This window comes from Plectropomus leopardus, chromosome 22 (genome assembly GCF_008729295.1).
Source record: "Plectropomus leopardus isolate mb chromosome 22, YSFRI_Pleo_2.0, whole genome shotgun sequence".
Classification (NCBI taxonomy): Eukaryota; Metazoa; Chordata; class Actinopteri; order Perciformes; family Serranidae; genus Plectropomus; species Plectropomus leopardus.
Genome location: NC_056484.1, coordinates 18883406 through 18955494, shown reverse-complemented (window position 1 = coordinate 18955494; position 72089 = coordinate 18883406). Strand labels below are relative to the sequence as shown.

Here is a 72089-nt window from a genome sequence, read left to right as displayed (position 1 = left end):
CGGTAAATCCGTGGAGCAAAAGTTCTATTACTTCTCTATTAGTAATGCTATTTTTGCCAAGTACCTTACCTATATTATGTAACTTAGAAATAGAAACATCAGATGATTTTAACCTCGTTTTATGTGGCAGGAGGGGACATTTCTCGAATAAAGTTCATCTAAGCTTAGCTTAGCATAGTTTATCTTAGGTTAGCATAGCTTAGTTTAGCTTAGCTTAGTTTATCTAACCTGGCTGGAGAACTAAAAGATACAAAATGGGACGTAGCCTCTAGAGGGTGTTTTTTTTTTCCCTTGGCAACTTTGTTTTTCCACTATGATGTACAGATTTTAGGCATCCCATGATATCAAATGGTTTGAAAAAAAGAGCATATAGCTGTCATAAATGAAAATAAAAAAGCATACCCCTAGGTTTAGGTTGGGCCCCAAATGTTTACAATGTCGTCTCAGCCCTTCCATTAAAATTGTAGATGAAATACAATTTAACACTGTAACATAGTTAAATTACAATATGGACAGCCAGCAATCAGTGATCAATTGTTGGCTTAATCAATGATTGAAATATAATTGTAAACATATATGAAGATTAACAACCCAAGAGGACGTTAAACAGGCCCCCAGGAAAGCAGCTAAGCCTTGCTTTCAATTTTTTTCTTCAATGGCCACTCATGGTATTGAAGTCAAAAGTACCCCTACAGCCTGAAAAGCATGTTCCCATAGACCACCAGAAGAGACATCTGTAAAACTGTTGACAGGACAGCTCGATTTGCAAATAAGTTTAATTATGACTTTTTCTTATGATGTTTTGAACCATGGAGGTTTTATATTTTCAAAATCTGTCACGATGTAAAGTCTGTGGGTCTTTAATGGGCTGCATGCCATGGAGGTAAACCCAGAAGCTAGAAACTTTTTTGGCATTTGTGCGAAGCGAGCAGTTCCAGTGAACTGAATAGGTGCCATCTTGGGTCCGGTATCTAATTATCGTTATACATCTATGTATCAAAAAACAGACAAGACCTCCTCTCCTACATGGAGACCTGGACAGACCTGAAAAGAGGAAACAACAAAGAGGTAATAAAAGTTACAGAAGAGGTTTTGTAGGTAATGATTACTGATTTTAATGTCAGTCGAAAGCGAATGCTGTAAAATTTATTTTTTGTAATCCACATATTATAGCAGTTAGGTCAAACGAATATATCCAATGGGCCATCTTTTGACAAATATTTGTAGTTTGATCACCACCCTTTCTTTGTTTTTCTTTGAAAGGATTTCATTAGGAATACAGTCATCGAAGTTGGTCAACACACAATAATGCTTATTTCAAGTAAAAACAGGAAAATTCGCCCCATATTATTTTTTTTTTCTACAGTCACAGTTATATGATCTCATAGTTGACAAATGTGTTTGCACTTTGCATTTTCTGTGCTGTCAATTTTGGGCAATGAGATTTTTATTTTATTTTTTATGTGGCACTTTTGAGCGTTGGGTGTGTTGTGTGTGCTGATTTTGGATGGCCCAAACTCTTAAAAAGTTCATTGTCCAGCTGTGTTGTTTTACTGTCACGCTGTATATTGCTGGATTGTCTGTTTAAATTAGATGTGACAGTTTAAAATTGCAACATATAGGTGGATATTGTTAAGGAGACCCCAGGGGCTACTTATGTGTGTGTGTGATCACCTCTCCTCCAATAGGAATCCATAATTAAAGGAACAACACTCCTTATGGTCTCCACGCTCTAAAAAAAGCCCTATACATTGCTATACAAAGCAAAGCTTCTCGCCCCCGTGCTCCCTCTCTCTCTTTCTCTCTTCCCCATACACACACACACACACACACACACACAGACAGACACAGACAAACACAAACACACATAGACCCACTTACACATATGCACACAGACGCAGTGGGTGGTCAATGCTGCATTTAACACCAGATGTTCACACTGCAGATTAGCTAAGAAAAGGCCTCACATCCCAAAATTTCACCTGTCAATCATCTCACCGAAAAGCACCTTCTCATTTCCTCTATTTCCTCTTTTCTAATCCCCTGATGGGTGTGTGTGTGTGTGTGTGTGTGTGTGTGTGTGTGTGTGTGTATGTGTGTGTGCACGTGCATGCATGCACGCTCACCAATATGGACTCACTCTCTGCCGTGTACATAGGCCTCCCATTTTTACCCAATTAAATGTCTCCATGTGGAACGACTTCTCTCAACCACTGCCTGTGTCAATATTAAATGTACTGTAGCTTTAAAACCCCTTAAAACTTTGACGTTTTCCCTTTCTGATCAAGCATTTGGCAATGATTCTGTTTTTCTTTTGCCTTCCAATGTCAGGGAGCTCTGACAGCACTAACGCTGTGTGACATGCTGATTGAGAGGAAAGCACATTACGGGATCATTATTGTGTACACTGCAGCTTAAGAAACATGGCTCAAGTTTTGTGTGCCACTATAACACCAATGTGTGGTAGTTTCAGTTTTCTTAGGGGATAATTCTTGATTAAATAGGTCAAAATGAACAGTTCCAAGTATGGAGAAAAAAGTGAATCAGTGGCAGGAATGCATTAGCTCCTGCAGGAAATGTCACAGTAAATATGTTGCTGTACAGCTTTGCAAACTCAATTTGTAAATTAAATTGTATGCCTGGCTTTAAATATGTTTATGTCTGCAGCCTTCAAATGACCTTAAACCTAATTTAATTAAGTTGCCTCTGTTTTGCAGCATAACGGGTGACTTATCTCACCATTATAAGCATTTAAAGAATGGCTCAGCATACATAGATAGATTTAAAATGTATAGCAGAACATGCCTATTTTGGGCAATACTGTGAGTTGACCCCCCTGAGGACCATATTAGGACTTGTGTCTTGGAATACTTGGGAGTTTAAAAACATGGTATTAGTGGATCCCTCAAAGCCGTAGTGTGGAATGTCTGATGTTGAACGAAGCACTTGCTCTGGGTATGACCTGGTCCTGTAAAGCACTGCATAATCCTTGGAAATTCAGAGCTTTTGGCATGAGAAATATAAGTTTGATAGGGCTCCCACACGCAATGAAAATCCTTGAATGTTTGAGGGTTTGAGAGCTAAAGGTCACATCAGCGAACCAAGATGCTCACAAAGCTTTGCATCACATTAATATCTGAAATGACCATGACGTAGCAGCAAAAGGGTCCCTGGTTCGATCCCGGTTGGGATGGGGTTCGGTCCATGGGCGGGGATCCTTCTTTTCAGAGTTTGCATGTTCTCCCTCTGCCTGCGTGGGTTCTCTCTGGGGTCTCCGGCTTAATCTGGGATTGGCTCCAGCCCCCCCCCCCCCCAGCGACCCTTGTGAGGATAAGCGGTTACGGACAATGATTGACTATTAGCGTCGCATTACATGGTGGTGGCCCGTAATGTGTTTAAGTCAATGCTGGCACCATGAAAACGATGCCAAGAGAGAGTCAATTAGCCCTCTTTGAGGAAGACAAAAAATTCCTGAACAGCTTCATGCAGTATAGGTACTATCATGGGTGCAAGCTTGTTACTCTTCTGTGAGAATTGCTGTTTTGAATCCAAAATAGGTCATTTGTGTGATTCCCACAGATCTGATGAGTTTTTGTAATGGAAGGGGGATATGGTGGGAAGGAATGAGGCCAGGCTGCTGTAATAAACCTACGTCACTGCAAACTCTCCTCACTACAAAACAGAAATTGACTGATGGTGTTTTGTTTTGCATTGACTCTACTCCGCTGTGTGGCGGAATGCAATGTATGACCATCAATAATAACATTGCAATTCTTTATTTGACACTCGCTTTCCACAGTCGCTGCAATGAAGTTTACTTTATCGAGTGTGCTGCTAGCTCACTTGTCAGTGGCACTGGTTGCCTATGTGATTATTATTATGTGATGGCACACTGCTAAAGTTCAATTACAAGTAAATTTACAAAAAATCAGCACTTTTCAGATAAGTGGGTGAGGAAAGATTTACAGCAATGCCAATGCAATGAGTGGCAGCATGTTCTGCAGGTAGCTGTCAAGTAGGCAGTGCTGGATGCAGTATTCAGATCTTGTACTGCAGTAGAGATAGGCTACTAATAATACCACTGTGAAAATAGTGAACTGCAGGGGGAAGTCTTGAATTTTAAGTCATAATTTGGTAAAGTGCAGTCTACTGAAACGTAAAAGTACTCACTGTGCAGAAAAATGGTTCCCAAGGGTGTTTCATTATTGAATCTGATGTATTTCAATTGTTCCTAGTTGACTTTCATTGGCATTGATTCTATGGTGCCAGCATATAATTTTAACACTTTACATGGCACCACCACATAATGCATTGTTAAGAGCTCATGGTCATTTCACATATTTCTATGACATTAGGTTGGCTGACAATGATAGTGTTAGAATGTTGATGTTTAGCAAGTATAATGTTCACCATTGTTGTTTTAGCATGCTTATGAGCACTAACCACAGTGTAGCTGAGGCTGATGGAAACATCATTGGTTTTGGCCATCAACTAAAGTATTTTTACAACATTTTGACCTGATGATGGCACTAGATTTAAGGTTTCACTCCTCAAATAACTTCTCTTGTATTTACTTTCCGTATAAATCATGCAGCCTCCTTGGAGAATCTCCAAATCCAGTAGCTGATTTTATTGCTCAATCATTTATCTTTTTCCATTGAAAGTTCATGACTTCTAAAATATGACCGGAAAACTTCATATCTCAGTTTTACTCAGTAGAGCACAAATGTTCTGTATTGTTGAAAAGTTCTCAAAGGCCTTCAGTTTCCATAATGGTCTATGTTTATTTTCTAACCTTTGATTTGCTGATAAAATAAGCCAACGCTCACACTTGGCTTGGAACAATCACACCACCACTAAACCTCATACAGCAAAAAAAATATGTGTTTTATTTTGGAAATCACCAACATCTTATCAGCAAAAACACCAAATTCCAATCGTTTTTGAGATGTCTTGAAAACAGATAAATACGAGTGAAAACAAATCTTCTTTTGAACATTTTGGCAGAGGTCTTCAAAGTTTAAGTTTGTAGGCTTAGAAGCAGTTTACTGGTTTTAAGACCTAAAGGACTGCAGACAGAAATACAGTAACAACAATGAGCTTGACTGACAGTTTCCAAATCTCATCTACACCTCTTATCCTTGATGTGATCCTGCCATCTGTAAATACTTGTGACCCCTGACCTTCAGGCTGTCAGCAGGCTCTAGGACTGTATCAAAACCCCCAAATAGCTTTCAGTGCCTTAGTTCACGACAGGGATCTCACGCACTGCTCAGCATGAACAGCCTGGTCCAGGACACAGAATACCCTTCTCTCCAAATCCCCCCTACAGGTACCAACACAAGACTGAAAAAAAAAAAACCTCTTGAAGTTCAGCAACCCCTCATACCCACGTTTGTCAAGCTGGTTTTGTCCAATGCTGAAAGAATCCTATGTCCTGGCTGTTGTCTAATGTCTGTTCATGGTTGTCAAGCATGCAACAGGGATACACGTTAAGACCCTTACAGCCAAGCTAAGCAGCTGTGCTGTCTGAAGGGGTATCTGCAATAGGTGGGCTATATGTGGACAAGAGAGGGGAGTTTTTTGCAATAGATCTTTTCCTTTTGATATCTGATGACATAGCTGGGTAGTTGGAAAGGCACATCCCTACATGAAAAAAAAAAACAACAAAAAACCCCCAAAGAGAATATTAACTCTTTAAAACCATTTGAAATGTTGTCCAGGATGTTTCCTTGAGCTTTTAGACTCAAATGCCCCTGATTTTCTGATATTTCTGTCAATGAAAACATGTAAAAGGAAGGTTTAGGAGTGATTCTCTCTGGTTACAAGGGATATTCTTTCAGCAACGCCTCTCTTTGTGGCTATGTAATCTTTCTGGCTGCTCTTACAATCACCTTTGCCATGTTCCCCTACTAATACTGTCTGGAGCTGTACGTTGGTGTGACATCACAGATTAGACGTGTTGGCCGTGTCTGCACTTTTAGCCCTGGCAGTAAGAGAGCTGAAAGAGCCACTGAGAGACAGAAGGACCTAGTTATGCAGGTTTTTGGAGCGTACTTAGGGTTTCTGTGTGCAAAACTGATACATTATAATCCCTAATATTTGGCAGCTAAACTCTTTGGGCAGCTACTCTACTCTCAGGAAGTAGTGGACCAGTTGAGATTTATGAAAGGCAAAATTGATGTCAACTTCAATATTTTCTGTCAGTATTACCAAGATGTTTATTGCTGCTCAGTCCTTACCCAGGGAGCGTCAGTCCGCCCAAGGGTTTAGTTTCTGTCATGCGCTAAGATTTGCCCTTTACACCTAACACACGTTAAATGTAAGCACACATTCAGTCAGCACACTGATCTGCTCCCCTCTGCAACCTGACAAGTGGTAAGCTTCTCTTAGAATAGGAGATTACTGCTTCAAATCCCAGCTCTGCATGTATGTACATCTCCTTAAGTCAGCTTTACCCTTCTGTAAAACCCCTGGGTCATTAGAGACGGCACATTCTGCTGCTCCCCTCCTACCCTTTTCCTCACCTGCCTTACATTGATAACAAATCAAAGACCCCTGTAGGTTCTGCATGAATAGGCTTCAGAAGGGGTGCGTGTCTATTCACACATCTAGTTGGGGGGGACAATATGAAGAAACTGTCTCTTGCCAGAGGGCAATGGGGTTGGTGGGAGACAGAGAGGGGTGATGGATAATCATGGGAGGTCTAATTGATGTTGTCACATTTTGTGACAAGCTCTGGTGAGAGATAATTAGCAGTGGATGACCTCATGACATAGCTGACATCACTGCCAAGCTTCGTGTCTGTTATCATTTCCATCAAAGTCTGTCAGGAACAAAATATGCTGCAGTAGAAACTTCAAAAGACAAGAATCTTCTGTGTGAATACTGTCTCATCTGCGTAAATCAACCAAAGTGGAGGTAGCAACGTGGTTAAATTCATGATCACAGTACATTTTTCAACAGTACATGTTGGACTCCGTTGGGTTGTCTCAGTCACGGTACAAATCTGCTTTGAGTTCATCAGTATACAAAAGTAACACCACAATTTCCTACTGTTGGATGATTCTGCAGAACTCCGGATTATTTTCAATAAGAATGAGTCAATGATTTTCACATCCAATGCAGATGTTTTTAAAATTCTTACCAGTTAGACCTGCACACAGAAATTATGGAAGGTTTCATAAAAGAATATGATTATTGATGATTATTGCAGATATGGCTATGGTAAAGCTCCCAGTGTACTTCATCATAACCACTAATGTGATGGATGGCTTTGGAAACCTCCTTGCTCCACACCTATTTGATGTTGTAATTTGATTGGCAGGGTGCTTCTTGTCTATTCATGACCCCAAACTTCATAACCTTACTTTCTGCCTTGCTATAAGGCACTCTACTCCTTGCATTGGCACTGAACATTAGCATCGGGCGTAAATCACAATGTGCAAAATCATCCAAAACTGACGTACTTTCCAGAATCCTTCAAACTAGACTAGCAAGAACTGATTCTCTGCAGTTCAAAATAACTAGCAAAGCAGTACTGTATGGCAAAACATATGAATATATTCATCACTCAGCACCCAGTGCAACCAAAGGAAGAGATGCCACACTCTCATTCAGTGTTTTTAATCAGTAAATATGGAAAACCAGTGCTTCAGAATGACTGAAACCAGTTCTTTACTTTGTTTTACAACCAGCTGCAGAAAATATGTATGTCTGCTCTGAGTTCACAAAGTTCAGTGTCTTAATAACCAAACGCCTGGAGCAGACACTTATAGAACTTAATAAAAGTTGCATAAGAACTTTATATACCTTAATATAGACTGTACAGTATCTGTATGTTATGGCACAGTCTGACAGATGCAACTGTACTGCCACTTACAGATGCTGTTGGAGTTGGGTATAATGAAATGGACTAATGTGGGAAGGTAAAGTAAGGCACTTAAAGGGAAAATCCACCTTCAGTAGTTAAGTGTGTTGTTGACTCCATTTAGGGCTTCTTTGTCACTTCCTTGATCATTTTTGAATTCCATTAATGCATTTTCTGAATTATTGAATGTTATCTGATCTGTAATTTATTTATTTCCCATTAGCATTACCCCTAAATTGTTTTTGTGCAGCTAATAGCCTGTCAGTAAATCAAGCTTTGGTGGATCATCAGAGTATTTAGTAGCAATGCTAGCTCAATGTCACCTGGCAGCAAACACATGGTTGTGGTAATGGTTAGTGGAGTTTGAAGCAATTGTGCTTCTGTACTTTTCTGAAGTAATTTTGGGTTTTAATTTTACCTTTTTTTTATTGTAGCCTACCAACAGTGTGACCTGCATCAATTTTTGAATTACTACATAATTTCCTAGAGAGCCTTTCAGCAGCCCCATAACATACCAGAACTTGTTGAAATCAGATCTAAGAATTGTGTTGAAATGAGGAAGACAAATCGCAACACTGCATTGTTACCTGGTCTATTTTGTTCTTCTTTGGGTGTCTAAATGATGAGTACCTTTTTGTAGCATAGATTTTTCTCCATGGAATTGCTAACTATTGATACATATCCTCAGCTTTAGAAAGAAGCCTTTACTTTTTAAATTTTCAAATCTTCATTGGAACTCTTGGAAACTTCTGGACTGGATGTCACACATTTGACTAATGGTCCATGACCAATAACCAATTGTCATTAACTTTGCGTCATTGCGTTTAAAGTGGATTTTTCCTTTAAAACCCAAAGATTCATTGACAAAGATCAAATGCATACCAAGCTAATTCCCCCAAGATAATGGCTGTGTTAGCCCAGCAGCGGTCTCTTCGAGAGATTGTTTGATACTGTATATTCATTTTAAAAAACCTGTATTCCTGGAAATCAATCCATTTTTGCAGCAATACCGTGGAGTCTTAAAAGTGACACTCACTGCTTTGACTGACACTCAAAATGCCTCATACCTCATGGTAACCCCAGACTGGGTTGCTGTCACGCTAGCATTTATTTCCTTCTTAGTATCTTCTGACTGAAATCTTCCTGAAGCCTCACATACCATCTAATGCACAGCATACCTTTACTCTTAACCCATACAGCCTCTGATCTGCAGTGACCTTTTTTGAGGGATTTGACAATGACTGAGTCATATCTTTGTCAATCACATTGCCTCTGGCCTTATTCTGTCTCACTGCACATTTGGGGATTTGCTTAATTAGATTTTTCAGTTTCTGTTTTTTTTTCCTCTGACATTTGTCTGATGTGTCTCTTTACATTTATGTTCTCTCTGTTGAGCTCCTACTCTGCTCTTAGACAGTTTTACCATGTTGCTTCAGATATGAGGACTTTTTATAAAGGCTGCAGGTTGTTGGCATGAAATCAGATTTGTTTCTGAGCTCTGCTAAATTTCACATTAATTACCCTATTTTTACACATTCTTTTTCTCTACTTAAGATTTTTGTGAAACCTCCTCCTCTGAGGCAAGGTTTGTTCTGTTTTCCATGTCTTGGGCTTGATTGGGACCTATTTTTATGTAGTAGCAGTTAAACAGTAAAAAACATTATGATTCCGGTTGGTTTGCTTCTGAATTTTACCCTTAAGTTCAGGCTTTGAACCAAAAAGGCTTCTGGGTTTTCAATACTCTAAAACTGTGACTAATATCAGATAACAAGGATGCCATGGCGATAACCATCACTGCAGTTCAACTTTGAGGTCACTGATTTTAGCCCACATTAATGCTGCACACAGTGGAAACCATTGTAGTAGTTGTTCTAGAACAATACATACTGCAATGTGAGAGAAATTATGTGACGAAGCAGGGCCTTTGGCTCTAAAGCACACTGTTATAGACACACGGGTTCCTTCCCACACACTCCTTACCCCTACCACTTAGCCCTGACCCCTCCTTTTTGCCTGTTCCTGTCTAAGGAAGGATATCCCAAGCATTGTTGAGATAGAGGGGTTGGGCAAAGTGTGAGAGCTACATGGCTACAGGCTTTGGATACACACACAGTAGAATGACCAGTTCATTGTTGGTCTTTTCATGGGATTTGTTGATGATAAGAAAAACATACAATATCTCAAGTAGACTTGGGCAGTATGTAATACTTCATACCACACACCTTCCTGAAATTTCACCGGGCTATATGGCGGCAAGTACACTACTTACTTTCAGCTTTTTCAGACTAATAAATACACAACAGTAACCCACAAAATGTTAAGTAAAGTTATATTCTCACTCATATTTTCCTTTAAAAAAAAAAAAAAAAGAAATACATCTATACACTTTTTGAATTCAACTTTGTCTCAGTCAGGAAAGACTGTTGATGCTTTTCTTGTTTTCTCTTGTTAGTAATCGAGTTAGTAAGTCCACTGTTTGGTCAAAATAAATCAGTCAGTTCCCCACAGCCGCCAGCTGTTTACAGTCCTGTAACTTATGCCTCCATAAATAGGTGTCGCGGTGTCTTTCAGCTCAACTGCCTGTTCCACCAGTAGAGACCAAAGACTGAGCTCTGGTGGTACGTGCTGTGCAGTACATACAATGAGTATAATAGAAAGAACACCTCTTGACCTTTGGTATTTTTGAATACCCTGGTATTCTCTAAAAACCAGGATACCGCCCAAGCCTAATCTTCAGACTTTTGAATTTTCCATAAACCATAAAAATAATTGAGCTGCTTACATAGGAAAACCTCACAATTCCACTTAGCAGCCTGACTATAGTTCAGGGAGCTTAATCTTGGCTCTGATGTAAAATGCACATGTAAAATAAAAACATTTCACGGTCACAAATCCTGTAGCAAAGCTTTGTCACAGAGATGGCAAATTTTACAGATTACACTTTTAGACACAACAGCAGGATTAACCAAACTCCAGTTTAAAGAAGCAGAGTGAGGGATTTCTGCAATAGCTGCTCCTGCACACCAACTAATTTTTGGCTGTGTAAGGAAATGTGTCTGCTTTTACCCTTTGTACTTCATCCTGGAAATGATAATGCAAGGTCGAAAGCAGCTGGTCAAAATATATTTTGGAGTACGACTGCATGACTTATTTAAACTATAAAATATTGACTGAACAAAAATTACATGCAACACTTGTTTTTTCTCCCATTTTCAAAGCTTTAAGTTAAAGATCTAAGCTTTTTTGATGCACTCAATATTGCTCCAACATTGCTCCCAAAATGTGTACACAAATCTGTTAAAATCTGTGATAGTCAGCAATTCTCTTTCACAAGATAATTCATCTACTGACAGGTGTGGCATATCAAAATGCTAATTAAACACCATCATCACTACACGGGTGTGTCTTGGGATGGTCACAATCAAAAGCCACTCTAAGATGTGTAGTCTGATCACACAACACGATGCCACAGATGTCCGAAGTTTTAAGGGAGGGTGCCAATGGCATGCTGACTGCAGGAATGTCCTCCAGAGCTGTTGCCTGTGTCGTTTCTCCTGAGTTTGGCAGTGCATCCAAACGGCCTCACAACCACACAAGTTGGTTACAATTAAGAACTGCTGTCAGGTCAGTACCCTGGTGAGAACGATGAGTATTCAGATGAGCTTCCCTGAGACAGTTTCTGATGTTTGTGCAGAAATTCTTTGGTTGTGCAAATGTGGATGTGGAGGTCCTGAGCTGGTGGGGTGATATATGGTCTGCGCCTGTGAGGCCGGTTGAAAGTACTGCCAAATTAACAGAAACAGCAGTTGAGACAGTTTATGGTAGTAAAATAAACATTCAGTTCATAGGCAACAGCTTCACTGCACACTAATGCAAATGGCACGCTCCCTAAAACTTCAGACATCCATGGCATCAAACACACAGTAATGATGCTCTTTTAATAGCATCTTGATATGCCACACCTATCAGACCGTTGGATTATCTTGGCAAAGGAGAAGTTCTCATTAACACATATTTTAATAAATTTGTGACCAAAGTTTGAGAGAAATGCATCTTTTGTGTGCATAGAAAAAGTTTGAGATCTTTAACTTTCACCTGCAAAAACAAAAGTGTTACAGTTGAATTTTTGTTCAGTATAATGTCACTAAAGTAATGAAAACTTTGTCACCATATTGCTTCTTTCAAAATTTGTAAATGGTATTTGTTAATAAAATGTTTCCAACTTTAAGAAATATATTTTTTTTATTTATGGGAAGAAACAAAAACAGCTCATGATAACAGTTGAGAGTTAAACATGGTGAACAGAGTCAAGGTGGTCTGATGACCGTCAGACACTGCCAGCAGATTCCACAAGACAAATTCTTTTTTTTGTCAAAACTGTCTCCCAGAGGAATAAATGGACTTGTGGTGTCTTACAACATACAATAAAAATATGGTAAATTGTGGGCGCCGTGAGAAATCTCAAATCCGTGTTTTTGTTCATAGGATGCCTTATATCTCATTAAGGGGCAATGCTAAAAATTTGGTCCGCAGGGCAGGACAGGTCCCAGTCACTTTTTTAGGTTTGCCCCCAAAACACTTGCGGCAACTGTTGCCTGTGAGTTACCATGTCCTATCTTTCTGCTCTGCAGCCACACTGGTCAAGGCACATGTAAAGTCTTACTGTGGAGCACCTTTGCAGCCCAGCTTAGTGTTATAGTCTCACAATGAGTTGTTTCATTCCTTTTTTATAAACATTTTCTTCCTTTTGAAGAAGACCTCTTTCAATAAATAACACAATATATTCATACATCATATATAGATAGATAAACATGTAAAAACTACATGCATTTCATATAATTTAAATAATTTATATATACAGTCCCCCCTCACACACTCCCTCCCTCCCTCCACAGTCCCTCTCAAATGAGTTCTGCGATAACAGCGGCGCTGCACCGGCTTGTGGATTTGCAGCACATTAATGTGAAATATCATTTAAGTGGACCCAAGATTTCTTCAGTAGAAGCATCATTTTATAGCAGAGTGTTGCTTTTCACTACCATGACGCATAATCCTGTGGTGGAGAGCACTGTCAATAGGTAATAAAATCCTATACAGGAAGTAGAATCCCAATCAGGTAGTCCCCTGGCTTGTATTGTTTTGTTTATGTCCTATGACGTTTCCTTGACAACGCACAGACGCAGGAAGTGTCTATACGTATCCACTTCCAGGTCACTAAATTGCCAATCTGCACTAGCGCTCGAACGTATGTCTGCGTCGTCTTGCACTGCGAGTTCCAGTTCTTGTCATCAATGCCCCTGCAGCCGCCTTTGAAGGGCCGGGGGGTCCGACAGCGTGTCTCATAAAAGTACTGTTTTACGTCCCTCGTGGGACTAGCTTTAATTATGCCCAAAACAGTAACGGACTGCCCCCTGGTGTCCACTGCTTGGGTTTTATCTGTCACCCACTGGCTCTCGCTGTCGCACACAGAATACTCCCCACGATAGCTCCTGTGCTCAGCGTGGCGCTTCTTTCGTGTCTTGTTACCCGCTGCCCCACCATCCAGTCCGCTGCTCACGTAATCGTCCGCGGGGTACAGCGGCGGCGGCTGCAGTGGTGGCCGGTCGCTCAGCAGCACCCGAGGTGAGGTGTACCGCTTGTGCTGCCTGAGAAGGTCTGAGTTCAACAGCGTCAGCTGCTGGTCCACCACGCCGTCGCTGCTCCCGCCACTGCGACCTCCTGTTCCCCACTGCTCTGCATCACTCTGCTCCTCTAGAGGAAAGTTGTCACTGAGGAGAGGAGGAAGTGTGTCCTGAGGCTCGGTGTCCCTGCTTTTCCCCTGTTGGCTCTGGTTCCCCCTAGTCTTCCCCTTCATCAGGTCGGCCTGAAGCAGCTGGATTATAAGTGAGTTTAAGGGGTCGGGACTCGGCTGCTGCTGCTGCTGTTGCCCCTGGCGACTGCTGTCCATGTTGGTTGCCTGGATACCATAGAGGTACACGAGGACCATCACATACAGCAGGATGGACATCACTAGATTCACCTGTAAAATCTGCCAAGACAGAAAGAGAGAAACTTATAAGATATGCTATACATGAATTCCATATTTCCCCACACATTCAGTTATTCGTGGCGGCCCGCCACGATTAATACATCTGCCGCCACATATTGGTTTTTCTATTTTTGGAGCTGAACTGTCATTAGAAGCACTATTTAAATATTTATACCATTCAGTTATTGATTGCTGTAGTTAGGTCTGCCGATTTTGCCACTTACTAACATGGTCAGCAGCTGCTGAGTAAAAAAACGTTTAACTTCAGAACTTGCCTGGGAATCATCAAGTTTTCCTCAGCATCAAAGATCCACTGATACTTATCTGTACATTCATGTTCACATGACGGAGATCTGTAATTGCTAATTCAGCATACGTTTGTGGCTTTGTGGGAATGCAGTTTGAACTCAGTTACCACATTGTAAATAAAAGCAGCAGCATGTGTGTCTTGATAGGAATACAGTTATGGGAACTAACGTGCTGCTACATGTACAACTTTCCATATGGCTATAAAACAGTCATGATTCTGTTTGGCGTTTTCCACAATAATGCATCAATTATTATAATTATATAGGCTCCAGTATCTGAAATGGACCATTCTGCATGATAAATACTTCTACCTCTACCTCAGGTATTTCAACTATGCTTGAGCTTTATGTTAGTGTTATGTTATATGTTAGTATTTTAGAATATTAAGTGTCATTTTTCACTCATGCAGCCTGTTTTCATACACAGTTGATGCAGTGCAGTGCGTGCATTGATCACTTCTCCATCATCTGCAGCCGCCTGCCTGTTCCTCTCTCTCTTTGCTGTCACGTTGAGAACAAAGTCAGTTCACACACAGAGTTTTCTCCGATCGTACAATGAATGTGTGAACCAGCTCGTTTTGGGTAACGTCATGTAACGTGACTTCTGACAGAAAACGTCAGAAGAAAACACTGAACACTCACGACTCTTGTCTTGCTGTCTGTGAAATTCTTGGTAGGTACTTTCCAAAATTATGGAAAAAAAAACAAAACAAATGCTTTTTTGCAGTACTTTTGGAAATATTGGTCAGGAATGCATCAGATCACCACAGCTGCTTTGCCATAGCTCTTACTAGTTCCTGCTGAAGCCAAAAATGTTACAAAGACAAGCCCTGCCTGAAGTGTCTATTCTTACTAGAGTGTATCTTGGCTCAGGTTATGCTTTGAGCCCTGGTGCCCTGAACAGTAAGATTTACTCAGTCATCTGCTCAAACCTGAATGAGCTCCAGCTTTTTCAGTTTGTTTGTGTCTTTTAAAGATGATCACTCCCAGAAGAGTTTAAAAACCCTGCAGTGATCAGTAGGAGATCTGAAATTCCAAGTATACAATCATGTCAGTGAGGAAATTTCTCTGATGTTTGTGTATGTCATGCACACAATAGCAGATGTTTCAGCACCACATGCTCTTTCCCAATCAGCATGAGTCAGGATGTGCTGGTGGTGAACACCTCAGGGAAGAGTTATTACCACTTCTTAGGGCTCAGAAAAGCTGTTTCTGTCCTTGTTTTTTGCTAAAGCTGACGGGCCTCATTCATACAGTTCCACATATTAGCCCCTAACTGCAGCCACTGTTTTCTATTTTTGGCAACTGAACAGTTTGACTAGGGGGATAGTTTTTGGGAGGAGCGTGCTCTTCATTAAATTCAATTGGCCAGCTTTTCATAGTCAGTCTGTATTTCTCTTCCACCTTTAAGCCTGCAGTCACTGATATTTCAGGCACTGGGCGCAGTGGAAATAAACCGTAAACACAACACCAACTTATATTCACATGAAAAGTTCATAGGGTAAACTCTTTTGCAAGTATCCTTACTCTGTGCCCTCTGTGTCCAATATGGACGTACAATGCACCCTTTAGCCTCAGTTAAAGATGCAGTGTAAACCCATCTGAATTCAGTGACACAGATATAGCATTAAGCGCGAGAAAGTCCACTTATGGTGGCTGGGAGGGGAAATGGATGGTTCAAACAAGCACAGGACTTTGACCTAGGAGACCAGGGTTTGTGTCTCTATGAAACTAAAAGCTGATGTTGAGTTATTTTGTCATGTTACTCAGTGTTGAGGTTTTTTTTTATCTTTCCTAACCCTTATGAAGTAGGCTAGATCTGTCACCTAAATCTTACTTGCTGAGTCCTTGCCTTAAAGGCTGCCCCCTACATCACTATAATGACCCAGGGGGCAGCCTTTTGTTTGGTATTTTGGCTTTGGCCCAGGCAACAAAATATAATGAGTAGGGATGTGATCATGTAAACGTGTACATGTAAACTGCCTTGAAGTAACTCAATTTCTCCACAGTAGTTTTATCACAAAGATGCTCCACTCTCCCCCATCAGAAATATTTGAAAAATTCTCCTCAGCTGTTGCAAGAATGATTCTCTTCCTCTGACTTATGCAATATGAAACCACGCAACTCTTTACTCCAACTTTTCAGGTGCTTTACAATCCTAAAAGATGAGTTGTTCTTTTGCTGTAATGCAGCCAAAATGACTAGTTGGTTTGACGCAGTAAGAGTGTTGTGTAACCACAGGGGTTTCCCAGCTGTTGTCAGGAGTGGGCCACCTCTACTAAGTTAACGATTACCTCAAATTTGTTTTATTTTGCTGTCAACTACGACAAAAAAGACAAGGCTTTTCTGTTTCTCACAGGACAGGTCATAGGAGGCTTTAATCTAGGAACAAAATTAAACACGAAATTTAAGATTTGCTAATCCTAAACCATAAACAAAAAGGTTTACTCAGTGATTGTCTGAAGAAGGACCGATTTTAACTCTGGAATCTGTGTAATGTGGACAGCTGAACATCAGCAGGATTGTGGTTATGTCAGGCAGCTACACGAAGTGAATGTGTTTGTGTGAATTTGAAAAGTATTGCTCAAAAAAGGAATGTTACACACTATTTCCTCGCTTAAACACTCATTTAAAGAACATACCAATATGTTCTTGCTTTAATAAAGTTTTTTAAAAATTAGCTTTTAATCCTAGCTTGACGTAACCTGTCGTCATGACTAATAAACACCTGCATTCCCCTTCAAGGACAATGTTTACAATTTATGACAAAGTCAAGAACAAAATGATATATTAGCATACTTTTCTCCTGTGTAATGAGTAATTATAGTATTTCCAGAGATAAACAGGTGCTGATGTACGTTTTACGTTTGAGGGAAGTTGTTAATGTTGCCAGCCACAACAACATGTTCACTAAAACTCTCTGCACGAGTAAAGGTCCACATGTCTTTCAGAGAGAGGACAAACAGACAGCTGCGAACAAAAAGGTGATTTGTTCCCATCAGCGATGTTATAGCTGGATGATACAGCTGTTGCATGGAGGGAGAAAGGGAGGGGCATCTGTTCAGCAGCAATGTCACCTTACAATCAACGGCTCAGAAAAGACATGAACACACACACACACACACACACACACACGGGCACGCACGGCTCATCTCATCTCTCTGTGCTTCAGTACAAAAAGAAGTTTAATGAAATAATGGAAACTCTGCACAAAGTCATGCTCTCACACACACTGTCACACTCATTAACATAAAACATTTGTACATACTCTAACACTGTCAGTTCGTCTTAACCCTCAAATAACCCCAGTGTCATAAAGCTGTCAAATATGAATGCACAGACATAATACACACACTGCTGGAATGTTCACTTCAGTTCAACGCCCTTAAATCCACTCTCTGACTCACAAATGACAGTTTAAAAACTACAAGGATCAATGCAGCAACACCAGAGATAAAGTTTCTTTTTTGGACCCACAGTGCAGCTCAACCACCAGCTGAATGTATTAGGGATTAACTCATTGTTGCTGAATTATTAATTCATCTATAAGTGGTAATGAGCTAACACACAAAACAGCCTGGACAAAGATACTGGCACAAAGTTAGCAGTGGCACTAAATCGACAAGAATTTAATTATTTTGAAAAATATGAATTAAAGAGTAAAACATGCAAAAAACAACAAAAGAAAAAAAACCCACACCATCTGCCTTTAAAGGCCTACTTCAACCAAAAAAAGACCATTTGTATATCAATTAGTCACCCTGTGTTACATTGAATTTGTGGACCAAAAAAGAAACCCTTTTTTTCTCGCTTGCCTCCACCCTGAATGAAGAATCCAAAAACTGACAACATTTTTGATAAATTGAAGTAAAGGGGGTCCATGTTTAACAGCAGCAAAACTACATCAAAACTTTGTTTACAAACTCTCACACAACTCGTGTAGTAAATGGATGCCTTCATATAGATTTGCTGTTGTTAAAAATGCCCCCCTTTAATTCATTGATAATTTTCTCTATTTTTGGATTCTTCATTTACCGTGGAGGCATGTAAAAAAAAACAGTTTTCTTTACAAAAATCAATGAAGCAGGGTGAGTAATTGGTAAATACATGGTCATTTTGTGGGTGAAGCACCACTTTAAAAGCACATGTGGGTGCTATAAACTTCTGCTTGTTCCCTGCTAATCTGCTCGTCAGCTTGAAACAACCTGCCCTCAAGAGAAGCAGATGTGATTAGCCCCTCGTGGCATTTTGACAATGTGATATTAACCACTTACTGATACTGACACAACCACGTTTTTACTGAATTTCTTTGCCTCTGCTCTGATGATTAAATCCAAATGTACGAATAAGGATCTCTTTGTAAATCAGGCGCCTGGCCCATGAAAACTGCATCTAGTGAGACAAATTAATTTTTCCCTCCTGCTGCCATAATCAGTGCCATAAAAGCCTTGACTGTAGTTTATGATGCTGACATTCAGACTCGCAGAGGCTAACGAAGCAGTCAGTGGGTGAGCGATAACTTTCTCAGTGGGCAGGGTGACAATGAGACTGTGTATTTGTGCTGTATGAATGCCTATGTGGGAAATGAGGAAACACCTCCCCACTGAGGACTCTTTGCCCGTTCTCACCTCTGCAAGAAGTTATTTTAGGACAAGGACTTGAGTTTAGAGTTAGGCTTATAATTGGGTGTTGGTTTAAGGTAGGTGAAAGTCAAACTGCGCGTGTGAGAGAGAGAGAGATAAAGGAAAAAAGAACAAGTCTGACAGATGTTAATGCTCCCCAAAGATAAAATGCAATAAAATATGTCGGTGTGCAGCCACAGATTGTCAAGATATTATGAGTCCACCTGTGTCAAAGGCATCAAGGCGAATCTATTTACAGACACTCTGCACTACATTTTGTGTAACCATAGGTAATGACTGACAAAATCTGCTTGTGTCCCTGTCTTTCAGTTGGCCTGTGCATAAGACTCTGATCTGGAGGCAGAATGAAGACGGATAACGGCACATGTTGGTGGAAGCACAACAAGGTATTTGGAAAGACCATGCTGTGATGTTGTTAGCTACGATTAAGAAATGAGTATGCTTCACATGAAGTGCTTGTTGGAGTGTCTGAGAAAGTGTCAGGTGCACTACCACCACCCTCTGGATTCAAATAAGATTAGATAAAATTAGAATTGTTGTGCAGCAGTTTTAGTACAAAGAAGGAAAGAGTGCAGTTCGAGTAGAAATATAAAATACACAATAAGGTACAATTCTAAAATGCACAATGCCAAAAATAAAAACAGGTTTACAGTAAGAATATACATATGAATTTACAACACCAAGTCTGACCATCATTAAGTGTATACGGAACCAGTCATACACAGTACCAGCCCAGTCTCAGGTGGGTCCAGGGACATTTTAGCTAAGCAACTTTCAACTAAAAGAATGCCTAAAAAATTGTTCATCATTTAGATATAATGTTGTGGTGGTTAGCACTGTTGCCTCACAGCAAGAGGAACCCAGGTTCAAACCCAGGGTGGGGGGTTTGCACTGTGTGGGTTTTCTCCAGGTTCTCCAGCTTCCTTCCACAATCCTAAGACGTGCAGGTTAACTGGTGACTCTAAATTGGTTGTAGGTGTGAATGTGAGTGTCAGTGGTTTTCCGTCTCTATGTGTCAGCCCTGTGGTAGTCTGGCAACCTGTCCAGGGTGTAGTTGCCAAGGGAAAAATAAATGCTGTAGAACCTGCCTCCTCTTTAGTAACTGCTCTTGGACTGTCTTCTTTATTCTGAATCTATAACACAACGAATGTTGAGGATGGATCATTTTCTTTACGTGACATAGGTAGGGTACAAATTTGGTACACGCAGCGTTACTTACAGAGAAGTAATCGAACTTTTGCTCCATTGATTTATTAGTACTGTCGAAGAGACTAAGACTGAGGGACACCCCTGATTGTGTCCGAAACTGGAGCACTGGTTCAACTTAGTACCGATCTTGATTTGTACATTGTCCGTGAAAACCGAGAGGGATTGCAATCAAAGTTGTAATTTAGTGAACATAGAAGCATGAGTAAACAAAGGCGTTTTATATCACATCTGGATTTTATTCGAAAATGAGTCTTGAAGTGTTGTTTGTTTCAAGTCTGCTCAAACCTTTCCCCACTGCAATTGTTGACCTCGCTGTCAGTTGAAAGCTGATGAGGTTTAAGCCTGGGTGACATCTTTGTGACTCCAAATTGTTGAATTTCTTAGAAGTGATAAAAGCAGCATTGCCTCAAGCTTGAGGTCTAAGCAAGTTCCAGATTTTCTGGGGCATTGATATTAATCCAAAAGAGGTCAGAACCTTTTCTCAGCCCACTGAGGTCCTTAGCTGTGGCAATCACCAAAACGTTGCCTCCACTGAATCTGATTCAGAGCGTGTTGGCTACCTGTGCTGAGAAAATAGAGTAAATAACTACAAGAGCAGGTTTGGGCAAGAAGCATCCGAACCCTCAGGTATCTCAGGATTCCTCACATTCACCTACAATCGATGTTTCAGTGTTCAGGACAGGAAATGTATAACTCATTACAAGCCTGTTTTAGGGTGAGGTCACCGTCAGTCATGTCTTTCCCTTAAACTGACTTCCCCCCCAAACAAGAGGGGATTTGACACAGTAAGCGTGTTGACAACAAATTTACCATGCCCCTCAGAGCTTTGTGCTTCACACTCAAATGGGTAATTGCTCAAGGAAAATATATTTTTCATGTGACATTCAGATGGTACTGCGGCCTGAAAATAGGCACAGAACTGGATGAAACTGGAATGCAGGGTTTTGGGGCTTTGTCGCTTTGCACCACCACCGCAACGCCCCATGTGACTGCCGATACTTTGACATGAATATTGGCTAAAAGTTTTTTTAAATCGTTATATGTAATTCCATGTTACGGAAATGGTATACTTGGTGGTATATGGTATTTATACGTATGTCACCATACAGTCATTTTTCTATAAATTCCCCTGACAATGTAGCAGTATAAAAACGAGAAGCGTCATTAGCATAGTCCTGTGATTGGGCGTGGCCTCCGCTCTTCCAGCGGACACGACCCCAGCGTTTCAGATCAGAGAATACTGTGCATTTTTCCATAATTTGGGATCTTCTTTTACATACATTTCAAATTTTTTGGTCATTCAAATTTGGTCAGGTGTTTAATAACACATCTCTTTGTGATGTGACAAACTCAGAACACATTTTAATTATCACTTTACCCGAATTTTAAGACAGGGGTCCTCATTGTTTTCTCAGGCCAAGGACCCCTTAGCTCAAAGAGACTCGCAGCAGGGACCACATACTACATATACTGTGTGAAACACACTTGAGATAGTTCTTTGAATATTTTCAAGTCTTCTCGTGTTTGTGCTTGCCTGTTGCTGCAAAGACAGCAGCACTTGTGGCATGGCTAGGTGCATTAGGCTTACCCTGTGCACTTTTGGTTTTTGACTTGGAAAGTGCGTCAGAGTCTCTTTCTCTAAAAGTTACAAAACAATCCATTGTGGCCCACAAGAATGTCTGTATACTTGAAATAAAGATACAGCTACTTGGCTAATATGTAAAAGAAAAAGGTGCTGCACAGTAATTAAGCTAGCTCACATGATTACCACAGTGCTGTGTGATGTAAATGAAATAGGTTTTATGATTAGACCAATATATCTTTGATAATAATTTGTTAGATTCATGTCATGGCAAACTGCGGTCCTGGTAACACCAATTGAAACAGGAACTACTGTTTTGAGTAATTTGCCAGGTGATTGTCTGTCTGTGGATAAAATTTGTCAGCACAATAGTGTTGCAGCTGCAGCAAGATGCAGTCACAAAGTGTTACAGGTGTGTAGCTGAGATTAAAATTAAGGTTGGGCGAGAGGATGGGCGTGTTCCGAGCGAGGGGACTAGAAGGGTCCATTGTCCCCCACTTTACGCTGCTGGTTGACAAGGCTTAGGTTGCTGTATTGCAGCTAGAGATTTCCCTTTACACAATGCTCTCTCTAGTCTTCTTTTAATTTACTTCCATACAAAAAATAGACAAAAAATAACCCCAGCCATCTGTTCTCTGATCTCCGTCCGGAGAGCAATAATTTCAAGTGTTGCAGGTTTATGTATTTAAACCTTCACTCTCGTCCTCCACGTCTGTCCAAATCATTATTACCGAGCGAGACAGCTGAATTTGTGAAATCACAAGATCACACAAGAATCCAGCCCAGACTTACTACATAGCCCCGAATAGCTGCCCCAGTAAAAAGCGCTCAATACCAAATTTTAGCCCGCTGACAATCTAAACTGAGATGGTGAACATGTTAATTATTTCCTGCCAAACATCAATATGTTAGCATTGTCATTTTGAGTACAGTAACTACTCAGCACCCACCGCTTCACAGATCCGACTCTGAGGGCATGTCTGCACCGGCGGTGTTTCAGTTTTTTAGTCGACCAACTTTAGTTATGTCTGACGGACTTTACACTTCTATTTCAACCAGTCCAGCTGTCTGCACAGGCCACATTACTGCTTATGTGCCACTTGTGCTGTTGACTTATTGTACATTTTGTATTTTGCAGTGGTCAGGATAGCTTTTCAACATGCAAACTGTGTACAGTTTATTCAACACAGGAATCATATATCATATACATTATACGTTACTTTTCTCTTCTGCCTAACTATAATCATGTATCATGTACATCTATGCCCCTAGCCAATGATAAAATATAATTTTCAGTACTGGTTGTCTTTGATAAATTCATCACTACCACACTCAAGTAAAGCCTTTGAAACCTGAGCAAATAATCTGAGTAAAAAAGAAAGCAATGAGCAACAAAAGAAGAAATAACTAAAAAAACAGCAAGAAATTAATTAAAAAAAAAAAGTACAAGAAAATTACCTAAAAAACAACAACAACAAAAGCTAAGAAATTAAGTAAATAAACAAGGAAATGACTTAAATTATTTAAAAAATTGAAACATAATTTTAAATATTTAATTTTAATAATTGCAAATATGTTTCTGGCTGTTTCCTTTAATTAAACATTTTTCCCTAGCTTTTTAAAAATAGTTTTCTAAATCTACTAATTTCTTGAAATTTGTAAAACATTTCTTCCCCAGTTGTTCATAGACTTTCCCTTTTTACATGTTTTTGAAAGAAATCAAACCAATGTACTCAGGGTTCAAGGGCTAAAAACTTGTGAAAGGCATCTAAAAGCAGCAAAAGAAAAGTGATGTTGCTCAGTGTTTCAAAGGGTTAACTGCATCCTGGGAGTGCAATAAAATGACTCCCGCAGATAAAACAAAAAGACAAAAAAATCTAAGGCATCAATAGGTAGACATGAACAAATACAAGGGTTTCTCTCTGGCAGCCAAATTGCAGATGTGTCGGTTTCAGAACAGTTCCTGCTAACAATGATCCCTTCAGAAATACTGAAGACAGATAGATATCGCGTGAGACATCCTGCAAAGATGACTTAATTCAGGCACTTATATCTACTGTCTCATCTTCTCAGTGACTAAACCAGAGCTCATGACCATAGATGAGGGTTTGAATGTAATTGGGCAGCAAATTGAAAGATTAGCTTTAAGACTCAGCTTTGTCTTCAACATAGCAGTCCAAATAAGGCTGGATCTCTTCGGCCGCTGCAGCACCTTACCTTAACCCCACCTTATCACCCTACCCTCACTCGAAGGATAAACTTGCCCAGACATTTAGAGCTGATGAATCTCAGCGTGAGACATAGATCCAAACCTGAAGCATTCCTTCATGTTGTGACAGCTCATTAGCTGCCACATGACTAAGGATGAAGTGTTTTAGCTTTTTGAGTCACTGTCACTGAAAGACAAGACAGAGATTTGAGCAAAGGTCACGGCTTTTACTAAAGTGTTGGCTCCATTGTCCTAAAGTTTTACAAAAAGGGACCTGTTTTCTTTATTCAAATGTCAGAATCATTCGGGTCATTGTTCAGCTCAGGCGCTGTTGAAGGACAGAGAAGAAGAAAGGTTGGTAGTTTGAAGTAAAGAAAGGTGCAAAGGAAAGGGTGAAATTAGGGAATAAACCACACTGAAGATAAAAGGGAGAGGTCTGAGTGTTGCATCATGAGGGCAGTTAGTATAAATCGTCACATTAGATTGGTGAAAATGTATTGTGTAATCTAGTTTAATGGCTGGTTTGTCACTGGGCGTGTGACTGGTTGTTTTTTTCCACTGTGAAAAACCTACTATAAAGGAATTTAAATTGTGCCATGTTTTGCAAGCATGTCTAACTCTGTCCAAAGGTAACAGTGATCAACCTACAGGCGCCTCTAAGGCTCACCGGTTAACGCATTTGTTTAATGAGATAGAAGGTGTGAATTGGGGATAATGTGCAAGACTATTTCTGGTTCCGACTGGACTATGTAATGCCACAGTTATCTGATGTAACTGTTCTCTGTGCATTTTAAGATAAGTACACCTGGCTTAAACAAGAGGCGGATACACCCCTAACTAAAATCCTGCTGCCAAGGTTACTTCTAGAAACTTTATTACTTTACACAGTTTATATATAATACCAACAGAGATAGTGCACATTCAATGTGAAAAGAGCAGCCCGGGCAAACAATTTTCTGGTAAAACTGTTATATTTAACAGGGATACATGTACTAAGTGAAAACTTGAGGAGCAAGCAGAGTAACTGTTAGCTTTTATAATAAACTAAATGACAAGTGCAACACCAATCTCATTTTTTTCTACCTGTTGCCCTTCAACTTTCTTCCTTTATTCTTTTAAGTAATACATCCTTATGTCTCTTCTAAAATATCTAATTTAATGCCCTTTACCAGAAAACAAAAATCATTACATTTCATTCATTAAATTAAATTCGATGTTATTTTTCCCCCCCTTACTCAGGCCATTATCTAATAACTTCAGCCAGACAGGGCGGCACACAATGACCTGACCCCCATCACAAGTCCTGTTTTTTATTTCACTGATAATTCAGAAGCTTTTCAGAATGATCACTGAAGGCAGCTGTGTGGGTTTAAGTCCAAATGAACAGATATTTATTGAAAAAAAAAACATTTAAAAAAACTAAACAAAGTTAGCAGTGTTGTCTCACCCTTTTGCTCCTTTCATATGTTCAGCTTAGAAGGCTCAAGTCCCATTAGGTCAGTGTCCAGCCCGCCTCCCCATGGCGCTAACATTATCCCCCGTTCATCCGCTCATCTTCTCAAATGCCTATCCGCCCATATTCATCCTCAGTCCACTCCTTTTTCCTCTTTACTTTCTTTATCTGCTTGTTCTTTCATCATCCTCTTAAGCTCCGTGCACACACAAGATGAGTATTACGTAATTTATTAAAACCCCTGCAACCTTTAATAAGTTCCTTGTTTTTGCACAATCTATAGAATTTGGTCAATTTGCTTTTTTTTCCAAAAATGTTGAAGCAACTTTTTTTTTTACTTTGCAAATCAAACATCATCCAGCATTGAAAACACGATCTCCACTATTAACACAAATCATTAAATGCACCCAAATCATTAGTCCAATGCAAACACGGTCTATAAAGGCACCAGTGTGTATGTTTGTAACTGCTGAAGCTCTTACTCCATCAGTCAGTTTTCCCTCTACGTGTCCAAAATACCTGTGCTAATCACTCCCTAGCAAACAGAGCTGGGTAAATTGCCAGGATCCCTGGCTTGTCTGCTCTCCGCGCTCACTGAAGCTGGTAATCTGGCGCAAGCTTGTGTCTAAGCTTAGAGCTGCCACATGGAGAAATGCACATCATGAAAAATACAGAGTGAGCAGACGCAAATGTGAGAAAGCAGATGGGGCGATGAGGTTAAACTTTCAACAGTGCGCCTCTTTCATGCAGTTAGAGCTGCAGGTAGACGCTGCAGGCTCATGCCCTCTGAGCTGTTAACTCCTGACGGATTGCTGCAGATAATCAGTCTCAGTGTGGCAGCGTCTTAGCAGCACAGACGGGTTTCCTCAGCAGTGACGTACTGGACGGTAGCACACACTTTGTGTTTTTATCTGCAAAGACTCTTCCCTCCACTTGCATTTAATTGCATTTTATTTTCTTCTTATTTTGCCGTGGTCACAACTTCTCTGGCACAGTGTACAGGTGAGGGACTTTATAAAAAGGTAGCAACCAGGTGCTAGACCGTGAGCACCACGCTTCATAACTCACATAACACTGCACTGAAATATAGGAGGGCAGAAGTAGCTTCGTCAGTATTTTCAGTGAATCTGGGGTTAACCCGACAGTTCCTGCAAAGTATACCTTTGAACTGGTAACATCTTCCCAAATTCTATGAGCATGAATGGTGTAAAATCTACATAAAGATTTTGCCCAATATGTGTGCAGCACACATAAGAAGTGTAAATAAAGGGGTAGGGTGTCTGTGTTCAGAGAGGACATTGCTGATCACTGAACAATTTCAGATGCTTTTTAGATATTTTGTGACTTTACACGACTATTTCTTTCAATGGCATGAATAACATCCTGGAGTGACTGCCTGAAAGCGTCCTTATATCACTCCATAGTTACTTTTCACCCTGTCTACAAGGGTACTTTTGCTCTTCAACATAATTCCTTTATTCTCTCCTCTTCAGTATTACATGATCAGCTGCCTTTTCTGCACCTTCTAATTTCTGGTTTCTTTTTCCTTACTGTCTCTTCCATCATCAAGATGTTTTGCAGGAATCTTTTTCTCCGCTTCAATCTTTTACTGCAAAACGATGATGCCATTTTAATAGTAAAGATATGCTTGTAATCGGCTTACTTCCTACTGTGAGTGTGCATAGGTGTAGTGCAGTATCAGTGTAGGGAGCTTGGTTTTGCCACGTGTTTATATTTCATTTTCTCTTGCTTTTTTGTAAACGAAACATTTCACCACAAATCAAGATAAATAAGTAGCTAAAATGATCTTCTGCGGCAACGCACCATTACGTACAGCAAGAAGGAGAAAGTGTGTGTGTGTATGTGTTGTCAGTGGAGCCTGTGGCAGTGTAAGCCAGATCATGTCGGGGTATGTACGGTCTGTGTGTGTGTGTGTGTGTGTGTGCGTGCGTGCGTGTGAGATTGATCTGGCCTACCACAAGGAATGTAAACCTAACACACATGAAAGAGCGGCCTCAAACACACAAAGAAAAAGTGTGTGTGTGTAACTCTTGTGAGCAAGTGCATGCACATCATGTCTCTAAATCTACTGTTGATCAGACTTGGTGCCAAGATAACTGTAGAGCAATAAATGAATCAGAACAGCAGGTGTGTGTGTGCACACCTCAGAGTGAGCCTGAAAAACAACCCTCCTGTCTGTGTGTCTGTGTGTGTGTCGATATGACAGTGTGTTCCTGTGATTTTGTGTGTGTGTGTGTGCATGTCGGGCTTGTTTGTTTTTTGTGTGCGTGGCGGATCATGATGGACGTGGACAGTTAGAACTACAAGCCAATTCAAACAAACATAGCACTGGCCTCATAGCTTCAAGGCAAAACACAGACACTTGATATATCTGCAATCAGATCATCGAAAATATTTGGAAATACGGCTAATTGGAGTTTGTCTGCTAAAATCCGGAACATCCTGGACCAGCGTTTGAATGTTTGCTGTTGTAAGGCGGGAAGATGGATCTTCCTTTATTTTAAATACTTAAGTGTAATGTGTATTTATTTTAAAGGTGCTTCTTCCAATCTGTCTTTAATATGCATAAAAAAAAAAAGAAAAGGTACATGCACACCTTCATCCCTGCAGCATAGAAGATCTATACAATCAGCACAGTTTCAAGGTGGACACCAAAGATTCATTATCAGGTCAAATGTCTCCCCTTCTGTTCCTGAGGTATGACGTTAGAACTGGCCAGAAAAGTGTTTTCTCAGAACATTAGAATATCACAATTAAATTGGCCTTTGACCTTTTGGATATAAATTGTCATCATTTTAATTCTAATAATTCTAATAATATTTAATAATATTAGCAAATTCATTCTTGAGTTATGACTAAAAACATGTTCGTTCAGATATCGTGTTCATGAGAACGGGACAGATGGGAGTTTACACTGACCTTGAGCTTTGACCACCAAAATCTAATAAGTTCATCCAAGTGAACATTTGTGCCAAAAATGAAGAAATTCATACATTATTTTACTCATAATGTCTCCCTGAATATACCTGTATTCACCGTCAGTTACTCAGTTTTAGCGCATGTCTCTGTAGTAACCCTCCTACCGAACAAGCCCAGTCTGCTCTGATTGATCAGTGTTTTAGGGCCTTCCACCTTTGCACTCTCTGCGTCTCTGCACCTTCATTGCAGCCGGGGAATATATGCAACTACACTGTAACGGCACTTTATATCTTCATTGACTGGTTAACGGGAATGCATTGCTAGGAAAAAGCTCAGGTGCATGTCTGCTTCTTGTCAGCTAATGTCATTCACAAACATTCAGACAGAAAATACTAAGAGATGTATTTTAAATGTTTATTTTTCATGTTTTAAAGGGCCTGTATAGTTGTGACATCACAACTTCAACAAAGTCCAGACGACTTGTGTAAAGGCACAGATTCTGAATTGTGCAATTTTTTGTAGATTGAGGGTTTTGATACTTGATACAGTGTTTTTATAGCACTTATACCTGCTTTATAAAAAAAAAAGACAGGGAAATCTGAATTTTACAATATGGGATCTTTAAATAGTTTTTTTCTCTACAGTTTGAAAGGCTTGAGAGCGGTACCTGACTACTTATGTGTGTGTCCCTGGGTGTGACTCACAGTTTACAGTGCAGATGTCATGTAACCTCACTGGGGTGTGGTGGTGATAATATGTCCCTACCTGGCAAAAGTTTTGAACACTCACCCCCCTCAGCGACATCCGGGTGTAAAGGGCATGAAAAGGATAAGTGGTGTTTACTGGCAGTAGCGGAGTAGCATGTTAGAGCAAGACAGACACCAGCACATCTGTCTGATTGATATAAAAAAAAGACAGAAGGAGCACGGTCGCAGTGAGGCAGCAGGCAGGGAGCCAACAGGTGGAGAAATGCCAATATTGGGAGTCGGAGGATGAAAGGGAAGAAAAGGGGAAAAAAAAAGAAAATACAACTGCATTTTAGGATCTTTCTTTGTTTTGTTTTCCAACCTGAAAACTCCTCTAATCATTCTCAGTAGTGTCAGATAAAGCTGTATAAACCCACTGTACAGTACCTGCACAGCATCAAACAGATACCCATAGTTAGAGACTAGCTGGTGAACATAGTGGAGCATTTAGCCCAGGCATACGCAAATTGTTAAGATCCCTGTATTGTCCAGGCCAATGCCATCAAAATGCACCAACATAAATATAAAGGTTTCCTTAAAAAAAAAGAAAAATTGACCTACACAAAAGTAATCCATTTTAATCATCACTTACAACTCACTAGAAGTGTGTGGTGGTGTATTTATCTGCACAGACTCGGCCTGTATTTTCTTATTTTCCTCTAATTTCTTGGTTTGTAGCCACCAGCAAACAACAATGCTCAGGTGAGGTCAGGCCTGACCGTAAGCAGCACACAGCTAACACATAGCTACAAAAATCACAAACACAATGCTGAAAAATGCAAAAAGTTGGGGTCGGCTTTGACTTTCTCTGGCAAGCACTGAAGAAGAAGATGGGGGTGAAGAGCAAGGCAGAGTTGGCCTGTTTTAAATTGGACATGTAGATGCTAGCAGTTAGCTTGGTAAGGCATTGGCTTTTCCATTATTGCAAATGTTTCATTCCTACAATAGTAGCTTGCAGTGAAGGAACGCAAGCCAATTTTAAGTGTTGTGTTTACAAACTATGACCAACTATTCCTGTATATTATACCTTTACCTAGGGCTGGGTATGGCGCCTGATTTACTGAATCAATTTGATTCCAATTTCAAATTTGATTCCATTCAGTGCAAAATTGGTTCAATTAGGGAAATTTCAGTGACAAGATTCTAAGACAACTAATGTCAATTGTATAAATTATTTTCTAAAAATAAATTATTCAGAGCAGATTTAGAATTGAATATTTTAAATATAGGTAAATGTTGATTCTAGTTCGACAATAGTCATGTTTACAACAGCAAAGTCACTTTGTAAACTCAAATCTAAAATGTCAGTATAATAAATTGCATTCCTGACATGACAATAATAAGGTAAACTTTCATGAGTTTCAGAAGAGGGTCAAGATGTGTAAGATAACCAAATGCAGTTGGCAGTCATTTGTCAGCACAAAAAACCTTGGCTGTAATTATATTTTTGGGGTGGGATATTCAAATATCCTCAAAATTTTCCTTCCAATATATAATGTATATAAATTTGGCTTTTCTAGGACAAGCATCAACGCAATGCTGTCCGAAATAATCAGTAGAAAATGTAATAATAATCACAATTAAACTCAACAAATGGCCATTATTATGATCAACAGATGCTTCGAAATGGTCAGTTTAGCTGTTAAGTTTCCCCCCTTGGAGGGATTGGGTTGTGGAAGCTGTAAATTGAAAATGGTCCCCCCAAATTTTAAGTAGACTACGGCTCTGCAAAAAACTGATGTGTGCTGTCAGTTAGGTACTGTAATATATACAGTGTAAACTGGAGAATGATAAAAATAAGAGGAATAAAATGATGATGAAAATGGGAAACGATATGAAATGGGGTAAGAAAAGAGAGCTCCCCAAGGTTCATAAATATAGTGCAATTTATTGGACAATCCGCAGAGGTTTTGGGAAGACAAAATGTTTTAATTAGAATATTGCAGGGAGGCAAAAAGAAGCTGAAGCGGAATAAAAGTGAGAGAAGATTAAGCTATTTTAAGAGGTTAGGACGAAAACGACAGTGACCAGCAAATCACTGTCTAACCTCTGAACTGATTGTAACTGGGACGCTAGCCTCGTAATCTACTGGCAGTAATGCTTAATAAGGCAAGCCAACTGCTGTCAAACGCCACAGGAGGAGGGGAAGAAAATAAACTCAGACTTTTGGGCATTTGACCTACTATTTTAGTCCCTCATACAACAGTCAAAATGTTTTGCTAGATATAAATCAGGAGGCAGACATTATGAGCGGTCAAACTTATATTTATCCTGGCACCAAATCCGAATCTTGTGATATCATTTGGCAGTGTAGAGATCTCCCAAATCCCAGTGGCGGAAATAAACCCTGAATTCTGCATTAATTTAACTTTTCGCTTGTCCTGATTTGTGACAGCGAACGAGCATGTTTTCAGGTGGATGTTTGCTCTCGGTGTCTTCAGGTGTTCTATTGACTCAGTTACACAACAGGCACTTTCAGCAAGCAATTGGATTAGTCCAACAGGTTCCCACTAATTCAAGCACAGCTATATGTGCATCACAGTCGCTCTGCCAACTCCTGCGGTTACCGACTAGGAAATCACAGCCTTTTTTTGTGTTAAATACTACACCTAACACCTCTAGCTGGTTTCAGCCATATGCTTTCAGCAAAAAAGTAAAAAACGATTAACATCTCATGTATGAGCTTAAAAAAAAGATGCTGTAGTTGGATAAAAATAATCTCATTATCAGCGTGTAAGGTATAACTGTCATGTTGAAGGCTGTGGAGGGGTGTGCTTAATATTTGCGCCTCCAAGTTCTTTCTTTAGTTTGACTATGACAAAATTGCCGAAAAACAAAGTTTAAGTTTGATGAACCTAACATAACTGCACAAAAAGTCGTTGTCTTATTTCTTTGAGTTTTATCAACTTCTATATTTCTAAACTGTACAGTCTGTTGAGTCAGTAAAACACACTCAAAATCAGGAACCCTCTTTCACTTTACAGATATACTAAGCCAACAAACAGCTGGGGAAAAATAACCAGAATCGCTGCTGATGAAATGTTTGATAAAACTGTGGTTAGTTGAGTTTGATATGGTAACAAAAACAAGAAGTTTCTCATGTCATTTACACTGTAATGGGGTATTATGTATGACAACTGCATAACTGAACGAATTTTAAAATAAGACAGCCACTACGTTAAAACCCATACAAAGAGTCACAGAAACTGCAGTGCAGAAAAAAAGGGTTGGTAAAAAGGGAATAAGAGGAGAGAACAGAAGATGTGGATTTGTAGAGAGAAATATTTATCTATTCAAAAAGTAAATCAATTGAATGCAAGACAAATATTAATTAAAAGTAAGAATAAAACCAGTTGTCATAAAAAAAAATACCCTATGTCTCCTCTCTAAATTTAGATTCTGACTCCAGTGACATACTGTGTTGCCTGAGGTTCCCTGGACCCAAGTTTGGTAAACACACACTGGGGTTGAGAGACTGCTGTCCAGTCTGGACCACCAACAGTGTCTGGTCTGTTTTTTCTTGAAACACTGTAAACCACTGTAGTCCAAACACAGCGGGGCTTTAGGCACAAAAATTAAATGTGCCAATAGGGGTAAAATGTCTTTGATGTCTGTATTGACTCAGGTAACATAAGGCAAACCTAGCAGCTGCACTCATAATCAGTATAGGCAAGATTATTTAGAACCAAAAATAATCCCCTGACGCATTTGTTAAGACCTTGTGGTTCCGATCAGAAACATGCTGGTTCAGGAAACCACAACTGTGTCAAACTTGAGGAGGTGGGGATGGACAGTGTGCGCAGCAGTTACCGTGGAGACCCCGGTGATGATGCAGCTCGGGCGCTTAGTGATGGGGCTTAGTGAGTAGTGTGCCAAGCCAGCAAATCCTCCACAGGGATTTTCACCCGGCGATGTCTGAGCCCTAATGCTGTCCAATTGACTCCAGATGTTACGGCACAGAGAGGAAGAGAGTGAAAATGACAGATAGAGATCTGGTCTGTAGCTCAGTTTCCAGCCAAGTATTTGTTCTGGAAATTATAATTCATCAACACAGAAAAACCGAACAGACATATCAGCACTTGAATGTCATTAGTGGCCAAAAAGAGATTTGCAGGAGGTGTCAACCCAAACGGTAACAATGCGAGTATTACTGTTTGGCACAGCATTACTGCTTGGAATCGATGGTATGTTGTAAAGCTCCTTTTAATTACACAACTATTTACAAGTGGCTTCTGTGGCACTGAAATGACTGCAGAAAAGCTGATGAAAGCCAAACTTTCTGCATCATTTACAAAACTCAAATACAATTAACTTGTTAAGACCCAAGTTTAAACATTTCTAATGTTGAGCATGTGTAAGAGAGACAGAATAATACCAATAGGAAGCCGATTGCAACTGATTCATCTGAATTTTTTAATCTCAAACTCCCTACCATCTGGTCTATTTTGAGGGAGACAGTAAAGGAAATCAGAAAAAAAAAGATGAGTTTTGCAGGTTTTCCACTAATCAAAGAATTCCTAGAATCACCGTGGATTTCCAAGCATTGGATTCCACGTGAGGGAAACTTGTGGTGCAAGTCAAGGGATTATAAAGGAATTTGAAAAATGGTGCTTTCACACTTTTGTTCTATTGGAAACCCCAATGATATATGCCCAGAAAGCAGGTGGAAATACAGTTCAAACGTATAAGAGTGCTTTAGTCAGCCTGTGAATTTAAAAAAAGGTTGTGGTGGAACGCTTTCAGTGTGACAGTTTCACATTGTGACAAACTTTGGATATTTTTCCACTGTCTGCAGTAAAATCTCTTTTCATTTCTCTCACTGTCTTTCTCCTGGGTGCCATGCCATTGTTCCAAGGGCCCCAAATTCTGAAGCTCCATTGGTCTAAAAAAAAAATTCAATTTGACCAAAAGGCCATTTCTTCTACAGTCAATTGTCCCAAAAACAAATGGCTACTGCTCCTGTCTCCGAAAATCACACTCCAAGCAGTTAGTTTCAGTTCCCCGGCATCATTTGAGCCACCAATCCCAGGTGTTTTTTCTGACCCTTTGCAGTGTTTATAAGTGGTGTTTGAGCCACTGATTTTGGGTGTTTTTACAGCCCCTTTACAGTGTTTCCAAGCTTCATTTCAGCCACCAACCCTGGTTGGCGGTTGCTGCTTTTACAGTGACTTTTGTGCAGCCAAATGTAAGTGTTTTAAGCCAAAACACGATCTCTTCTGAACTATAACCAAGTGTTTTTTGTGCCTAAACCTAAGCACACGTTCACTACAGGATGTAAAGTTTAATGTATTTGCAAAATAATCTCCAAATGTAATCTAACTATTATTTACAGAAAGGTACAATGCAAGTATTTTTTCGTAAATTTGGTTGTCTAGCTGCAGTGAGCATGTATTTTTGGAGAAATGGGACTTCAAAGCAAGGAGCATTTGTTTTTGTAAAAATGGGCTTTTGGTCTTTGGCTTTCGCACTAACATAGCCTTGGAATTTTGGCCATTGGAACAATACGTAGCTCCCTTCTTCTGTTGCCTGCCCCTCTTTAGCATCATCATAATCTACCTTAAACAACACGGCTCTCCTTTTCTAAAAAAAAAAAAAAGTGAAAGTAATGCTTCTGCATTTTGGGAATTAGGCTTCTAATCTTTCCTGCAGTGAGTGAGATTATGAGATTGATACTACTCTTATGTCAGTGTGCTTAATGTGAAGTTTTTCCTAGAGGATAGTTAGTATAGGTTAATATATTTTGTTGAAACTGTGCAAAAAGCATTCTATAAAAACAACATGTTGCACCTCTATATACTGCTGTTAACTTCTGCTGGGTTCCTCACAGCATCACAGTGATTCAGCATCACAAGATTCCAACGTGTAACTGCAACTTCTTAACAAATAACCTCTTCAACTTTACACATCAAAAACAAAACAACAAAAAATATGTAATGTGTCAATAAGTGAGCTTTACAGATACTGGTTTTGTTACATTGGCCAGGGTAGATGTATCCCTCTGTTTCCAGTCTTTGTGCCTAGATAAGCTAACCTGCCACAGGTAATAGCTTGGCATATAGACATGAAGGTGGTACTTATCTTCTTTTCTGAACCTCAGCAAAAAGTGAAATATTTTTTTCTTGCTTGCTGTGACCATACCTACCACTTTTTTAAGCAGAGTACATTTGAAACCCCACTTGGTGATTAAGGCTGTTAAGACAGGCGGCTTATCCTCCTTGTCGTCCTCCACCTCCCACCTTGCTCTCTTTTCAGCCCCAGGGTAAATGAAGGGAAGGGCAGAATTCCAATCATAACATTGAATTAACCTCTGCATGTTTTGCTGTCTCTAGCCAGGTGAGTCATTTGCAGTATCCCTCGAGCAAACTAGTTTGTGTACATGTGTGGTTGCAAAAGCAAGAGTCTTTGGTGTGGTGTGCGTTTGTGTGTACATTTTAAAAGAATGAAAGCGATGTGTGTCAGACTTGTGTGTTAAAAGCTGGCGTCGAAAGAGGAAGATAGCATGTTGTCATCAAAGTGCATGTGTGTGCGCACAATATAAGTTCTTACAAAGAGTACATGTACATACATATGTAAACACTACAAGGACACACACCTTGAAGCCAATCTGACTGCATTAACCCATGAGAGAAGGCAAAATTTTTCTGTTGATTCTCCAATTGCGTGATTATTGTTATTCCCAGTGCACATGTCAAATAACACAAGCTGTAAACCATTTAAATTCCAAATGCAACAAGTCAGAGTCTAATGGGTTTCAGTGGTTGCATAATGATCCCCAATTAGTGTCTTTACTTGTGATTGCAACAAATGTTGAAAAGTGTGTTGTTTTCAAACGTGACCCCATATTATCGTGAAATGTCCGATGTGACTTGATGCAGTAATTGGCCACTGTATGGAGTTGAGAAAGGAGATCTGAGTGCGTAAAACTGAAATAACATTATTCTTGTTTGGCCAGGAAGGAAAAGTCTGTTGCCCTGGCAGGACAACAGACTTGTTGGTTACTGTCTGTCAGCAAGTTCATCCATTAGCTAAAACCCACAATAAGTATCAAACAAACTTGATTGTTCTTCAAAGATTGATCCCCTCATAAATCATATTATCACTAGAGCTTTAGCTTTGGGCAAAACCCAGACTGAGCCCAAACCACCACAGCAGACCCATTTCTCATGTCTCATTTTTATTCTGGTTTTTGGGATCTTTTGGCATCTTTTTAAAGCTTGTGTGTCTCTTTTGTATCATTCTGTGTCACTTCTCTAAAATCTGAGTTTTTTTGCAGGTCCATGAGCGCAGCACAGCAGCTCTCCATGACTTTATATTTTCCTCAGCAGCAGTTTGTCACTTGTGGGGTGGATGATTAATCTCTTGATCCATTCACAGCTGATCAGATCACATTGATGGATGATAGGTGAAAAAGGAGAGGAATAAGTGAGTGCAAACTTTTAGAGCCAGCAGAATGAATGGTTATGCGCCTGACATTCTGGTCTTAGATGAGCTATAAATAACCAGACGGTGTGTGTTCCAATTGTGGCGGCCTGCCACAATTAAATGAATGTGTTGGAAAGCCTGATATATTTTAAATATTAAAACATTTATTATAAGCTAAGGAATGATGTGTTTCCATGCACCACCTCTCCGTCTTCTCTTCCCTCTCTTCTTTCAATAGTTCAGGGTTTCCCACACATTCACTTGTTTGTGGCTGCCTGCCATGAATAAAACATCTACCGCCACATATTGATTTTATGTTTTTGGAGCTGAACTGCGCCATTGGAAAATATATACCATTCAGGCAATGATTGCACAACACTCAGAGTGCAGGGTGTACTCTGGGCACAGACGAAGCTGCAGAATGTCAGGTGCAGTGAAAGTGAAATTCAGTTGTGCTGAGTCTAAAAGTCTGCAGCCGCTGCTCTTATTAACCAACGATCTGATCAGCTCTGTCTGAATCTACAGATCAATAATCCACACGGAGGCTCATACTCGTACAACTGCCGTTGAGGGAAAAACTCATGGCAAGTTCTGCCTTTGCTGCGGACATGGACAAGCAAATCCATCTGAATTTGGAGAGGCAACACAATGATTTAAAAAAAAAATAAAAAATCAGGGAGATTGACCCCTTGAGAATCAAAGTTCTAGCTTTCACCCATGACAGATCTGAAATGAACCCAAGTAAAACAGCAGTGCAATCCAAAACTAACATTTTAGAATTGCCAGTCAAATTAATCCTATGATTTCACCTTATAACTCTGAGAAAATAAAGTTAGTGGCTCCAAATGGCAATGATTTGTAACTGAGAACTTTGAATATTGACACTTGAACTTTGACATCAGAAAACTGCACATAAACCCTGTTGGTAAGCGAAGGAGTAAAACATCTTAAGTCCATCAAAAAGGTCACTTCAAGGCACCCTGTGGAGTTTTTGACCCCAAGTAGTGCCATGGAGAAATGTTTTTGCCAGTTTTTTGTTTTTGTGCCTGTGCATGAGGATCCACATGCAGAATGCAATACTCATTCTTGCCAATGCTTTTACCTTACTCACTGATCTACAACATGCCAAGAAATGCAGCAATACAAAAAGGCTGCAGGCAACATTGATGCAGGTTTTCAAAAAAAAAAATTGTGAAGTACCTCTTAGATAAGACCCCATCCATAAACCACAATGTCTCTGGTGCGAGTCATGTCATTCTCTCTCTCTCTCCCCCTCATTTCCTGTCAGCTTCATTAAAGCTATAAAATCAAATCCCAAAAATCTGTTACAGGAAATGTGCTTTGCAAATGTTAAATGAGGAAGGAAATGGATTCAACACGTGTGCTGGTCCTTAAGGATGCACAAAAGGTGTTTTCTCTTAGCTCTGGTTAATTTAGCTCTTTGTGTGGAATGAAAATCATCTATAACACGCCCTAAAAATTGGTGGAGATGTGGTGATCTGCTTTGTTGTAAACCTATTGTGTGTTTTAGATTAAAAAGTGTAGGATTTAGCAGACCTCTATTGGCAGAAATGGGACTGTAGTGAGAAAAGTGTGGTGCTAATCCATGGCTAGGTTGCCATGTACCACTGAGAGGTCAGTATGCAGGTAAAATCATACTTAACACTATGTGACTAAAACGCAGCGCTGTTTATCTGAGCCTTCAGGCTTCAAACTGAGAAGTTGAGTGAAACCAGTTGCTGAAGTGTTTCGGTGGCAAAGCAAACCTGCAGACTCCGGACTATCGTTGGCACATGTCTGTCCTCGACTGGTCTGTCGGATAAACTAGTGCAGCAGTGCTAACACTCGTCTGTTTAGTCCTCATGTGACAAAGAGAGTTAGAAATAGAGCCTCTATCAATTTTCGTCTTACACAACAGACCAGACAGACACAGCAGGACTGGCCGCAGGGATAGATTTCTGCAGTTCGCTAAGAGTGAAGGAAACACTTTGTTTCTTAGATGTGGTTTTCATAATGACCTACATCTGACAAGGTCCACTCTGATTTCACATACACACAGACACACACCACACATGCACACGCACACACAAACAGAAACACGCAGAGCAGACATCCTCGCTCTTTCCTCCAGTTCCTGCGTCTTTTGTTGCACTTTTGTTTCAACATTTGTGTTATAAAATCACTCTGAAGTTACATTTAAATAGACCTTGCGTCATATCACACCAACACTGAAACCCACAACTTCTCCAGAGAGTGAAGAAAACCAGAACACAGCAGCAGGTTGACAAATGAGAAGTGTGTGATCCGAACACTCGATCACTTTGTGAGAGATGTGCTGGGTGTGTGAGTGAGAGAGACGGAGCAGTAATGGGTTATAATAACCAACCCAAATCAGCTGCAGAGATCAGGGAAGCTAATCCGGTGCCAAGCCTAATAGAATCACAGTCACAGGAATAGACTGCAGGGCTCAACAGTGGCTTTGACCTTGCGTCAATGTGTGTGTAAGAGTGTGTGTATGTGTGTGTGTTTGTGTGCGATGGCAGTATTCCCTGGATTATTGATTCAGGGGTCTAGGCTGGATTACCAAACAGGAAAAGTGGGCAACTGCCCCTGAGCTCCAGAACTACAAAGACCCCCAAAAAGTTGACTGTATTTTGGCATATTGCAGAGAGCAGTACAGTACCCACACGAGGAGACCCTTTAACTCTGTATTAGGTGCAAAATGATTTATCAAGTAAGGTTTACAAGCGGACTCAATAGACGATATTTAGCTAAAACTGGAGTAGATCTTGACTGTGCACACTAGAGGTTTTCACAGGTCCTAAACTATGGACCCAAACCCTAATGGACCCTTAACATTTTTTCCAAGTTCTAATTTGACTCAGTTATTTAAAGAAACAAACAAACATATACCCAACCTGTTTTTTACCAAAGATATTACAGAATTGACCTGATGCATGTTCAGGAGGAGAGATACCCGGGTCTCGGATCTATTTTATGTACCCAACAAACCCCGTAATTTAAATTTCTACTAAAAAGGCCATTCTGCTGCTAAAAATGTTTATCATTTTGGATTCAACATACTGTCCTAATCAATTTTACTGTATATAATGTTTACTAGGGACGTAATGATGCATTGTGAGGCAGTTAAAAATCGATAGAAAATATGTGAGAGTCAAATCGGTGAGATGAAAAATGAACCGTGATTCTTTTTTTGAACAGCGGAGGGAGTCATTTTTACTATGCTTGCTTGACGTGTCATGTCACTACTTGTTCAACGTTCTACGTCATGCCCAAGACTGGAGTCATCTCTCGATATTGAACGAGAAGATGCACCTTCCAGTTTCAAGAAGTGTGGCGGCATTTAAGCTTCCTTAAATCAGAAAGTAATTCAGGCGAGAGGATAACAGAAAAAACAAAAACAGTCCGCAGATATTGCAAGAGAGTGTTGAACTACATAAATAGTACAACTAACATGATGCAGCATGTGAGCCGGCATCATAGTGAGGAGCTCCAGTCAGCTCCGCCTACGCATGTTCCTCCTTAAAGACAACTACGCGGCCAAACCACACTGACAAGCACATTTGAAAACCCCAAAACGAGTACAAGAGCCAAAGAGAGAGCACAGCTTATCAACAATGAGTAGGAAATGCCCAACTTAGTTCTTGCCCTCTTTGCTTTCCCCTCTAGCAAAAGCAAACGTTTCCACACCAGCTACCTCTGTTCCAGTGAAAGGGGTTCTCTAACAGCAGGGGACATTGTGAATGTCCAGAGATGCATTCATTGCATATTTTGTGTTTTGCCTTTATACCCTACCTCAGATATAATAAGGGATTCTTTAATTTGATATAGAGAATAAGAGAAAATTCAGTATTTTGTATAGTTTTTGTTTGAAATAATTCAAATAATATTTTTTAGCCGTATTTTTTCTGTAATCTCATTTAAAAAATTGTGAGAAAATCGTATCATGAACCCAGCATCGTGAATCGTATTGAATTGTGAGTTAAGGGAATTGTTACGTCCCTAATGTTTACTAATGTTTGTTAATGTTTCAGGTGTCTTGTTTTTTTTTTAATTTTATTCTTTTGTCTCTTATTTTGTTGTTGTGATGCGAGGTCCTTGATATGCCTGAATTTCTGGAACTCACTGTCCATCTTTTCGCAGTCTCGCTGACACTGCTACTCAACATTTCTTTTATTCTGCTTTACTTTCACTCTTGTAATCTGATCCTAAATCATCCACCGTCATTACACAAGTTACACTCACTGGGCTTATGCGTTACTCTTGTGAACAGTGCTGATCACGGGTCTTCTCTGATCCAGTCAGGTAATACACTCAATGATACACAGACCCAAGACCCACGCTAATAGAATGGGACCTGACCTGGACCTGATTGACCATAATAAAATGTGGACCCGAATCCATATGGGTCCTGAGTTGGGTCTCCGGTTGCAGGGTCTGGGTGGATCTTCGAAGACCTATAGTGTACAGGCTGTCTTAGCCGGTTTAAACATCCAGACTCGTTTTAACCACCATTTTAAGCCCTATTCAGGGATGGACTCTTCCTCTGCATTTTGCTGCGTCACAACACCATCGGTTCAAATTTGCATCATGTGTGCCCCGGTTTTCATGCTTGTAGGTCTAGTTTAGTTGTAAATTTCACTTTGGGTTCTTCCTTATTTCTGGATGTTAAAGAAGGTCCTTATGTCAAAATCTTTTTTTAAGACCATGGTGATTTCCGTGTAGCTTGAAAGTTTCATTTTCCGGAGTCAATGCAATTAATTAGAGTGGGGGGAATTTGGGGCAAACAGGGGTTATAAAAGGCACTACTAGGGATCCTGAAGTATTAAGCATTATTTGTACTGAGATAACAGCTATAAGCTTTTATAAAACTTAGTTTTTTCATTTTTTTTCTCTACAGTATCACCAACAAAAGTAAATTCCAATCCCATATTCACCCTTGTTTACAACTTTTGCATTTTTTCAGCACTTCGTCAGTGATGTTGTAGCTTCTGCTCAAATGTGAGCTGCGTCTGGCACCAAGTTGCTTCTTTAAAAAAAAAAAAAAAAAAAATCCTGACATTACTTGCACGCTGTGCCCAGGAACGCCTCAAGCATAATAAGAGGAAAAAAAGAAAATACAGGTGGAGGGTAGGGACTGAACATAAATACACTGCCACACACTTCTAGTAAGTCTATAGTAATAATTTAGGTGGATTTATTCTGTATAAGACATTGTTTTTTAGGAAAATCCTGCATAGCATATCTTTACTGCTAACATAAATGTTTGCCTTTCCGCAAACGTATGAGGTTCCTGATGTCAAGTGGGAGAAATCCAAGCTCTTAAATTAAATTTGCACATCCCTCTCTTGTAATTGCCATTAATTAGCTCTCAAAGCATGGTAGATTAGATATGGATCACATGAGTCATTAACACAATGTATCACATGCAGCCCACATGAACAAATCTCCCCTAAGTGATAAAAGAATGAACTGCATAAATGTTTCGCAAGCGTGTAAACAACAACAGCAGACAATGAGCTTGCGGAATAAAAGTCATGATGAAATTCCTCACGATAGGATCTGTTCTTCTGTTCTCCCTGGCACTATTTATCATCTGACTGAGATCCCAAAATAATTTTTCAACTACTCGTGTATCTCATGGTTAAGGAAAGATGTAGAAAATTGGACCAACAACTTTTTTCACTCTTTTTGTCCTATATGTCTAAATCAAACTAGGTTTAAGTGAGTGTAAAGGTTTGGGTATGAATACTGCCATTGTACGTCATCAAAAGTCACTAAAACATACATGTTTATGTGTATTCCACTGGGGCTACCTTTTCTAAAACAACCTGCACTAACTGTGCTGTCAGGCACTTTGGATAAAAGCTTCCCCGAACCAATTTATATGTTATGTGTGTGCACATATATGTGTTTACACTGTAAAACATTTACTGCCTGAAATACATCAATATTTCAAAATGTTTCTGGCTCCCAAAACAGCCATTTTGAGGTCAAAGGTGTTACAATGAGTCATATCTTTAATGGCACCTACTTGCCGTTACTTTTTTGCCAGTATAGAATACAGCATAAGCTCACATGTTGGCCCTTCTGTCCCACTTCATCTAAAGATCTTTTCCACACAATGAGATACAAAACGGTCACTTGGCAGGGATTGCCGTCATTAGTCAGAAAAATGTCCCACTGGACTGAAAGCCCATTTTTCCAGCAGCCTGTTATCCCAAAAACGGACGCTCATTCCTCTGAAGTCCAATCTCTCCAAAAATATACACTTCCAGTGTTTTGGCAACTGAATCATATATTTATACTGAATCATATCATATATTTCTGTAAACCACAGATATCTTAACATTTCTCAACAGCACTATGCCGAACGTGGTTTTGAAAAACATCATGTTTCAGCTTAAAGCATCCATCGATGATTGGTGGCACAAAAGGTACTGGAAAAGCAGGGGCAGGTCCATAAAAAGACTCGAGCTTGGTGGCTCAAATGCTGCTAGGAAATACTGCAAGCGGTCAGTAAAAATACCTGGGATCATTATCTCAAGAGCTGTCGCAAAGGTATAGTAAAGCCCCAGGGACCGTTGGCTCAAAAGCCATCGGGAAATGTCACAAATGGGTGGTAAAACACCTGGCATCAGTGGCTCAAACGCCACTGTGAAACACTGTGAGTGGTTTGTAAAAAATAACCCACATCATTGGGTCAAACACTGCTGAGAAACGCTGCAAAAACACCCTGGATTGGTGGCTAAAACTTTGCTAGGAAGGGTCAAAGGGATCTGTAGGGAGTGCGTATTTTTGGAGACACAGAACTTTACAGCAATGAGCGTTTGTTTTTAGGTTGATGAGCTGGAGAAATGGGCTTTCGGTCTAATGGAATATTTATTGAATACGGCTTTGGAATTTAGAAAGATGGCATGGCACACAAGCAGCACCAGGTGAACATTTTATGATGGAAGGCTAATACTTTCATCTCTTTATCCAGGAGACAAATCCTAACTTGAATCTTATCATAAAATGAGTCAGTACCTGAGAATACCCATTACTGTTTGAAGACAGTATTTCAGTTTTGTTCCTTCCATCACTGTCAGAGTGGACATTACTTTTGCTAAACATCAGGCATGTTTAGCTTTTTGATCTCAGAGCAGAGAACATCACAATTTGGATGATTTATGGCCTGTCAAGAGTTTGTCTGTAGATCATTTTGGTTTGGCAAATAGATGGCCTGCTGAAATATTGCTGTTTTGTGTCTCAAACACTCCAAGTAGTATCTGCTTATACTAAAGTTTCACTGTGCCCACAAAACTGCCACGTGCTGACAAGGCATTGTTTAAAGATAGAAGAAGTTGGCAGCAAATGCACATCTTGTCAGTGTACTCAGTATGTCAAAACAGATATAATCCCCCCCCCCAAAAAAAAAAAAAAAAAAATATATATATATATATATATATATATATACATATATATATATATATATATATATACAAAGTTGATGAAATAAACCTTCACTTTCAAGATTCTGAATATGCAGTTTTATAAGGATGTTTTGGCAGCAAGGCCGCTGCCCACAATGTCAAATTATAATTTTCACCAGCTCTTGTGTTTTAGCGCCTACTTTTCCTGACTTTACAGCCAGCTATCACTTTGTAAGTAGAGATGTCCTATTTTCAAATGGATCCAAATTCTCTTGAAATGTTTTTTTCTTCTCCCATAAAACACTGCAAGCGTTCTCTGTCCAAACCAGCACTTACGCACTTTCAAAATAGCACAAACACATGGACTGACTTTTATCATCTAGTCACTTTCAGTCACACCAGGATGAAAAATGGCAAGATTAAGTAGAAAGAAACTTGAGTAATTGTAACAAAATAGGCCACATCCATTTTTCGTCTTAAACCGCTGTGTTCACAATGCACACATTCAGACTGTGAGGACTCTGTCCAAAAAACAAGTCATTTGTCTTTCTTTTTATGACTGCGTCCTGTCTTTTGTCCCAATTCTAGTTATTCAAGCTGCTAAAACTTAGAAAATCTGCTCAGTTGAATTAAAGTTCACTTAGTTCAAGTTTCACCATATCTGACAAGCATCATGCTGTCACAAAGTCACAGACTGCCGCAGTGTCCTAACTAGAATACAAAGTGCAGTTTTATTTGTGTTTATACTAAAGTCTGAGTCACATGCAGGGCAGAGTTAACATTGACCAAAGTGAGCTATCTGCATACACACTAGATTTTTCTAGCCAGGCTAACGGTATGGTTGGAGGGATGGGAATGTCAGTTTGCCAGTGCACCACTTTGATCCAAGCTTTATAACCTTGATAAATATTGGATGGATTACCATAAAAATTGTACAGACATTTATGGTCCCTGAAGGATGAATCCTACTTTAATGATCCTCTGACTTTTTGCCTAGCACCATCCCAAAAAAAAACCTTTGGTACAGACATTCATGCCTCCCTTATGATGAATCTTCTGACCTTGATGATCCGCAGACTTTTACTGGTGTGTTATAACATTTAAAGTTTTGTTTTTTTATTTACAGTATCTAAAAAAGACTATTCAATGGATTGCCATAAAATTAGGAAGAAACGTTTATATTCTCCAGAGGATGAATTTAAAAAAAGATTGATCCCTTAATATTTCATAGAGCACCTGTCAGTCAAAATGTAAATTTATCTAATACTTATTTACTGGTTTGTGACGCTATTCCTGCAAAACTAACAGCATTCCAATCAGCCTCAGCTGTACTTTGTAATTCGTACTTATTAGCAAATGTTAGCACGCTAACATGCTAAACTAAGATTGTTAAGTCCTTTTGGTGTACGACCGGCCATTGGTCTGGTATCAAAGTGTACACATACAAAAAATGATTTACTTCAACGCATTCTTTAAATTTAAATTTAGACATTTGAATATCAAATACGCTCGGAACCATCTGAAATACATTTTTGCATGCTGCCAAGTTTGACATGTTTTATCATAGAAGTTATCAAATTTCATGCAAATAACAGACACTTAGATGTGCATGTACGCCAGGAGACTAAAATGCACTCCACTGGTAATAATGGAGGAGAGAAATGTGGTGGAAAAGGCAGCTACCAACAAGTGCAGTGCTTGGAATACCATCAGGCAGTGTTTGATGCAAACAACCACTAATTTACCTGAATTGTATTCCTTCTGAAAAAAGTCTTTCCAAAATAAAAGCTTTCTCTTTAATTGTGGGGAACAGCATTGTTATAAATATACAGTATATCTTGAGGATCAGGCATGGAAAACCACTGACACGCACTGGAAAGAGCTAACCACTCAGGCTGTCACGTTACACCTTCCACTCATGATACTTACTATTGTTTATTGTATTCATTCATTTGAATGAACACAGCTATTTGAATTTACCATGAAGGTTTCATTTGCCTGCGCATGATTTTACTGTAACACCTCTGTTGACTGTTAAGCTCTCTTTGTCTCATGCAATGAACCTCTAGTACAAAGGTGGTCATGCTTTTCCCACAAGTAATCCCTATTTTCTCCTTTGTGTTTTGCAATGCTTATTAGATGTAAATAAACTGATACCCTCCTGCCACACACATTGTGGCAAGAAGTTGTGCCATTCAATATCATAACCATATTATGCAGTTGGGTTTTCTTTCCCTCTGGTTTTCACTTCAGTGCTGTGTCACGTTACTCCTCCATCTATCCTGCACATGTGCTTAATTCAGGCCTTTCATGCTTGAATAGTTAACATGAAACTCAATAATAGGGTTAAATCTGGTTTATATTGCATTTTGGAACAAAACATTTTTGTGTTTAAGGATATTTTAAAACCACAAATGGCTATATTGAGATGAAAGGAAAATAGCTGCAATAGACATGTCAAACACAGTGAAGAAAGTAAAAATACACAAAAACAGCTCTCAATTTGAGTCCCATTAATACTGCTACATTAAGGATTTACACTGTACATACAATGGCTACATGCATAGCTACATCTCAAACTATACGTTAGGGTGATGGCGGCAAAAGATGTACCTTTTGTTCCCTACTAGTTTCAGAAGCAAGTGGAGCCTGTTGAGAGTGGAGACAATGTTAATAAAGTTGAAGAAAGACTCAGCAGTGTCCGAAATTAACTTTTGTATACACTGACCAAGCGTATTTTTTACTGGTAAATGTAATATATTGCCTATTTCTGTCAGATAACTGTTTCAGCATATTGCAATGAGAGGGATTATGTTGAATACAAACTTAAAGAAGAGGCCAGAGCAAAATCTGGACCAAAATTATTTAATATATTAAACAAGTCATCACCACGGCCTTAGCATGTGAATAAGCTTCACAGAGTTTATTAAATCAGTTCCATAGAAAACATTGAGCTTTTGCTGCCTTAACAATAAGAAGCATTCAGGGGTGACTACGTCCATTGTCAAAATTCATACATTATTCCTATAGTTTAAGACAGTCCAAAAATATTGGTAAACATGGACAACACTCTCCCAAATCCAAAAGCTAGGGTTCTAAAACTCAAGTTTGTGATGTCAGAGGGTATAAAGTCCGGAGCTGCTCTGTAGACAGTAAATGGTTAAAGATGTTCTCGATGACACTGAAGGGAACGTTCTGAGTATATGGGAACATTTTCTGTTTCACAACTGGAAACACAACAATACAATAAAGATCATTTGGGTATAAAAAATATTCTGTGTCCAAAGAATCAAGCTTCTTTTCATTATCCATAGAGCAGACGTTATACCCTACGACATCCTAAGTTAGAGACTTAATTCTCAATTATTATTCAAACTTTGCCAGGCAGAGGAAATACCATTCTTAAATTTACACTGTGTTCAACGTGAATACCTCTTCTGCCTATCCACCATTCCCAGACCTTCACAACAAGACACACAACTCCAAAGTCTCAGACGTCAGAGCCTCCAATTAGCACATAAATGCACTACATCGGCACACTTTGCTTTCGAGGGTATTATCACCAAACTGAAGGATGAAGTGTCCATTTATGGTATGATAAAACCCTCATACTTGAGCTAACGCACCCAAAAGAACTCATGATTAGACACCCCTGAGGATATTTTGCAACCGCAATCCTCACTTCCTCAAGGGCTGTGTCTAGGGTAAGAATTTTGGCTTAAGGATAGAGATTAAAGTTAAGATTAGTCTCATGTTAGGGTTAAAGTTTAACCAAATGAGGGGACAAGTGGGGATTGGGTCTTTGTGTGTGGTGTATGCGTGGTGTGGTTTAAACTTTAAGGAGCAGGTTTCACCCTCAGGCTGACTGAACATCTGTCGGCTCAGATATCAAAGGTGGCCACTGACCTGACACATCAGTCCACACAGGTGTCACCTATAGGCATCTCATTCTATAAGGAGAAAATGAAGGTGGCCGCTCCCAAGTCTTTGAGCTGTGATTATACAACCGGTATTTTCAGACAAGTGACCTGACACAGTGAAGCATTAGAAACATGTAAAACAGGGGAATCCGTCCTCTGTGCCTCTCTCTTAATACTGCTATGAAGGAATCATCTATGTGACAGCAGGAGAAACACCAAAGTCCTTATAGTAAAATGTGGGTCTTCCCCCTTTTTCATGGATTGACACATATGGCCAAAACATCATCTCCTTCTCTTGGTTAATGATACAATGGCCATTTAATTTGTGGACTTGGAAAACATAGCGGATTACCAAGAAATCGCTCTGACTGTGTAAATCTGTGCTGAAACTGACAGCTCTTCAGTAAATTTGACTTGACTCTGGTCATAGTTTCATAGTTATAAGTACAAAATGGTAATAGTCTTAGTGACATAAAGGCCCAGACTGAATCTGATATAATCCACTTGCACACTGGATAAAGCTGACTCAGCTAACTTTTTTAGAAAGTCATCTGTTAGTCAGACTTATCAGCAGTTGCATGTATAACTTTTTTGGCAGATTGAATATTTTAGTGGCAGAAGTGCATTTACCCAAGAGTGGTTAAGTTAAATTTTGAGGTACATGTACTTTATTAGTTTTTCAATTTTATTTACATTTTAGACAAGATGATGATGTGTAAAAATCTGTGCATCATTTGGGAAAAAACTGTTATTTTTGTATTTTATTGTTCTCCAACTGTCCTCATCATTCTGAAACTGTAACAGAACAAATGTTTAGGATGACTAATGTCATAAAAAAGAGGCAAAACCTCTGATGTTACTGTTGTTTAGTTACATGAGGTAAGGTGGGAATTTGTTGTGAAAAGCAAAGGGAGGTGGTCAGGGTGGATTAATGGGTCAAACAAACCCAGGACTTTGACCCAGGAGACTGCTGTTTGTGTCCATTTAATTAAGGAACAAGACTCTTTTCTTCTGCGTATTCTACATATATTTCACAATCTTGAGGTGCAGGTTAATGTGGGTATAAAAGATGGACAATAATGTACATAATCTATCACTAGGTTATAATCTACATTAAAAAAATCAACCAACTCTATAGCGGTATATAAGTAAAAGACAAGTAGGCTTGTACGGGAATTCATCCCAGTTGACACTATCAGTCATCAGCTGAATCAGGATGGAGATGTTATCAGGAGGTCACTGAGTGTACCTTTTAATGTGGAAATGGAGAGAGTGTAAAGACGAAGAGGCAGGAGGGGGAGTCTGAGATAGGATGTAAAAAGAGAGGGAAGAAAAAAAGAGGCCCATAAAGATCCAGACAGTGAATGTGAGGGAGATAAAGAAAATCGTTGAGACAGAGAGGCAGATTACCGGGTCAGAATGGACAGAAAGAGGAGGGCTGACCCATCATATGACTGAACTGCTGGGAAGGCCAAGCATCACCTTGAAAGCTGCATGACCTCTTATCTGCTCTTTCTCAGGGAATTGTGAGAAAGGCAAGGAGAGATGTTTGTTTCTGCGTAAGGATTTCAGTTAAGATTTAAACTTGTTTACATCAGGTTAAGTGTTTAGGTTACAGGTTAAAGGAATGAATTCCCTGAATGAATGTCTTCTCATGTATATGTGTGTTTCTGCACAGAGCTCCTCTGCACTGTGCCGTCTCTGTTTCCACAGAGTATAGTGCACCGCCTAAACCAGATCCTTACGCAGTGTTTTGCTCTAACTAGCCGTAAGAATGTGCAGCGTATAAACACTGGGCTAAATGTGTAAACCATCCTGGAGCAGGCAGGGCTGTGAAAGTGTGACCATATAGAATGAAGGGAACAGCTTGATCCACACAGAAGAGCGAGGGAACTATGGAAAGAAAGCCAAATTTTTTTTCCTACACACAATCTTTTGGCTCTCTCATCCCTTTGGAATGAAACATAGCAGAAGCACAGAACATCTCTGTATTTAGGTTTTATCTTCAGATTTAAAGGACTTCAGAAACACCCAGATATCTCTTAAATGTCACTCATGTTCAGTATCCTGCTTGGAAAAAAAGGCCCTACAATACAAACCCTTAAGGTGCTTGACCCGAGTAGTCCTGCAAACACAATATTTAACACAGATCCATTAGAAAAGTACTTGAGCTCCACTTGACTTTAATTACAAAACCCTTCAATGTCTTGAAAAGCAGAAACATCAAGCAAGGAAGTGCTGAGTGATGGGTGTACAAAACATCAGTGGCAGGATAGGGTAATTTTCTAATTCCAGTGTCTCACCCGCTGACGTTTTTCTCTTTCATTGTTTCAATGAAAAATGCTTTTCAAACATCTAATTCAGAGCTCGTGGTTGGATGACTTGTTACCAGTCAGACTAGATTTTCCTCAAATGCAGCACTACGGTGATGTGGGTAGAAGATAAAAGTGCCTGATATAAATGATCTTCATCAATACTGAAATCAGATTATCCTGCAGTCATGGGAAAGTGGTTAACAAATTTTGGCTGAAGGATAATTTCCCAATTTCCTTACTTTTCTGTCTTGAAAACAATCGTCAAGTGCAATTTTGCCTGCAGTGTATTGTAAAGTTTATCTGAAGTTAATATGAGGCTCCAGCAGTCTTAGTTGAACAAACCAGGTAATTATCTTCCATAGTTATTGTCATGTAAGTACAGAACTCCCTTCGCTGCAGCTTTTCGAAAACACTGCCTGTAGAATCTTGTACAAAACAGATTTTGTAAGAAATTAACTTGATTTGTCTTTGTTTTGTTTTTGATTGACTTTGATTGTCTCAGACTGCAAAAGTCTATTTTATTATTTATATCCATATTTTAAAGCTGGACTGCAGCATGCGAGGCCAGCTTTAAAACGTGAAACTGTCCATGAGTGACTGACTGACCGAGTGAAGCTGCAGCACTGATCAGAGTGACTGATGGTGCAACATTACTGTTTCCCCGTAGGCTGTTGTTCTTTGAAGTAAATAGGCACAGACAAGGTGGACAAGTGGACAGGTCAGTTTTGAAGACACAAGCCTTACATTTATTTAAATGTTATGAACTAATACGTGTTGCATTGTCAGAGTGGATGCTGCTAGGGTTACAAAGAAGAAGAAAATCAGACACTGATTGAAACTGAAGTGAATATTACAGGTGCTGACACAATGACAGAATTCTCCGTTTGGGAATCAGCAGTTATAAGCCGGTTCACACGGTATCAGCGGAGCTTGGCTCTGATAACATCCAAAGCAACGCAGCCTCCGCCGGTCACACTGGGTCATTCATGCCCCCACCCAAAGCGGAAGATGGGGAAGTGTTAAATGATCAAGGGGTATAGCTCCAGAGAAAGCAGTTCCTGTCTGCTGTGTGTTTAACATGTATTTAGGCTAATTGATTTTTCTGTGGTCCACAACAATGTGTTTCACACACTTGTGGTTATTCTTTTATTTCTATTTAAATAGCCTGTCTCTAAAATGGAAAGACGACCTTGAAGGTGATGGTGATTATGAGTTCTTTGCAACCCCTGTCTATAGTCTTTACTGAGTTCTAACAACATCCACTTTTTGGCAGGGCCGGATTTACCCGTGAACCTGCTCTGGGGTAAGATCTGTTGTTGGGCACCTTCTGACCTTCCCACCCACCCCCCGCTGTGCATTGTGTATGGACCCCGTCAATTTCAGGTACCTAGTCAAGTGCAATAGATAGTCCTTTGCTAGAAGAATACTTCATTAGCGTTGAGGCCTTTACACACCAGGGCAGTGATGAAGAAATTACACAAAAATGTGAAATGGTTGGCTGGAAATATATTACATTAAACCAATTCATACCAGCAGCAATATGGATTTGCAGTTACAACAGGTCTTCCATTGTTATAATGCTGTAACATGAAGTGCACTCTGCACAACATAACTAGCTAATGCTTTTTTTTTATCAGCAAAAGCTCAGAAAAATCAACCTCACTCACTTTTTTGTCACCCAGTATTATGTTCTGTTTTAAAGTAATTATGACAAAAACAACAGATAAAAAATAAATAGTGATGTGCAAATTAATTTCACAGAAAAAAAAAGCCCCAGTGCGTAAAGGTCTGAAGTTTGTGGTAATCTGATAAAACACAACTTTATTTCGGAATATGCACCATGTAAGCATGATATAAACAAAAATGATTCATGTATTGATCTGTGAATATAAGACAAAAATCTTAGCTACGCAGCTGCTTTTGTGATGTTTACGTTGCATTCTTTGTGTTATCAGTATAATTGGTCCAACAGGTTTAGATTCCAACTTTAGGGACAAGGGCACTTGGCCTGGTGGAGCAACTGGTAGAAAAGGAAAAAACAAAAACATGCAGATAGCGGGGCACCAAGGCCACAGCTGCTGATGGGCATGCGATTTTCAGAGGGGCATTGGGGCCAGAAATTCCTGTCCTGGTCTGGCTGATACTCTGATCCATTACGAGTTTATAAGTAACCAACATTATAAGTTAAATGGGAGAAAAGGAAACGTCTTTCTTTAAGCCTATTTTAAGTAAGGGAAAGTGTATTTTCCCACAATCCCCCCTTGACAGGTTCACCAGCAACGCTTCTACGTAACCACGCTATACTCCTAAAAACCGCAGCAGTTAATTGCAAAAGAATGAAAACTAATCAGATGTCTCATGAGATGTCTTCCAAGGTGCAGTTTGCATCATTTAATACACATTTTGAATAATGTCCTCTCTCACTGGTACCTCAATAGTTGCTCGTTTGTTTTTTCCCTCACATTTTCTCGTTTGTCTGGAAATTTAAAACGGTGCTTCCAAACTGCTTGGTTAACCTTGAGGCTAAGATTGATGTTGTTTATTTCTGTCATCTGGTGTTGCCAGACAAGTCCTGCGACATGAATAAAATAAGTTGGAGCAAGACATGAAACAGGAAAGGAAGAGTAAAGCAGAAAGAGGTGGGGAGAGCTTGAGCATACAAAAGTAAAGGTTGGAATTCTGAGCCAAAAGGGACAACAGGAACTCTCCATAGTAACATTAGCAGTTTATAACCACCTGGGAGCCATTTTGGCCCCTTTCTACCCTTATCTTCTTTAAATTCCTCCCATGAGCCAGGCTCCTAATCTGTTCACACCCCTCCCTCCTAATTTTTCTCTTTTCTCCTGCAGTAAAACACAAAATGAACGCTGTTAAAAAGAGTCGCCGCAGCTGCACTGCACTGAGCGCTCTAACATGCACGCAACAGCCCACAGCTGGAGAAGAAAGCTTTTCTCAGGGTGCCTTGGAGGCCATTTTTGACTCAAGTGCCCATAAAGGGAGTTACAGAGTGGATCTCTCCTCTCTAGCCTCCTTCCTTGCGTCCTAATTTCCTCGTCCTGCATGTCAGTAGAGGCTCTGCAGTCAAATCCGCTGCTGCAACAGCTGCTCCAGCGGCCACTGCATGCACATGCACACACTCGGACACATGCACGCGCACATACATAAGCGGACTCCCACAGCAGCAGGAAGGCATCCACCAAAGGCTCAAGACGCCCACTGATGCACGCCATTACGCAAAGCTGCCCAGACCACATGTCATGTCAGACATAAGGCCAGTACACAGAATTGAATCCATATTATGTTACCATACTAGACACACATCCGCACACACGCACAGTGTATTTTTGGGTTACTGTTACTGTACTATTTGGCTCTAATCCCATCAACAGCTCAAAACAGTCAAATTCTGGTGTCTAAAGGGAAAACTGTGCGTTTGGGTGAAAATAACGAGATAGAGCATGTATCCACACATGCTCTCCATATTGCAAAACAAACTTCAGCTCCAATTCTGCACAGAAAACTTCAGCTCCATAAAGTATGGATATTTCACATCTTATTTGACCTATCCCGATAAAAAATCCCCCCTTAAATATCCGCAAAAGTCCGCAACTGCACGTTACACTCACTTGTTCCAAGAATGATGAATTATTTAGTTGCATTTGTACCAAAAGAAAAGTTTCGGACTACAGGAGACATTGGATGGGATCTCTGCGCGCACAAGGGCCGTTCACTCTCTCCACCTCATGCGCGCACAGGCTATAGTTTACATGCATGCACAAACAAATATGCACGCATGCACACGGGGCAAAAGAAGGGAGGGAGGAAAAGAAAGCCGATTCAACGCACAGTCCGCCTTTGTGTCCGGAGTCAACTTTGACGTATCAGCTTTCACTCGCGCTAACCGCGAGCCGAGGCTCAATTAGCGCGTAGGTAATCCAAAGATACAAGCTGAACCACATCTGAACCGTTCCCGTGCGCACTGAGCCAGTCCCGCTCCCTCCAACGCGCCGCACACGCCTTTGCAAAAAGCGAGACTCCCGCGTGCATGCGAAAACAGCAGGAGCCTCTAATGTTTGAGTGCGTAAGCGAGCTTGGGAAAGACCCAGCCCTTTTGTCTACCTGTGCACACAGAGAGAGAGAGAGAGAGCGACGGGTACAAGAAGTGAGTTTGTCCGCGCTGGTTCGCCTTGGCGCGTCGCGTCTCACGTTCTACTTGTGTTTTACCTGCTAAAGCTCACGCTTAGAGATAAAAACAAGTCCCGGAACGTGTCATGCACCTCTTTAGTTGTACAAAAGTAGATATTTTAACTTGGAACACTTAATGTAGACGCATCTGTTGTGCCAATTTGAGTTATTCCCAAAACTTTTGAAAGCTGTTTGTGCAAGTTGTAACTCCAGCAGCTCCAAAGCTTTTCCTCACACATTAAGATGCGATAAAAAAAAAGTACAACATTGTGCGTCTTTGTCATCATTTAAAGTCAGATGAACATACTGAACACTCTGGGTCAGTCTCTGTCACTCCACTCGTGTCAGATTCTCCAAGAACCAAAACGACAACAAGGCTCTACGAAGCACCAAAAATGATTAAAGCGGTTCCTACCGTAATAAAGGTAACCATAGCATCGGCGGGTTAGTATCCAACAGAGTCGACATGAAGGTGATTAATTTTTTGACAGAATCCTTTGGCGAAAACTTCCCACTTTAAGAGGGCTGTCGCCTGTCTGTGCGCCACACTGGTTCTGTGTGGAGAGGATCAGGGTGTGCGTAATGCTCTCTCTCTCTCTCTCTCTCTCTCTCTCTCTCTCTCTCTCTCTTTCTCTTTCTCTCTCTCCCTGGACAACATAATCTACGCGGCTCTTTCTGTAACAGGACAGATGGCTCTTGGCGCATGCTGCTGCAGACCTGCATGCATGCTGCCACTGTCTGTCAGAGGAGCGAGCCTGCTGACATGAATTAGGACACAGAATTAGGAGCGTGTGTATCTCTGTGTGTGTGTGTGTGTGTGTGTGTGCGTGACTTAAGCAACCTTTGCGTCTTCATGTAGTGCTGGCTGACATTTGGCAGGTTCCCCAAGACTCAGAATTTCACATTAAATGGTATTATATTCCTTTAAGAATAAATACATCTTAATGAGCATCAGAGGCCATTAAATAACATAAAAAAGTTCTATAGGTATATGGACAGAAATTAGTTTCTACTTATTACTGATTAAAAATGCCACGTATATCAAGGTTTTCATAGGAGAAAACAAAAACCATAGCTTTCAGTGAAGTTACTGTAAAGTACAGACACATTAAAAGCTGTAACCACGGATGTCAAGCCCTACTTTCCCTGTGAGTGGCAAGTACTCATTGCCCATGTGGGCTGGATGGGTTAACTTAAGGCAAGAGGACTGGTTAGAGTTAGAATTTAAGGGTAAGCCAATCAGAGGCAGAGTAAGGCATGGTAAGGCTGGTTTGAACCAAAGCTAATATCTTTCTCACAAATGTTTTTGGAGAGAGCCTTTTCAACAGTGTGCACGTCATTTTGCATTATTTTCTTAAAAAGAAACCCATTCAGTTAGTTACTGGTAAAAAAGTGTCAGGATTTCAAAAGCAAAATTAACAAAAACTGACATCCCTAGTTGTAACTTTATTTAAAATTTAGATGAAAAGTTTAAGTTGAATTTCCTAAAGTCTGTATGAATTAAAATGTTTGAAGTGGAGTATGGTTTATCCATATAATGTCTTCTTTATAGTTCTACTGCAGCAGCTGGAGGCTTGATTCCTTGCTCAAATGCACTTGGTGTTTTAAGGAGTATTTTAAGATGACTTTAAGGGAGTGTAGCATATCCTCCAGCAGTCATATTGGAGATATTATCAGGTATTATATGTACAAACACTACAAAAAATTTTATTTTTCCAACTGAACTGATTATTTCAGCGCTCACTAGACTTACAGAAACATACAAAGTGGCAGACTTTGACTCGGAGGACAGTAGTTTGCATACGGTCTTTTACCAACAGTCCATGCTGGTATATTCAACCTTGACCATGAACTTCCTCTAACCTTAACCAAACAGTTCTGGTTGTCTAACCTTAACCAAAGCTAGACCATAGAGGAGGCAGATCTGTCATTTGCTCATCGGATGTCACTGTGTTGATGTGAACCCAGCTGACTCTGCAGTAGACCCACATGGTTTAATTCCATGGATGCGTGTTTGTGCATTCAGCTTATCTATACTTTTGGACCAACTCTTGTGTTTCTGTGTCTGAGCGGATTTCACAACCCAAGACATAAAAACACACTTGGCAGTGTCGCGTTAGCTGCACATCTGGTCTTCCTCCTTCATCTGTTGTCAATCTCAACACACATCTGGTAAAGCTATGAATGTTTTCTATTGGCCGGCACACACAAGCAAAATCTTACCTGACCCATAATTGGACAGGTGGGCAGTGAATGGACTGATACTGTTCAGATGTGACAAAAGTAGAAGGTAAAGTGGTGACAGGCGCACCCTCAGGCTGTGTACTAAAGCCCTGGCAATCAAATAGTTGGATTTAGTCTATGTTGATGGAGATTAAAGTTTGTGCCATTATCAGGTTTGAGCCTGCCAAACCACAACCATAAAGACAGATTTGCACTGTACACAGTCTGTTGGAAGATCTGCTTGAAAGGCTAAACTGAGGGCACAAAAGCCTCACTCCATGAGCAAACATAAGGAAAAAAAAGTCAAATAGACCCTGTGGAGTTTTTGACCACTGGGGACACTGTGGAGCCAAGAAACGAAATGATAATGTTTGGGCTCATGCAGTATGTTTTTTAGTGCATTCTTGCAAATTATGGGAAAAGAGGATGGAAATGTATACAAATAGCAGCTTATATATCCCCACAGACTGACCACTGCAGCAGAGGAAACTGCATCTGAAATTTATCCTTTGGGAAAAGCAGGTGTAAAATCTGTGGCACTGTTTTATTGGACACATCTGGAGGATGACAGACTAGAAACAGCGCATGAGAGCGAGAGAGAAAAAAACAATTCAAAATTGCACTGTAACGTTATGTACCAGAGCTCTGAGATGTTGGCGTTCTACATTCCCGCAAATCACAAATACGTTGTATTTGTACAATTTATAAGTATTGTACCATTGTTTGCAAAGTGATGTAATATATTCACTGACTTTGTTAGCAGAAGATGTAAATTACACTGTAGGTATTCTTCTGCATCTGCTGTTTCCGTTTTGGGATGCCGTTATCGTGATGTCAGTAAATGTACATGGTAGGATGACGCGGCACGTGGTTATGTTGAGGTAACAACAGCACAGTACGAAAAACAAACAAACATGGTGGCACTGATAGTTAGGTTTAGATTCCCTTATGAAAGTCAGTTGTTCGTGAGACCCATCCAGCACCCTTCCTGCCCACTCTATAGGTGCCCTTACACTCCTTTACAGTGTTTCAACCTGCCAAAACCAAGCTTCTTAAACACCAAACGTGGGTTGTGGTGACCTGTTGCTGTTTTTCCAGCAGCTATTTAGGCACAGGGACATGGCTGTTATTCTCCCGAGAGAGCGGCTTTTCGTTAGCCATAACCAAATGGTATTTCTGCCTAAACCTCCATGCCAACATTTTTTCTGGCAATTGAGTTGCAGTCCAGCATCGAAACACAGCCAGGAGTACTTGCCCAGCCACACTACTTGGCCGTGTATGAGACCGTTTGTACAGGTTTTAAATTGTTATGCTTGTAATGAGCATACGCCTGGAGACTTGGACTCTACTGCAGGAATTGTTTGAGAGTTTGGAAAAGAATTTTTTAATATGGTTTTCCTGTTTTAAAACGTGTCCCTGTGTTCTGTAATTCATCAAGTGTGTTTGGGTTTTTTTTGGGATTATTCATTCAGTGTGGATGCATAAAAGAAAAACAAAGTTTTCTTTACAAATTTAAGGTAACGTGCAGTTTGTATTTGATAAACAAAAGGTCATTTTGCAGGTGAACTATTCCTTTAAAAAGATGGGCACAGGCCATAAAATGAGACAAAGGACCTAGTTTTAAGATTTAAAGAGGCTGCACTAACATGTGCGGTGCCAAGGAGTATGCTGACCAACAGAGGAGTCGTGTCAAACACCAAGTGGTTACCAGCTGTTTTGCATGGAACAACTTTGCGGCAAGAAGTGAATGTGTGTATGATTGACAAATAAGTGTCTAGACATGTAGGAATGATCCCTGGCATTTTATTTTAACTCAAGATTTGCATTTTATGTGTAATGTTTTTTGGGAAACAAAAGGAAAACACAGTAGTCAGAAAAGAGGGGGGAAAGCACAGTCAACTATTCTTTGATGATGCTTCCACATTTAAATCATGTGTAGTGTGATCTTTAAGGGAGTTTGCCTGTTTAACTTTTTAACTTTCATGCCTGTAATCCTGTGTTGCACTGATGTTACAGTGGCACCAACACAGACATCTTTATTTAAAAAAAAACAAAAAAAAGAACTGCATAGTTCAACCTCAGCCATTATTACAGCTCACGGTGAATCCTTACATTTTCACATGCCTTCAGCGAACAAAAAACACAGAACGCTCTTGATGAACTGCAGTAAAGATGGCCGCATTTAACTAAAAATCTATATTATAATATCCGTTTACAAATTCTAAGACAACTTCTGCAGAATGATCCAAGTCTCATTTATTAAGTCGTGCTCTATTCTTCTCAAACAGACAAACAGACCCTTTTTCTTTTTATTGCTAAAACAGTAATATTTTAAACACTTCTGTATCAACAGTCTCGCGCGTGGACAAGTAGTGTTCCTGGGCAAGTGAGTGTGTTTGAACTCAGCCTGGTATGCACGAGCAGAGTTCAGACACACAAACTTGTCCAGGCTATTTGTATGCGTTAAGTGTTACTGCACAAGTTGTAAAGTATGTAAATGTAAATGTACTCCAATTCATTCCATTCATTTTTCCCATTTTTGGATTGTTTTTTCACCAGTAAGGCATGGGAAAACAATCAAGTTTTTTTCTATGAATTCAACATAGTATGAGTAATTGCTATAGAAATGATCATTTAGTGGGTTATTTTTTTCCTGAAGTTGTGCAACTCACATGTGAAATTGAACATGGTAACTGTCATTAGAAGGAAATATCATCCTGCAATTATTACCTGTGAGATAAATGATCAAATCTCCTGAACTGGAAGGAAAATGTTATTTTTCCAAACAAATCCCAACAGAGGTCAAGTATCGACTCATCTACTTTGCATGTAGTTTTTCACCTATCTCTGTATGTTACAAAGTGAGGAAAATGTACTGTATATTGCCCCCCTGCCCCCATGACTAAGCATTAGTCATACCAACCTTCGGTTCAGCATCATCACTGTAAAGGACGTGTTCAATTATTAACGAGCACAATGGCAACGCACATCTCCAGCAGGTCCCTCGGGCTCCCCACGTGACATGACAACTGTGTAATTATTATCCTGGATGGCGGTGAAATCATCAAATATGAAAGGAGCAGGGAGAGGCGGAAAGTTTTACAGGGGAAAGAGGCAGAGGATGAGTAAAGAAGAAGGGAAGCTGAGAGAGGGCAGGATAATAAAGGAGAAAAGCTGGGATAGATGGAGAGGAAGTGGATGATTGCAGGAGGAAAGGTAGAAAGTAAAAGAAGGACAAACTGTAGAGGGGAACAGTTGAGTTTAGTAAATATAGAAATACAGATGCTGCTTTTATTTTCGGCAATTTAGTCTTTTATTGGCCATTAATGAAAGCAGAGGGGACAGGAATACACAAAGACAATGAAAGAGGAATAAAAGACATTTTCTGTGTAGCTGCAGGAAAAAAGTTCCACCATCATAAACTTTTCCCGACTGAATGTAAGTTAATTAGGCTGCATGTTAGTGCAGGTGCCCCTGTGCAGCCTCAACTTTTGTTGACTATGTAGCAGCAGCTAGCAGAAGTTTATAAGTATAAGTATGTATAAGTATAAAAATAGTAAAAATAGTCAATGTGATGTCAATCACTGGTTTGAGGACTCCCATTTTGGAGCACTGAGTTTGGCATTTTGACCATCTTTACGTTTTGGAGCCTGAGGTGACCATATTTAGAGAAAACGGTGGAGCTGTGGAGGAGCGAGGGGTGGGTCTGAATCATAGAATGTGGTTACGTCTCATAGACAGCCTCTTTTACTCACTCTAAAATATAAAGCTACATAAACATTTTCCTGCCATATAGTTGCCAAGAACAGGGAAATCATCTATAGAATTAGTTCTACAGATCCATTACTGATGCAGCATTTGAAAATGTGATTTAGACTCTTACTACCCTTGATCCAGTACTTTCCATATCAGCGCTGCCATGGCTCCCTCTCGTGCACCAGCCGAATATTAGGGATGCACAGATCCAAGTTTTTCTTTCCCAATTAACCGACAACCACCAACCCTTCAAACGACATTGGCAAACCACCAAATTATCCCACAGACACACAAACACACACACACACACACACACACATAAAAACGAATCATAAGCCCAAGGAAATAGATAAACCATGTTAAAAACTGAAACACTGAATATGCCAGCGTTAAGCTGTAAAACAAACCCTTTTTTTTTTGTTGTAGTGAATTTATTAAAACCCATCCTGTATTGAGTGTTCAAGCCACTCCAGAATTTAACTTATTATGTGTTGAAGGGAATGTACTGGTTTTACTGCTGTTTTCATTGAGACTGCTAGCTCTCTGGCAAGAGAGCCTTTATAACTGCTCTGTTGGTAGGTGTAACTTTTTGTTACTTTCTGTGGTTCATTTTCTCTCTATCATCCTGAAAGGGAATTCAGTAGAATTCTTCAAACTGTAGAGGCACTAAAAAGTAAATGACGATTGAATAATGAAAAGCCAGACAAATGATTTGTGAAAGAGGAGGATACATAATTCACAAAATACTGTAAACACCTGGCTGTGGCGTTGTTCCCCCTCAAATGGGGTTCATTAAGTGACCCTAGGATCCTCATTGAGTGCTTATCCTTTTCTGGAGCACAAGTCTCTTGTGTTTTAGCTGAATTCATTTGGTTCTGCGCAAAGGTCTGCAGGACTTGCAGGGAGACAGTCCATTCCACAAGCTTTATCTACTTGGCATCCAGGTCGCGATTTTAGTCTTCCTGTCAGGTAAAGACAACTTGTTTGAATCTCCAGAATCTTAAAACCTGCAGGAAATCATCAATAGGGAGGTAATATCACACTTACCTTTTGCTATCATTTGTACGACCAGTGTGTCATTTCCTTTTAATGGAAAAGCCTGTCTGTTTTTGGGTTGTCTGTCCATCAGTCTGTTCATCCATTTCTTGTGAATGCGATATTTCAAGATGGATTTGATCAGCGTTGAACTGATTAGATTTTGGTGGTCAAAGGTAAAGGTCACGTTGACCTGGTTTGTATCATTCTTAGGGCATGGTATCTCAGGAGCACCATGAGGGATTTTTTTTTCTCAAATTTGGCACAAACATGTACTTGGACTCAGTGATTTACTGATTAGATATGGCCTTGGTTCTGTGTAATTCTTGTGAAAGTGATATCTCAAGAATACCTTGAGGTAATTTCCTCAAATTTGGCAGAAACGTTCACTTGGACTCAAGGATACACTGATTAAATTTTGGTGGTCACAGTCACTGTGACCTTGCATCCGTCATACTCTGGTAAACACAATATCTCAGGAGGGCCTTAGGGGAGTTTCCTTTAATTTGGCACAAACGTCCACTTGTACTTGAACTTATGAGAATTTGTTGGTCAAAGTCATGTGTCATGTGAGAAGAGAGAGTACTTGTCTGTTAGGCTCATCTGTTATCCCAAATAGTGCACATACATGAACACTGACCCCACTTACATGCATCTTCATAGACATAGAACCAGTGGAGCAGGTAAAGGAGCCACAGGCCTGTCGAATCATTGACATCTTTTTCTGTTGTGTTTCCGTTGTCAGGAAACTTAAGTATAAAATAGTGATTTGATAGTGACGTATGTGCTCTTGGCCAAGATGAACAATAAATCTGTCATTGTTCTACTGAAGCTATTAAGTAATTGAAGCAAAACTTGCAAACTAGTTCAGACAGATAACTCAAGCTTACTGCTACTCTCACCCGACATACTCAGGTCACATGAATGTGTATTGAATGTCAGTAACAATTGCAGTATAAAAAAATCATTTCGTCATTTTCTGAATCAATTTTATGTTAACAATGAATACTTATAATACAGGGAGCAGTGTCATACCTTTCCGACTTCTTTTGTCTTCCTGTAGTTGTAGTTTATTCAAGTGCTGTTCATTGGAACGGAGAAAGCTACTGTAACAGAGTACTGAGTTTCCACATGAAGAAAAAGCACACCATTAAGGCAACTTGAACTATTCCCATTCGTGCTCTACTTGGTCAACAAAAGTTAAGTACTGTATTTATGAAATTAGCTATAGGTAACATTATTTTACTATCTAACTAGCTAGCCTCAAAAATATATTATGTCAGGCCTGTTGCAGGCTGCAGTTGTCCTGTGGGTGGGATGACTGTCAGAACATGTGTTGAAAACCTTTTGTGGATTTCTCAGTTCCAATGGAAAGCACTTGAAACTATAACTACAGGAAGATGAAAGACGGCAGAAAGGTATGACAGTTTCCCTGTTCTATAAGAGTTTATTGTTAACATAAAATAGATTCAAAAAGTGACAGCACGTTAATTTATGTTGCACATATTGTGAAATAATCTATATTCCATTCATATCACAAATGTTAGCTAATATACATGCCCTGACAATATGTGCCTAAGTTAGCAGTTTTTTTCCTCCATCATGTTATGCAGCCTCCAGAATAATACATTTTATATGCTTTGCCCTTAAAGGTTACATGTCTAAAACTGAGTGAATAGTAAAAGTGACTTGTTAGCAGAGCAGTGGCAGCTTTGTCTAATGCAGGATGGGTTCATGCACACCACTAAGTGCAGGTCACCTGCTTTTCTTGAATGCTTTGAAGTTCTGCAAGTGAAACTCCAGCTGTTACACATCCTGTGTTGTAGGGATGAGCAAGGACATCATTATCTGTATCTGTTAAACCTACTACATTATCTAAATTTGTATCTGTACTTGTAATGGGCAGGATTTGAACTAAAAGTGGGTGTGGTTTAGCCGGGAAATGGGAGGGACCGAACCAGAAATGGTTGTTAACCTGATATTTAAATAGTTTTATCAGAAGTTGCTATATTAATAATTTTTAGAAAACTATTTACAGAACAACCAACATGTTCTCATTCCAAACTACCGCAGCTTTGCCAGTGCTTTTGGCGTAAGAGTGCAATGCCAAAGTGCAAATGGAGCACTGACGGAAGGTGGAAGGCCTGGTGGCATCTGCTTCATCTGCCTATCAATTGAGAAAGCGGCTGCATGAACTGTGGCAGGATGGCATCAGTTTGAAACGCTGCCGGTAGTAGTGTTAGGGCTCTAACAGTGCGTGCAAGAAGGGAGGTAGATGGGTCTACAAACCCAGACTTTGATGCCAGAGTGCGGTGGCTGTTTCTTTGTGAATGTGATGTCTTTTTCTACACTTAAACCCCTAATCCTAACCATCCGTGACTTTGCTGCTTAATCCTAACCAACCTTGCCAGCATGTGCATTTGTTGATGTCCTTGCGTTGGTTGCCATGTGCTGTTGTTGCCCTAACATAACCACATGCAGCATCATCCCACCATGTGCTTGTGTTAACATCATGGTTGTGGCATCCCGTAACGTAAAGAGCAGATACAGAAAGATACCTAAAACTTAATATCTGGATGCAGAAGTCTACTGACAAAGCTCCAATATGTGATGACTTGGGATGAGAATATGTTGGAACAACCTCAGGATTGAGCTTTAGCTTTTGATCTGAATAGCAAGAGTTTGAACATAGCTGCCAAAATTTTCCTTCATCAGGACTAACGATATTAACATACTTTACTTGTTAAACTCATTTTAGATACTCGAATATCAGACACTCATTTCATCCCAGTACTCAGCTCAACCTTCCTTTGTTTATAGCAGTATTGATTAAAATAGAAGTGTATCTTTCCTTCAAACACTCATGACACGGATGAGATGACAGAAATGCTGCTGAAACATTTTCTTTGTAGACAAGCCTTTAGGCAAGAAGATAACTCCCTTAAGGTTAGGAAAAGTTTGTGGTTACACATAATTACAGGGTTTTTTTAAAAGTCTGGAGCTATAAACACCCATACTGGCATATTTTTAGGTTAACATTGAAATCACTTAGGAGAAGAGCAAGGGACTAGCTTACAGTAGGAATAATGCGTCTACTTTTTGCTCTTCCTACTGTTGTTGTTTTGGTTTTGTCTTGTGTACTTTTGCATTTGTTTTGTTCATGCTTGTTTGAACTGCCTTATAAACAAATGTGACTTGTATTGACCTGACTGAATTCCAGATTTTCAGTGTGGATTTGGTTCATAGAGCTTGAAATATGATACCATGTCGAAATACCCCAGATAACCTTAAACAAGGCGACTTAGTCTTTTCTGACAGACTAAATCCCGGCGAGATCACAAGCAACATGCTAAATTACATGAACCGGATTAGGTTTGTTAGCACTGTATATTCCGTGTGATTTATGCTGAGATCGGGGTATGGTTGTTCAAAAGCACCGCACGTTTTCTTTCTTTGTTTGCTCTGTGATAGACATCAGCGAACAATGCCAACCACAAACAGCAAACACTGTTCCTGTTGCAAATATCAACACGGAGTAATTGATGGGACAATGTTTTTATCACGGCATCTGCGTATCGTGCGGCAGTGTTCCATGGAAAATTAAACAGCAGTGCTGACGGACACATGCATATTAAAAAGAGATGAATGCAGCACACGCATGCTTATTCAAACTCCAGTGGGAACACAAATGCAAACACACATGCATAGTCATAATTAATAGAGACAGATGTGTGCTGGCACACAAAACAAACACACCTGAGCGGGAACAGGACTGAAAATAAAGGGGATAAAGAGGAGGAGAGACAGAAGACATGATGGAAAGCAGGTCGTGGAGAAAGAGGGCAGGAAAGGGAAAAAAGGTTCAGTAAAGAGGGTGAAGAGGGCTCGTCCACTGCGCTCTACTGCCTCCCAGACATTTAGGCAAATAAACAGAGGTAGAAAAGAGGGAAGCCTATGGGTTAAATGTGTTTGTGCGTGCAGTAATTAATCCTGCAACCTGTAGCTTTGACAGAGTGGAAGTCTCCCTACACGCGGGTGAAGACCTCAGAACACACACAGACCTCACAGGGAGAGAGTGTACATGTGTTGACATAGGCACAGCGTCGGGGCAGATCATAGACCACTGGTCTTATGGGACTGGTGTGAAGAGAGTGTGCGAAAGTATGTGTGTACATGTGTGTACCTGTCTGTGTAACATCGTTTTTTTCTTGTTAGAATGTGTGTGTGTGTGTGTGTGTGTGTGTGTGTGTGTGTGTGTGTGTGTGTGTAGTAGTCTGCGCTCAGGTTTTAGTGGTCAGAGTTTGTGCATTAATGTCAGTCTTGGAAGCATCCTAATAAGCAAAAAAAGACATGAATTTGTACTGCATGATTTAAGAGTCCAGCGGTCATGGTAAACCAGGAAAAGTCATGACATTTCACAGTCACGTTTTCCAGGCCTGAAAAAGTGTTTGACATTAGTAAAAATAATCATTGAAAGTTTTGGAAAGTCATGGAATTTTGATGTGTGTGATGAAATTGTCACAGTTATCTTCTGTGGATAACCTTCCACGTAATTTAACATAACAGCAAATTTATTTTCTTACATAACGTGGCTCTAATATGCATTAATGTGTTTTGTTTACCATCAGATGGTCTTTCTCTCTTCCTTCATGTATGCCAGCTAACTGAAATTATGTTTGACTGGAGTTTAAATCCAATATGTTTGAAAAATACCAGGCAAGCAGGGCAAGATTTTTTTTATTATAATGGGTCCTTGAAAAGTCATGGAAAAGTTTTAAAATGTTGTCCCTGAAAATGCGAGGGAACCCTGATCATTGCACAGTCATACAAATATGTGTATGTGTTTACAGTATGTGTGTTAAACCCCAAAAATCTGAAATGATTTTGACACAAATACAATATATTTTCCATACATTGATATTCATATATCATGCATGAATATGTTTTTCCTTAAACTGCAGTTTCCCTAAATTACTGAATATGATATTACCAATAACCTTGAGTTGTGATAGACGAGAGTTAACTTATACGCAATTACGATGGGGACAGCGCAGAGAGGTGAAGTCTTTTTGATGTCCCCATGGGACCATATTTTGGAAATCAAATGTATGGTACTCAACAGCAAGAGACAAATAATTCTTTGATTCTGTTTGAATTTTGCCATGAATTACACATATCATTTTTATTGATTTAAAAGATAATTTTTCCAGTCAAGAAAGTCACAGTTTGTCTTAAGTTTGTCACAATACCATTAGGTTTTGTATGGAACCACTCAACAAACTGCACATCACGTCTTGCATTAATATACATTTTACAGGGATTGTGACGCTCAAGGAAATGTGTCCTCTGATTTGCAGATGTCTCTTTCCAATGTAGGTCTATTTCGCAAAGTCTGAAATGCCCCACGGGGTTATATGACAGATGTGGAAGTTGGAATTCCACAGTTTGCCCACTATGTAACATTGCCTGCAAAGATAGCCTCTGTTTTCTATCCAGATAGTTTGGGCTTTATTTTGAAATCAGTTTTTGTTCCTCACAGCATAACAATACTATTTCCAAAATTATGAAGAGAAACTGTTTTACAATATTTACATCTCTAACATATGACACATTCTTGGACCTTTATTTCAGGTATGAAATAAACTCCCAAAACAAACAGATTCATACCAGTATTTTTAGATTGCTTTGACAGAAGCACAGTTGTGCTTGTCAGAAGTCATTTTTGCTGACAAGCAGGGCGAAAAAGAGAACGAAAGAAAAAAATGTTTTACTGAGAAACAAAGAAAAAAGAGAAATCAGAGGAAAGACCAATGATGATGATTATCAGAGCAGAACACTGCATTATTCATCCTGCTCTCTGAAGAGACAGGAACAGGAGTGATGGAGTGAGAGAAGGTAGAAAAGTAGGTGACGGAGGAAAGGAGGAGAAATGAGCAAAGAGCACGAAGAGGCAAAGGAAGAGGAGGAAGAAATGAAAAGAGGATAAGTAGACAGGAGGTGAGACAAGGGAGAGAGACTTAAAGAAAAGAGGGGGACTGGGGGACAGAGGAGGAAGGGCAAACAGAAGCTGAGGTGAATTTGGATGGACGGGAGGCTAAGATGGTGGGAGAAAGAGCTGCATCCATTCAAAGTCTCAGGAAACCGCAACACACATCCTGTTTCCTACATACAGGGAATGTTGGTTTCTTTTTACTTTGTTTGCAGTATATATCTAACCTTAACTAAATAGTTGTAGTTCTAGTAGATTAAAAGAAACAATTGTATCAATCAGTTAAGAAGATTTGAAAGTGCCTAGTTACACCAGAAAGTAGCACATCAAAGTTAATCGGCATGTTTGCAAAATGTTTGCTTAAGCTTGGCAATGCCGTGGCTACTCACAAGGCTAGCTGGTAAACTGCTGTAGGTGGTGAGCTAACAGCAAACACGCAGGCCAGTGACTAGGTCTTGTCAGTCACAAGAAAGCGCAGTAGGATGCCTAAAACGAAATATTTAGATGTGGAAGTCCACCACAAAGCTGCAATATGTGATGACTTGGGATGAGAATGTGTTGATAAAACCAAAAACTTGCAGATTTACATTTTGATAACCACTTATGTTTTAAACTTATATACACTGAATAGGTAATGGAATTTCCAATTTGGAGCATGCTGGTGGCCATGTGACTATAGACTGGTAAATTTAAATCTATCCTGATTTTATTAGCTGATGTTTCATGTTTTGTTTGACCTGTTAAAAAGGAGTTACATAGCAGGCAATGTTTTTCTTTAAGAAAACACAGCAGGTTACCCTTTTTCACAGCATCAGAGTTGTCACAGAGGCTCTTTGGAAATGTTTGCCAAGAGTCTGGGACTGTACTTTTGTGCAGTACAAGTTGGTACAGGAATAATTGGAGGTGTGATAGCTTTGACAGTTGTCTTATGATAAAGCGGTGTTTGAATGACAGTGAAGAACGGAAAAAGCAGTGTAATGATTGATTGAAAGCTACTGTTATCTTTACAGTTCATGCATGATTTTCTGCATATTTCCTAGAATACTGTACTGTAATACCCCCGTGGATTGTTCTCTAGCTTTTTGGAGATACTTGACATCTTTATTTGGTGACATTTTGCAAGAATCACTGTCTTAAAAGGTTAGTCCAAGGTTAGTCCCAGTAGATAAGAAAATATTTCAAACACAAGTAGAGATAGTATTTTAGTTCTGGGCTAAAACCAACTTGTTGATATAGAAATAGATGAAATGACCATAACCTCTTAACATTGCATTATGTGGTTGTGGCTTGACTGTGTTAAAATTTTGTGCTGGAACCATGGAAATAAGGCTAATGGAATTCAATTAGGATCCTTTGTCATGGTGAACACACAAATTCCCTGGTTCACCAATGTTATGCCATGGGCGGTGATTAATGTCATAAAGTGCAGGAAAGTCTGCTTTCAGGGTCAGGGTGGATGGATGGGTCAAACGAACGCAGGAACGCAGACCCAGAAGACCACCTGTGTGAAACAAAAATCAACATTGACTTATTTTACATAAACTTTTACATTTAACTTTATGTAATTATTTCCTTCATATAGTTACGTCAAGTTAAAAAATGTACTAATGAAATAAACAGTTACTTTAACCAAAAATATGAAATTTTTCAAAGCCTAAGCAAGTCTAAACCCAACCGTGTTATCACCATGTAATGCGGTGGTAAGAGGTCGTGGGCATTTTGCATATTTCTATGAAATTATATTGGCAGAAACTGTCACAAATTATTGAAAGATGTGATTGCCAAAACAAATGTTTCAGAACTTCAGAAAAATTTTTAAAAAGTTTATTTGCCATTGGAAAAATGTAGACCTGCCTCAAGCTAATTCGGACGTCAGAAAATTCTACTATCCAAAGGTAGAGATAGTGTTACAGATGTTCTGCGCTATCTCATCAAGATTGTTGAAAAGGATTCCACACATTTTAAGAATTTCCCATCTAATCTCGTAACCTCAGGCTGCAACTGCTTGTGATTGTAAAACAGCGAGTAACTGTGATAGAAACATAAAATGTTAAATTCTTATATCAAAGCAAGCACAGAATTTTACCCCATTTAATTGATATATGATGTAGTATTATTATTTTGAAAAGTAGAAAGTTCTTTTTTTAAACCTTTAAACTTTGCCTAGAGATGTCCTGAGGCCAATCTTTGGGATCATTTCATGCCCTGTCTGGACATACCTTAGTGGATCATATCAGCTGTTAGAAAGCCAATCAAATTCCAGTCCTTTCTTTACTGTACTCTGCTGTGTTTTTTCCACCTCACTCCTCAGCCTGCGGGTATGCACTGACTGCTTACCGCTTCACAAACGTCGCCAGCAGCATTTCATTTCAGCTTCTACTAATTAACCATAATTCCGTGAGTAACTTAATGACAGGCCTGGTTAAAGCACTCTCTGCAACCAGTGCCTGTAATTGGCGAAACATTGATTGTGAAGGAGGAGGCTCCACTCTGTCACACCACTGTACCATTATGAGAGTTCTGTGGTTCCAGTTACTCCAACAGAGTGATCTGTAGCTGTTTGCTTAACGTCATTTTCAGGAGCCATATTTTCTCCATTAAATTTTCACTCACATCACATGAGTTTAAGCAAAAAATGCCATAGTTTTAACCCAGCAACTCCAGTAATTGTATCAAGTTTTTTTGTAAAAAAAAAAAAAAATGAAGACGTGAGATTTAAAAGCTACAGCTGTTATTTGTGTCGGATGTGTTCTTAATCAACATTTCAGTAAATACATGTATCACGTTGGACCCGGTATCAGTAAATGTTTAATATTACAGGACTCAGATCATGATTGAGGCACATAACAACTCAATCAGGACATCCCTAGTGGGTACTAAAAACAAGTGAAAATATATCACTGAGTCAGTATGAATTTACATGTTGTTTTTGGGACTATCCTTAACAACCTATAGGCACTACAACAAAACAGTCCTCAGCCAGACTTAGTTAGGAACAAAATTAAAGGCCTTTTTCTGTCTAAAAAAAAAAAAAAAAGAAGATTAAACTTGTATACTTCATACCTGAGCTTGTGAGATCTTCCAAATTTCAAGCTAGACGCTGCGACAGATTTGCATATAAGGCCAGCCTGTTTGTTAAGTCACTAAAAGCCATTCATCAGACTTTGACAGTAAAAACAGTTTGAATGGAAGGCAGAGAAAACATCACAGACAAGGAATGTACAGTGACAGGGGAGAGGACTAACACTGACAGAACTGATGTTTAAGTGCTACATAGACATCCCTTCAGGGCTAATCCTTTTTTTTATGAGTGTAAATGAACATATAGCTTGTTTCTCATTCAGTATAGTGAAGTCACATCAATATTACTAAATTAAAATGTGCTGGTAAGCTTACAGTCACAAGTCAGTGCTATACCCAAAAGAACTCTTGTGTGCAGAGATGCACTGGTGCGTTATGAATTGGCCGAGGTTAATACAGTCTTTTGAATTTTTCAAGAGTCAAGCGCCTTCAATCCTGAAGAAAACCTCCTAAACTTCTTGGGATGAATGAGCTGCTGAGTTGAGCAGTCCGTACTCTAACGTGATTGGTGCTGTTCTGAAATTAACTCAGATTCCTGATGTAGAGAGGAGAACTTACTTTTTATTGAATGCTTCTTGAACTTCACTTATTCATTTTCAAGCAGACCTTTAATGTGTCAAGTGTGTTGACATTATATAATAAAGGTAAAAATACACTTCAAGGTTAAGTTCACCCGCCAAAATTTAACAAGAATGTTTCTGTCCGGAAACCGCAACCCTTTTACTCAAGATATCCACAGACCTAGTTGTGAGCAGTTTCATTGAGGAACTATTTTCTTTCTACTGAACTACACATTCCAAGCAAATCACTGCGCAGAAGGAAGCATGCATCTATTGATAGCTCACTTAGCTCCATGCATCAAGCTAATGTTTAAAATCAGCCAAGGAGGATACCAATAATGTTTATATGCAAAGCCTCTCATTCATGACTAGATGCTACATGCCACCAACATTGCTGAGCTTTGAAAACAATGTTGTTAGTGGCAAAACAGTGGAATTACAATTTCTTGGTCCGTCATATGATGCCATGTAGCCAAAAAATAGTCTTACTCATAGACTCTCACTCTTACATTGTGAAATAGACACCTGTAAATCACTGAGTAATTTTTTTGGGTGTCACAACCTCCTAAAAATGAATAATTTTGTTATCCAGATTTGATCCATTCAGTCAGATAAAATTTGGAAAGTCTAGAAAAGCTGTGCAAATGGATCATTTTATCTCCATTCAAGTTAGCAGAGGGCTGAACCAAAATAACCACTCGCCTTAGGAAAGTCTGTAGTGAGCCTGCTATGTGGGCCCTGTGATACAAACATAAGGGTCATTTTCTACCTGTTAAGTCAGACTTTTTTGGCTCTATGCACCATTGAGCAACTTTCATTGAAATCAAATGAGCCTCACCTCTAATGCTGAATCCAGTTCTCTTTATACATCCACGAGATGCATGATTTTGACTGTGCAGTGACACGGTTGGTGGGTGTATTTCAGATAGAAAGAAAATAGTTCCTCCAAATAACCGGATCAGATTTCTCACACCAAAACAATCTAGATTGATAAATAGCACCATGAGTAAGAGGAAAAAAATATTTTTGATTTGGGGATGAACTGTCTCTTGAAATGATGTTTAACTAACGCATGGCTCAAAATGGTTTCATGCATGAGTTAATGCAGAATGTATCATGAATTCCTGTTGCTCACCATTAAGTGTGTACAGACTTTATATTGTTACAAACAGAAAAACT

At 39.7% G+C, this 72089-nt stretch overlaps 1 protein-coding gene across 1 annotated transcript; it reads right to left on the bottom strand.

Moving 5' to 3' along the window:
• Nucleotides 1–12741: 12741 nt before the first annotated feature.
• On the bottom strand, nucleotides 12742–54807 carry ntf3 (neurotrophin 3). Its single transcript, XM_042511514.1, has 2 exons — nucleotides 54682–54807; nucleotides 12742–13898 (listed from the first exon to the last, which is right to left on the bottom strand). Exons 1-2 carry the CDS (start codon nucleotides 54697–54699, stop codon nucleotides 13014–13016), a joined length of 903 nt encoding a protein of 300 aa, XP_042367448.1. The 5' UTR covers nucleotides 54700–54807; the 3' UTR covers nucleotides 12742–13013.
• Between the last annotated feature and the right edge of the window lie 17282 nt (nucleotides 54808–72089).